This window comes from Eumetopias jubatus, unplaced genomic scaffold (assembly GCF_037043125.1).
Source record: "Eumetopias jubatus isolate StellerSeaLion01/CBP00866 unplaced genomic scaffold, mEumJub1_p1.0 scaffold_1, whole genome shotgun sequence".
NCBI classification, from domain to species: domain Eukaryota; kingdom Metazoa; phylum Chordata; class Mammalia; order Carnivora; family Otariidae; genus Eumetopias; species Eumetopias jubatus.
Window position 1 is genome coordinate 110961042 of NW_028274807.1, and position 64402 is coordinate 111025443.

Genomic DNA, 64402 nt, shown 5'->3' on the forward strand with positions numbered 1-64402 from the left:
GAGCAGTTGATCTAGTCTAAACTGCAATCATCTCCTCAATAATATAATGGTGAAGGATTCCAGAACTTCACAACTGAAAATGTAGGGCTCAATTATATTATTATTGGTATACGAACCCGTCTTTGTTAATTCCTACAAAACCAATCCAAGCATGTTGGCGCAGAGTGCTCTCAATGTTTGATCCCCAGACCAGTAATATCAGCATCATCCAGCAAATTGTTAGGAACAAAAAATTCCCAGAACCACCTCTGACCCACAGAATCAAAACCCCAGGGAGTGATGCCCACCAACCTATATTTTGACAAGCCTTCTAGGTAATTCTGACGCATACTCAAGTTTGACTCGAACTCATCTTCCCCTAGCACACAGAAACACCAGGTGCCCCTCCTTTTGTGTGCAGTCATACTGGTGTCTCTCCTCCGTGTCCCATTAGCCCACCTGGGTATGAGACTTCATTCTCTACCTCTCTTAACCAGGGCCATGATAGAGACTGCTATCCTCAGGACCCATTCATTCCTTATCCGTCTTACAATTACAATCATCACCTACCCCATTCCACAACTTTTAACAGGTCACCGGGCTTTCCAGCAAGAAATTACATATCCAATCCTCTCTTACCTCTAGAGATGACTATGCAAATAATTAGTCTGGATCAAGAACACATGAATGGAAGTGATGCATTCAACTTCCAGATTATATCTTTTTAAAAATCCCAAACAACCTGGTTACCCTCCCTCCTCCCCCTCCCCTCTCCCCAACCGGAATGCTAATATGGTTATTTGGCCCTGAGGGTGAGGACCACTTTGCTCTGAGAGAGCTGCAAGATAGAGGACACCTGGGTCCTTGGATGCTCCTAGATCAGAGCTGCCCCAAGAACCTCAACTACATTCTTCTGGACTGTTAAACGAGAGAGAAATAAATACACTGTGATTTTACTGCTATCTCTCTCTCTGTTACAACCTAGCCTATTTCTTTAGTGGGCAGAGCTTCCTTCCTAGAGCTTCAATCCTATTTCCTTTCCTAAGGCTGAGATTTCATGCCTCATTCCCATAAATCCACCTTTTATATACATTCCCATCCAAGACAGTTGGCACTTTACATAAAGGACTTCCAGTCATACCTGGATTTGGTAATTTGGACCAACTTTCCCACTGAGGACCTCTACAAAAGCCAGACACATCTACTTAAAGTCATTGAAGAGGTAACAAGGCAGTTTAGATAGCTAAGCTGAGATAATGGAGAAGAGGGAAATCCAAAATGGTACATTTGGGCTTGCTTTTTACCCAGGCATTTGACAATTCTGGAAGAGGTGACTGAGAGGCTGAGCAAGATTTCTGACAGCCTTGAATGGGCTAAGGAAATTTTTAAAGAAAGAGAATCAGAGTCCACCAACTACGGGAGAGAGGTGCCGCTAACCCCCACACTTGAGACGAGGACACTGAAGGCTGCATTCCAGCATAGGATGAAGTGGAAGTAGAATAATCCTCGTAGGGATGCAATCTAGCTTTGAATCACAGTAATCACCCGAAATTGGATTAAGGTAATCCTGGATTACGAGCCTTTCTAGATTCCTTCTTAAAGCAAATGTAATTCCTCTCCAGAGAAAGCTAATATTTTATAAACCTCAAATTACTTCTACAATTTTTCCAAATAACAATGTCTGGCACAAGATTAAAAAAAAATAACCAGGTGTCACGGTGACAGATACACTTGTGGTGAACAGAGCATAACATATAGTATGTTGAATCACTATGTTGTACACCTGAAACTAGTGTAACATGTGCAAACTATATAAAAAAAAACAAAAGAAAAAAACCCATGTGTTTAGAGACAAGACTACATGAATAATAATAACAACTACAAAATGATCAGAAAAAAAAACAACAGAAACATACCTGGAGCATTCTGGATATCGGAGCTACTGGACATAGGCTTAAAAATGACTATGCTCACAAGGTTAAAAGAGACCAAAGACAAGACCGAATTTCAACAGGGGATCTGAAAATATTAAAAAGGACAGAACAGAGTCTTTTTTTCTAGAATTTCTAGAATTCTAGAATTTCCAAATAGAATTAGGAATTTCCTAGAATTAGGAAACTGGGCTGACTCCTGTTCATGGAGAGAGATTTTGAGGTCATCCTCATCTAAATCCCATGAACTGGGTTCTCCACAAGAAAGGTGAGTAGAGAGAAGGAATGCTGGGCCACCAGGAACAATCACTACCCACCAGAGGGATTTATAATGACAGGGACAGAGAGTGGATAGCTAATAAAATTAAACAGGGAGACATGTCAACTTTCAGAAAGTTTCCAAATTAAACCCATCCTTAGTAAAGAACTTTAGGGACCTACAGTATCCTCTATGCTCAGCCAGGTTTTTTTTTCCTGCATGGCCCCTGCTTTTTGGTTTTTTTGTTTCTGGAAATCCCAGACCCCATCTGCTCTCCACTATTCTGCATTCAAAACCTAAGCTCCCACAACTTTCCCACTGAGTCATCCAGTGGAAGGAGCTTCTGAGTCAGCAAATGGGCTGATGGAACAAGCCCCTGGGCACTTCCCCCGCCCCAACCCCTCCAAAGACCTGAAGTTATTTCCTCTCCTCTGGAAATAACAGAACAGGTCTCCACTTCCTCCTCTTTCCCTTTCTCCCCCACCTTCCCTCTACTTCCCTGTACCCACCAATGGACACAAGGACTGAAAGAGGGCAGAGAGCTTCCCAGGGCTGCTGTGAGCCTCTAACATTTAGGCTTACAAAGAGGATCTCCTCCCATCTCCTGAGGGAAGGAAAACCCCACAGGGCTGTGTTGAGAGGGAAGGGGACTGGGTCCCCCAGGCCACAAGTTGGGGACATAACGGAAGCTCCTCAGCATGATGTCGATATTTATTTAACCAGTGATTACGTATAATCCACCAAGTGTAATCAGTCATGGTGAATCTGCACACAGTTTAAATGTATTCAAATATTTTGTATTCTGGAACGCCTGGGAAGCTCAGTCAGTTAAGCATCTGACTCTTGATTTCACCTCAGGTCATGATCCTGAGGTCCTGAGATCAAGCCCCTCGTCAGGCTCCATGCTGGGCGTGAAGGCTGCTTAAGATTCTCTCTCTCCTCCCTCTGCCCCTACCCTCTCCCCGCCTTCAGAAAAAAAAAAAAAAATGACTCAGGTGGTATTGTGACTATATATTTACTGCAAAAACATCTATATAGAGGTGTATACAGAGCTAAAATTAAAGGGCTTCTTCACTCCCCCCACCCCTAACTCATTCCTATTCCCCAGGGGTATTTGTTACTAACATTAAAAAAAAAAAAGCCCTCTCCTCTACGTATGTGTATACACGTGTATGTATCTCCATCCGTACCTAGGGGTATCAAATGTGCGTTTATTCATTTTAGAGAAGTTCCAGCTACTGCACTATCTAGGCTACAACAGAAAAATCACTTTTAACTCTGTCATCTAGTGCCATACAACAAACCACCGCAAAACTTAGGGACTCCAAAAACAAACCAAAAAACTCACCATTTTATTTCGTTCACGATTCTGTAGTTCAGCTGTGCAGGTCTTCCGATCTGGGCCAGCTGGTTCAACCCTGTGGCCAGTTGGTGGGTGAGCTGGAGCTCTCCTTCACGTTGGGCTGGTTGGCAGCTGGTAGGTGTAAGGCCCCTCAGCCGTCCCAGCTTGCCCCGGCTCCACGTGGTCTCACACCCTGCAGCAGGCTAGCGCAGCCTCATCACACTGCGATCTCAGGGATCCCAGCAGCAAAAGCTGCCAAGTTTCCCAGCCCGTGCTCTGGGCTTCCGCCCACGTCACGTTTGCTAATGCCCCATTGGCCAACGCAAATCACGTGACCAAACCCAGCTTCTGGAGCGGAGAGGTGGGCTCGCTTCTTGATTGCAGGAGGGAAACTACATTGCAAAGGAGTGTACGGACGGGGGTGGGAATTTGCAGCCTATTTAAGCCACCAGACTCCTTGAGGGCATGGGGAGGGCACCTGGGAATTCCTAGGGACGTCTCTCCTAGAAGCCGTATCATTTGGTCAGAAGCACAAGTAGCTCCGTTGTCTTCTCAGACCTTTTGGGCTCTGGATATTTAAGGGAAAGGTCTTCCCTCAGGTGCACGACCTCAGGAGAGAAGGCTGACGGGACTTCTGGGTATGAGAGGTGGTGGATCCTGGGACCTGGACTGGGGCAGCTATGATGGGAACAGAGGGGGGCTAAGAGCTATATCTTTATGATCCTAAGAGAGGGGCACTTAACGAGAATGGATGATCCTCTCTGGAAAGCCCAACACAGCTGCCTCAGCAGGTGAGTTACTTTAGGGGCTTCAGTGATTAACTGGGAAAAGAAAATGTGACTATTTCCCACCAAGTTTATGGAGTTTATACTAATTATACATATTTTAGCTAATTGCGAATCATTAAAGCTTGTCCTAATGTGTTTACTTTGAGAAATTTGCCAAGCTGTACACTTATAATTTGTACACTTTTCTGTGTGTCTATTTTAATTAAAAGTTTGTATTTTTAAAAAATTGGCCCAGGTTGATCATAACAGCTAGAAGGACACGTGGACCTTTTGTGGTGTTGGGCAGACAACATTTCCTGGGAGCCAGATGACTTGAGTTGTCATCCTCACTACTGGCCTGAGATAAATCACTGAGCTTCTCTGAGCCCAAGTAGTTCACCTGTGAAGTGAGGGATTCTAACTTATACCTAAAACCCATTTAATTTTCTGTGATTCAGCTCCTTTTATTAAGTACCTACTAGGCCTTCTGGACACACTGGAGGACAACATAGAGGCATTTCCTGCCCTGGTGGGGCTTACAACCTGGTAAGTACAGACAGACAAATAGACAAGCAGAACCTGTCTGTGATCTGTGCCATCCCCTGAGGAGTCACAGAGGGGCAGTCGGGCTGCTGGGGGAGCCTTGTGGAAATCACGAAAGATGTGCGTTAGCCAGGTGAGGCACAGGGGAAGGGTACATGGGAAGCAGGAACAGCATGCCTCAGGTCCTGAGGGAAGGATGGCAGGTGCATTTAAGGAGCGCAAAGACCTCGGGTAGACCCTGAACACAGGAGTGGGTAAAGGTCTCACGTGACATAGCGGAGACGTAGGGGCCCACAGCTTATTAAATCCGCCTGCACCTGAACCCTGGCTGAGCCGTTCACCAACAGAAGTCCCTGACAGGGCAGAGTGAACACGTAGACAGTTTAAAATCAACCTGCCACTTCCTTCTCGGGCCATAAATCTATTGAGATAATAGATTTATTATCTATTCCTGACCTTTAGTGCGGGGCTAAAGTCTGCATGTTGTCAGGGCTGGTCCCTTCTAAAGACTCTAGGGGAGAATTTGAAAAAAATAAAAGAGGATGATGTGTTGGAGGCCTGGGGGTGGTTCCCTGTGAGGAAGTGCCACTTGAGGTAAATAATAGATTTATTATCTATTCCTGACCTCACTTATTTTTCAGATCACTGACACGCTTTCAAAGAGGCATCTACATGGCTGCCCCCATCCACAAACTGTTACTGCATTCTGGCTAATTGCAAGACAGTGGACAATCACAAATGTAAATGGATAATGTGATATTTACACTGTGCCAGGAGCTGTTCTAAGGTATTACATATATTAACTCATTGAACCCTTATGACTGGTCTATAAAATCGGTACGAAGAATATTAGTGCCCACCTCATGGGTTTGTCAGGAGGATTAAATATTACTCCTGTTTTATAGATGTGGAGACTGAGGCATGGAGAAGTTAGTGTCTCAGGTCATGCTGAGGGTCAGTTTCAAGGCCAGGATTTAAACCCAAGTAGCTTGCTCCTTGAATCCATGCCCTTAAGTGTGGTTTTTAGCCTCTTCAGGCTCCTTCTCCCCTTTTCTTCTCAGACTTCTCCCCGCCTTGGCGTGTAACTCTTGGAGGCTCCAAACTAACACAAAGCTCTTGAAGGATGAGCACACTTCTGCCCGGTCCCTGACAAATATCAGTCACCAGGATCCAGAAGTCTTTGCTCAGGCCTCAGTCATCACCTCTGGCACAATGGCTCGCCTGAAACCTTGGCTCCTTTGTTTCCTTCAAGGTAGATCTTGTGGACTGAATGTTTGTGCCTTCCCCAAATTCCTTATATCGAAGCCCTAATTCTGAGGTGGTTATATTTGGAGATGAGGCCTCTAAGAAAGCAATCACAGTTAAATGAGGTAAGAGGGTGGGGCCTTGGTCCAATGGGATTAGTGTCCTTATAAGCAGAGATGCCAGAGAGCCCACCCCGACTCCACTGGACTCATGCAGCAAGGAAGAAATGGCCAAGCAGCCATCTGCAAGCCAGGAAGAGGGCTTCCACCAGAAACCATATTTGCTGGCTCCTTGGTCATGACTTCCAACCTCTATAGCTACAAGAAAATTAACTTCTGTTGCCTCGGCCGGCCAGCCTGTGATATTGCCCTATGGAAGCCCTCGCCAACTGATAGAGTGGGAAAACCTAGCCCTCCACCTGCCCTCCACTGCTTTGTCAGTTTTCCTTTCTCCTGTGGTCAGAAGTCTGCAATGAGTGCGGGGCTAAAGTCTGCATATTGTCAGGGCTGGTTCCTTCTAAAGGCTCTAGGGGAGAATTTGAAAAAAATAAAAGAGGATGATGTGTTGGAGGCCCGGGGGTGGTTCCCTGTGAGGAAGTGCCACTTGAGGTAAGAGCCGCCTGAGGAGGAAGCAGGCACGTAGAGAGCTAAGGGGAGAGGGAGAGCGAGAGCAAGAGCCTGGAGGTGGAAATAGCTTCGTGTATTAGTTTCCTGTTGCCACTATAATAAGTTACCACAAATTTGGTGACTTAAAACAGCACAAATTTACTATCTTACAGATAGAACTGCTTATTTATTTGTTTCCTTCTTTGATGTCTTTGTGTAACTTCCTTCCAAAATATAAACTTCATGAAGCCAAGGGCCTTGTAGGTCTCACTCCCAGCCATATCCTCCGAGACTAAAGCACTGAGGTCAAATATTTGTTGGATAATTCTCTAACCGAATGCAAAAATTATGGAATAAACTGCTTGATGTGGCAGAAAAATTAAATGATTAGAATATTTATGATGTCATGTTCAAATGAAGAAAAGCATGGTACAAAATTATATATACTCACAAGATGTAAAACAAATAAATATTCAGAGAAAGATGACTCAGAAAATACCTCAAAATGTTAATAGTGTTTGTTTCAGGATGCTAGAAATATGGGTAGGCTTTTTTTTCCCCCTTTTGCCTTTATTTCTGCATTTCCAGATTTTCTGTAGTGAGTGTGTATTACTTTTTAAATGTCTGGAGCTCTGGGTTAGAAATAATCTACCAGGTCATACCAGGTAATGGCTGCCTCCTTCCTGAGTGTCTCCTGATTCCCCTCCCCTTGGTCCCTACCCAGGAGCAATCTCATCAAGCTCCAAGACATCCTCTGTGCCTGTCTGGCAGCCGGCCACACGTTTCATCTTCTGTTACAGTTATCAAAGAACTTGTCACATCTCCCCTCCCTCTCGGCTTCCTATTCATCTCTATATTCCCAACAGTATTTCTTTGGCCCTTGGGCTGCACTTCAAACATACTGCCCATTACCATAACCTTTTATCTCTATCCTCTCTGATCCTGCTCTCCCAAAGTCTAGTGAGTCTAGCAGAGTCTAAATGTAACCACACCTTGCCCAAAGCCTCCAATGGCTCCCCATCTTCCCCAGAGGAAAAGCCAATATCCCTCTACAATTGATCACTTGCTTCCTCCACTCCAGCTACACTGCCCCCCCACCCCCGCACTCCCTCCCTGTGCCTAGAATACTGGTCCCCAAGATCCCCCGGACCAGCTCCCTCACTTACCTCAGGCCTCTGCCCAAATATTACCCTACTAGAGAGGTCTTCCCTGCCCCCCCCATCAAAAAGCAAGTATTCCTGCCCACAACTCTGCACCCCTCCTACACACATTCACTTTATGTTTCTCCATAGCACTTAGGACCTTCAGACACACTACTTATGGTGTGGTCTTCCTCCAATCTAAGCACCATGAGTGAGAGCAGAAACTGTGTATGCCACTGCTTTCCCAGAGCCTGGAACGGTGCCTGCTATATAACAGGCGCTCGATAAGTATTTTTTGAATGAACAAATTACTGAGTGTACTAGATGGATGGATGGACGGACGGATGGATGGATGGAAGGAAGGGAAGTCATGTAGGAGGCAGGAAGGGGAGGGATAGCCCTCAGTAGTTAGCTTCAGCAGGGATAAAGAGCATCTACTTCTCTGTAACTGTAGGGACAGTCCAGAGACAAGAAACAATAAATAGAGTTAGGCTTACAGATTGAAAGGGGTGGAAGCAAAAGGGCTATAACGCCAGGCCTGACCTCAAAAGAACTAGTGAGAAGATATGAAACCAGGGCGGAGAGAGAAGGAGGATTTAGGGACTTCGGGTAGAGACAAGTGTTTACTACAACACCTTTCCAAGGCAGTCTCTGCTTCACACATAGCAATCAGGGGGAGATAGCGTTTGATATAAAATATTAAAGGGAAAGGGAAAGTGTATGTCACTGCTAATTAAGAGGCATTAAACATGCTTTCAGAAATCATCTTGTGAAACGAGCTTGTGGGAAGGGGGGGTCTGACATTTAAAGATGCCTCTCATAGCTAATTGTTATGGTCTGAATCCTTGTGTGCTCCCAAAAGTCTCATGTTGAAATATTAAATAAAGCCCAACATGATGGTATTAGGAGGTCGGGCCTTTGGGAGGTGCTTGGGCTCTCCTAGAGCCCTTGGGAATGGGATTCCTGTTCTTATAAAAGACCCCACAGAGCCCCCTCCCCTGCCATTACCTGAGGACAGAGTGGAAAAAACAGAGGTCTATGAACCTGGAAGCAAGCTCTCACCAGACACCCAATCTGCCACCACCACATCTCCAGAACTGTGAGAAATAAAGGCCTATTGTTTATAAATAAGCCACCCAGTCTGTGGTATTTTGTCATAGCAGCCCAAATGGACTAAGACACGAACACAGCCAGGCTCATTCTTCATCAGCCCTCATCAGGGCTGTGGTTCTTGCTATTGTTCCTCCACTATGAATAAGAGCAATGCTTAGCCACAGCATTCTGAAGGGACCCTGTGCTTTCCTTCTGAACTGAGAGCTAGCTACCAAAATATTCTGCATGCAAATAGTGTTTGCACTGGGCAAAAATTCTCTCTCTCGCCTTTCTCAAAGTGGATGTATTCATGTCAGTCTTCTGAGAGACTGGTAAATAGAAAGAGAAACAATATACCAAATGATGACAACAGAGAACAATTATATAGGACTATATACTTTTGATAGGAAAAAAAATTTTAAATCGACTTAGCATTGGAAGCACCTAAAACATTTACAGATTATAAAAGTAACATTTTCTAAACAAAACTGTGTGGTTCGAAAAGTAAAACACAAGGGGCACCTAGGTGGCTTGGTCGTTTAAGTGACCGACTCTTGATTTTGGCTCAGGTCATGATCTCAGGGTCCTGGGATTGAGCTCCACATCCAGCCTCCGTGCTCAGGGGGGAATCTGCTTCTTTCCTCCCCCTCCCCCATCTGGTGCACACTCTCTCTGATAAATAAATCTTTTAAAAAATAAAAAATTAGTTCTCAGTAAGAAAATGTTTTAATAACATGTATAATAAAAATAATAAATTGTGTCTCGAGGTGTTCCCGTGAATTAGATCAGAAATCTCAGATCCAGGGACTGAGGCTGAACAAGCTCAGAGTCAGTTAGTGAGGGGTGGTGCCTGGTTCTCCAATCCCAGGCCCCCAATTTCAGAGAGTACCTGGACCAGGGGAGAGGAACAATAATGGCCCAGTGCCATCTTGTCTCTGGCCAAAACAGAGAATGAGGTTCCATTAGGGGAAATAAATTTCTTTGTAAATTGATCCAAGGGAAGGGATTCCTAAGACTTTCAAAAAGGCCTTAACAAAGGTCCTAAATAAGGCTTACTTAAAAATGAATTCACTACACAATTGAAAAAATGCTGTAACCGTCACTGAACCGAGGTAGGGGCGGGCAACTCAGAATAAGCACAAGGACTTTCACCCTTGCTCTCTCCTTCCCGCCCCCCCACATCCTCATTTCCATTCTGCTCTCTGAGGACCTTGGGAACAAACAAGCTTGCCTCCCCTGGAACAAGTCACTTCCCCACGTACAAGCAGCTGGTGAATTGCATGACCTCCAAGGGCCCTTCCAGCATCAAAATGCTTTTATTGCCCAAAAAAGGGTTGGGCTGGTTTTTTTCAAATACCACTTAACATATTTGTACCTCGACCTCTCTACAGCACTTCCCTGGGCCAGCCCCTTTTCCTGCCCTAAGCCTGTTGGCATTTTTGACTGCTTTTCACCTCCTCTCCCAACACCCACATTTTACCCTGCCTTCCAGAGCAGCTCATCTTCTCTCATCTGTACCGACTGTTTTGCTAGCCTACGAGAACTCTCCTTCTTCCAACAATATTCCGAGTATCCTTCTCTCTGATTTTCCGGAGTGCCTGGGCGGTTTTGTGCCTTCACCTGCCCTGTCCTGCCCCAGTGCCCCATAACTTGCCAGACCGCTGCCAAGGCGCAGGCGCTGTCAGTGCGTGGTGAGGGCAGGGACAATGCCTCTCCTCTTCACCGCCGTGGCCCAGCACCCGGCAGAGGGCTAGCTCCTAGTGCTCATTAAATATTTGACAGTCATATTGCTTGTGATTCCAGATACCTAACTTCTCACTTCCTGCTCCCTTGAGAGCCCTGTTAGTACAAGTCTTCGGGGCTGGAAAGCTCATAAATGGGAGTCCCTGATGCCAGGAACTAACCAAATATTCACAGCTAGCTCTCATGATTATTACAAGCTGGTCTGACACAGCCAGGCCACTTTGTTTTCCTGTTGGACAGAAAGATTCTGGAAGAATAATAACCTCAGACAAGATGCTATAGACTAAATGTGTACTCTTAAAATTCTTATGCTGAAACCTGATTTCCATGGTGATGGTATTTGGGGTGGGGCCTTTGGGAGGTGATTAGGTCTCAAGGGGAGAGTTCTCATGAATGGGATTAGTGCTCCTCATAAAAGAGGCCCCAAGGAGTTCCCTTGTTTTCTGCCACATGAGGACAGAGCCAAAAGACAGAGGTGTATGAACCCGGAAGCGGATTCTCACTAGACATCAAGTCCACCTGACCTTGTTCTTCCCAGCCTCTAGAACCATAAGAATAAATTTCTGCTCTTTATAAACCACCCTGTTTATGGTGTTTTGGTATAGCAGCCCACACTAAGTAAAACACAAGGTGACTCTGACACCATGATAAAATGAAATAAAACAAAGCCATCTCATAATTTTGTCTAATCATAAAAATAAGGTCACTGAGCCACCACAAAATACTCCATCATAGAATAGCCCCCACTTTCTGACAGCGTCCAATTCAGAGCAAGAGCCTGCTTGCTTAGACCCTCTCCCAAATCATATAACTGAAGGCTACACCCTACCATGCTCTAAGACACCTTGCTGTCATTGGTGATAAGGTATTTAACTACATGTGTGTTCCTAGGGTGGTCTTTGGCTGAAATGCACGGACAGTTATAGGCTGTCATTTCACAGATATCCACAAACATCTTAGGGGTAAAGTATTATTATTCCCAATTTACCCCCAGGGAAACTGAAGCTGAATGAGGTCAAGCGATTGAACAGATATCATACAAGGAGACTGCTAGACCTAACCCTGTTCACTTAATATCAGGATCAGTCCAGGCCCTTTTTACAACACCCAGATGTCCTCAGCCACAGAGAATCTCAATTTGCTTCCTTTACCTTAGAGGTGAAGTCAAACAGCAAAAACACAACTCCTCCCACCAGGAGCATTTTTCAGACTTAAGAGGCCTTTAAAAGGAAGCTGAACTCTACAGTGAAGATGAATACTCCAGTCTGAGTGGTAAGTAAACGGATGTCCCTTACCTATGTTGTCTACCTCCTTGTGTGTATACATATATTTTACAAAAAAAAAAAAAAAAAAATACAATGAACTGAAAACAAAGCCCCCCCGGAAAGACACAGGTGGTACTTAGCGTAGCAAAACTGCGACCCAAAGGCCGGCGCCTGTTTTTGTAATAAAGTTTTATCGTAAGTTCCAACAAGCATATGTCTACTCAAAAACCAAAGTCCAGCATCAACAATACCAAGTGGCCTCGCAGTGTCACTAGTAGTGGCTCTCCCTACCCCACTCAAACAAACAAACACTCTTCAAAGGAGCTGAGAGGAAAGGGAGGTCAGTTCGCCACAGGCTGCTAGGGGAAAGCAGGTGAGAAGGCTCCTGAGCAGCTCTCTGCCCCGCCGCTCCTCGCTCCTCTCCCCGCACCGCGGGTCCTGCCGCTTTAAATCACAGCGGCTTGAAGGCGCGCGGCGGGCCGTTGTCCAGGGAGACAGACGCACAATAGCGCGCACGCTCCCCGGCCCGGACCCGCGGCCGCGCTGGCCACTGCGCTAGCGGCCTCTTCCTCCGCTCCCCGCCAGCCGTGGCCAACTTGTACTCGCGTCGCAGCTTCAGAAAGCCCGAGGTGGAGGAGGACAGGCAGGAGGAAGAGGAAGAGGAGGTGTTGGTAGAGATGGAGGAGGAGGAGGAGGTGAAGGAGGAAGAGGTGATGGAGGAGGAGAAAGAGGAGGAGGCGGCCGGCGACGCGGAGAAGACGTTGGAGGTCCATGGGACGTCCAGCGATGAGTACTTCTGGAAGGTTGTGGACGTCGGTGATAGCAATGGCGAAAATTCAGAGCCCTTCCTTCCCCGCTTAGCCAGCATCGTCAGCCCCAGCCTGAGCCCGACCCCGCCGCTCAGCCAGACGTCGAGCCCGTCGTGGAGCGAGACCCCGAGCTGGAGCTCACAGTGGAGCACGTCCTCCCAGAAAAGTACAGCCCCTGCTCGCCCCTTCCTCTAAGGCTTCCCGGGCCCTAGGGGCCGCCGGTCCCGCGACTCCAGAGCCTTGGTCTCCTCGCGCGTCTGGTTTCTAAATACATGCCCCACTCCACACACAACCCAGTCTACCTCCGGCCCTTCCGTCAAAGGCGCTGAAATCGGCTGAGCCTTTGTGATGGCTCACAATTTCGGACATCGTTGAAACGCTTGGTGAAACTGGAAGCTTGGGTAGTGCCATACGGAGCGCATTTGTAGTACTCCTTTGTGCATTCACGCCGTGATTGTGTTCTCTCCCCACCCCCATTCTCCTCTCTCTCTTACACACACACGCGCGCACACACACACACACACACACTCCTGGAAGACTAGTGCCTTCAGTGTTGTGCTACTAAGACAATCCTGCGAAAAACTCATTTTTGTGTTTAAGTTCCTGTGCTAAAACCACTTTAGTCACTTCCTTTAAAAAGAGACGCAGAACAGTTATTTAGAGTAGGAATCTCAACCTCCCAGTATTGACATTTCTGTCAGGATCCTTCTTTGTGGGGCAGAGGGTGGGAGGGGGCTGTCCTCTGCATTATAGATGTTTAGTCGCATCCCTAGCCTCTAGCGGGGACTATGCCATTAGCCCCCACTCTTAATGATAATCAAAAATGTCTTTAGACGTTGCCAAAGGTCTCGTGGGGCGGGGGGGGGGGGGGCATAAATTGTTCTTTTGAGAACCACTGATATAGAAGGAGTGGCTAAATTTTTTAATGTTTCATTCAACAGGTTTTCCTAAAATATTTCAGACATTTAGGAAAGACTTGTCTGGAATGAATTTAGATAGGTAAGAAAGGTTTTCATATTATTTTTGGAAGCTTATGATGTTTACCTCTTGGATAAACATGTCTGGAAATAGAGTAAAATAATCCAGAGCACTTACAACTAATTTATTCAAAAAGGTTTTTTTAAAAAATCATACTGTTAGACACTTTGGAGATAGAGAGCAGGTCCCTGTTCATCTACCTGCAGAGATGGCATGTCCTCTTAATATAACATGAAATAATAACATCCTGCCAGGTGGGCAATAGCAAGGGCTCTGAACGTTTAGGACACAGGTCTCTATTGGCTAAATGAGAGACCGTGATTATAGACACCTTCTGTGAAGGAGACTGGAAATTATGGTCTTTTTTTTCTCTCTCTTATTGTTGTTATTGCTATTAGTCTTCAAGCACAGGAAGACACCAGAGAAATACCTTTTGGAACATCTTTATAAATCTTCCCTGAACTCTCACACCAAACCTGAGTCCACAGTCTTGAATTACTGTTCACCAAAGCTTTGCTTTTACAAGCAACTTTTAAATTCCTAAGCATCGGGAGTATTGTTCTGTCCCATTTTTACATTTTTATTTATCCTTTTAATTCAACTTTTTAAGGAAAAAATAATGTGTACATGGCTAAAATATTAAAGTATACAAAGGTATAAAATAAAAAATCTCCATGCCCTTCTTCATCCCCACACTCCTACTCATCAGTTAACATATTGTTAATGATTTGTTTCTAATATAATTTTATTTTTATTTTTTTAAAGATTTGATTTTTAAGTAATCTCTTCACCCAATGTGGGGCTTGAACTCACAACCTCGAGATCAAGAGTTACATGCTCTACTGACTTTGGCCAACCAGGTGCCCCTTCAATATAATTTTAAATAGCATATTTTCATTCCCTGATTTATCCATTTTTGACATTATTATGGGCTTCCCACCCATGAAGGATGAGGAATATAACTCATACTATTTCCCTCCTCTTCATTTTTGGTAATTATGTTATTTTTAGTTTTTCTAGCCTTTAGGACTTTAAAGGTATTCAAGTCTCTACTATCAAATTTATCAACTTTAGTGACTATCTGTTAACTCTTATTATGAGAAGTTAACACACTAATGCACTTGTACTTTCTTCTATCCTCTCACCCCTTCCTCCTCCAATTAACAACAAATTATATACATTTTATAACTATATTAATGTGTAATATATATTCATATAAAGTCATTTTACTTTGCTAAGGTTTGTTAAGTTCATATTATGTTTTATAATCATAATTAACTCAGTACGGGTTAATTCTAAAAATTGAAAACCAATCAACAATATAATTTCATGCTAAGAACCCAATAATGTGATTGGATTCGTGCACCAAAAAAAAAAAAAAAAAAAAAAATCCTTTGTCAGTAAAACTTGGCTCCTAAAAGGAGAACTTTTCAACTCTCAGTTGTTTTTAATTGTCTTCAGTTTTCCTGAGTTGGGTGCAGTGGCCACACTTTCTTGATTCCCATATTGCTTGCTTCTGTTCCTTTTCCCTTGCCTGGAGAAACTCCTCAGGTAATTCTCTCATGCAGATCTCATGAGTAGTCAGACTTCTGAGTTCTTGCCTGTCTGAAGATTTCTTCATTTTACCCTCATACTTAATTAATAATATAACCTGGCATAGAAGAATACATTTAAAACCCTTTTCCTCAGAGCTCTGAAGACATTGCTTCTTTGCCTTCTAGTACCCAGTATTGCTGATCATTCTGATTCTCAGACAGTAGTGATGATACGTGAGTACTTCCTTCATTTGTCTCTGTCCTTTCCTTTAGGACTCCTACTAGATAGCTGTTGGGCCTCTTGGATATCTTCAAGATTTGGGGTGTTGATATGATAATATGCAGCCCTTGAGCAAAAATTTTTATTTTGGTATTCATTTTTGTCATTTCGAGGAGCCAGATCTTGTTCTCTTTTGCTGTTCAAATAGTGGTTGCTTTTAACTCTCTTTTGAGAGTACTCTTTACCAAAGTTCTTTTTTTTCAGGGTTAGTTCTGTTTATCTTGGTGCTTCTCTTCCGTACTATTGATTGCCCTTAGGTTACTGATAATCCTTGGTTATCGATTTGTATTTATAAATGAATGGCCAGTAGGTAGCCAAAATGGCATCGTTCTGCAGCTGAGTAGTTCCTCACAGGGCTTGCCTGGAAGGTTAGCTGGGAGTCCTATGTGGGTGGATGGGGGGATATCAGAGCCAGCCTCTTGTGGAGTGTCTGCAGGAAGCAGGCAAGCTGGATGCTCCACTATTACTAGATAAGGACATGTCACTCTGTGGTTGGAGTTCTTCATGCATTTCATTTCTGGATGGAATGTCCCTTCCTCCTCTCTCATCCAGGTCTATTGGGCAGGTCCTCTGGAACCTCATACTGTGCTCTGCTTCTCTTTCAGACCTAAAGCCTCCCCAGAGAGGCTGCCCACTCTTTGTAGGAAGCAGTTCTTTGGGCTTCTTCTGGAAATAAAAACAACTGCCCTGTGTCAGGGGAGAAGAAGGGGACCTGCCTGCCTGCCCAGTTGCTTTGAGTTGACTTCTTTAACTCCTCCAATGGCAGTCCCCAGCTCCCTCCTCGCTCACTTGGTTGAGTCTGAGCTAGGAACTTCCCAGAAAAATTTGACTTACCTCTTTTGTCTGGAGCTGTGGTGTTCTCCACTGTGGTTTTCCATCAAATGAAAGCCATTTATTTTCATTCTTTAAGGACTTCAATATTACTTGTCTACTGATGACACCTTTCTTATTTTAAAGGGCTATTTTTGTATTTGTTTGTTTGTATTTGTTATTGCAGTAAGATCTTGGAAAGGAAGGGAATTGGGTGCTCAACTGCCATCTTGACCTGAACTTCCTAATATATGGGAACATCTCTTTACTTGATCAAACTCTTAATTGCTTCTCATAAATCTTCCTAAGAAGGTGCTTCTTTTATATTTCTAAGCATTCTCTGGTGAATTTGGTTGAGACTGTGTTTTTAAGGAAATCTGTTCTTAAAAAGTCATAAAAATGCAACCAATGCTGACTCACCTTCTATTCTGAATTGCTATTCTCACATTACTATTCTGGTTGAAAACGGGGCCAGCTGTAGATGGCAGATGAATGTGGAGAAACACAGGTTTTGAAGCCAAACAGGTCCGACCCCATCTCCATCTGCCCCATGCAATGTTTCAGAAGTTCCCTAGAGCCTCAGTTTCCTTGCCTAGAGAAAGGGACTATTAATACATGCCTTGATTGGTTTTTGTTAATATGAATGAAATAACATGAGTAAGGCAAGTACTGTGAAAGTACTACTACATAGTAAGTTCTCAGTAAATGTTAATTTTGTTATCCTCAGTCACCTGCCATCTTTACACAGAATTTCAGAAAAAATCTTTGGGGTTGGTTTAAGGAAGGCAAAGAGACCTTGATGAATAATGTATTGATTTTGCTAACCATTGAATTGGGGAAAAAAAGCCAAACATGAAATGTTGTGTAGGGATTGCTCTTTAATAAACCCTCGGTCCCTATAACTTGTTTCTCTGGGAGGTGCGATAAACAGGACTCCTCCAGAGACTTGCACAGGTGGCTTTGGCAGAGTTATTCATCACTTATTACAAGACACAGTCATTTCAGAATTATAACACCCCACTGATGCAACATGCCAAGGAACCAAGCATCCAAAAAGGAAGGTAGAGACATAAGAGAACTAAGAATGGGGGGTGGGGGGAGCGACAACCTAAAATTGACTCAATTATTTAAAAAGATTTGATAATTTTAGAAGATCCAGCAAATTATTAGAAAAAACTGAAATTCAAAGAAGCAAAGGAACTTGAAGCAATAGTTATTTTCTTGTTACCGATAACGGTCATTTTCACTAATAAAAATCAATAAATTTCTGCCTTCCTATCATGTCAGTAATAACTCAAGTAACTGAACTACTTGTAGAAAGAATAAAAATTGTTTGATTATGATGCAATTAACTTCAAACCTCTTAAAAAATTTTGGATTATTTTTAAGCTATTTAATTGGGGCTCCTGGCTGGCTCAGTCGGAGGAGCACAGGACTCTTGATCTCAGAGTTGTGAGTTCGAGCCCCATGTTGGATGTAGAAATAACTTAAATAAATAAAATGAACAATATGTCTCATTTAAATTCAAGTAAATGCTTAAACACACACACCGTCACTGCTGCCCCCAGCACACACTCACAGATATAGTGGTAGTAATTTATTCCCCAGAGCAGGGGGCAATACGGTATTGGGAGCCTCTGGGACTTAGGAGCGCTTTCCCTACGATGCAAACACACTGCTTGACTTTACTGAGACATAAGAATGGAAGAAAATATTTCAAAGAAAATAGAAACCAGAATCTTCTCTGTACATGCATTATTTGACTGTTAAAATGTGCTATATTTGGAAGAACTGCTAACAAGTATTTAGGTATACTCAAAACCAACCCTTTGTCTAAACTTCAGGACTATGTATCACACTTTGTATCCAGGAATCCCAACATCAGTACAAACAGAAGAAAGCTGGCTTCAAGAATTTTCTGGCAAAAGGCAGAGGAGTGAGTAGTTTATTTCTTAGCCTTTGCTGGGCTATAGGCTTGCACACTGGAAAGAGCGTGGCCGGAGGTGGTGGGAGAGCCAGGTTTGAATCCCAGCCCAATACAAACTGACCTTTGCCCCACAGAGTCTTAGGCTCTTCATGTGCTGGTAATAAGAATAATACTTCCATCACAGAATTGTTAGGAAGATCAAAATGAGATTAAATCTTTAAACTCTTTGGCACCTAACCTGTGATAAATACCAACGTTTATGTTCACATCAAGAAATAATCTGCCTTTATGTTTTGATACATATCTTAATTTTTTTATTAAGAAGTAACATGCATGCTGTTTCTAAATGCTAACCATTAAGAAATATGTAATATAAAAGTAAAAATTTTAATTTATCTCAGTATAAGGAATTATGAATAGCTTTTCCTTTGAACTTTTCTATTTTATATTATGTCACTTATTCATCAGATGTTTATTGAGCACCTACCACGTGCCAAGCACCCATCATAGTCCAAACCCTGTTTTAGGGAAATGGCAATGGAAAAAAAAAAAAACCCGTCTCAGTGATCTGGTCTTAAAGTGTGCAAGGTGTGGGGTGTGGTAAGCAAATATGTGGTACATTAGGCTATAGACGTGCTAAGAAGAAAAAGCAGAGGAAAGGACAGGAAATGCTGGGTGGGAAGGGTGCAAGGTTACATGGGGTGCTGAGGGAAATCTTCACTGAGAAGCTAAAATACTTGAGCAAAGACCTCAAGGATGCAAGGGAGTGAGCCAGGATGATCCCTGGGGAAAGATGGTTCCAGGCACTAGGACTAGCGCCTCCTCCTAGAACAAGGGGGCAGTCGGTGTGGTTGCAGCGAAGTAAGTGGGAGGAGAATCTGAGGGGAGAGGGTCAAAGGCACAATTGAGGACCAGATCTTTTTCAGTGGGAATGAAGTGGAAAGACACTAGAGAGTTTGCATAGAAGAGTGACACAATCTAACATAAAAATGGACCAAATACTAAAAAGATGTTAATAATTCCCAAATTAATCTGCACAGTCAGTGTAACTCTGATGGGATTTTTCAATGGAATGTGAAAAGTTGATTTGTTGCCCTGGCTTAGCAGTGTTAAAAGACAAACTGAGGCATTTTCAGATTTCTGAATTTGAGCAAATATGGATTGAAATGGACCAGTGCCCAACAGGAGATAATTAGGAGCGCTCCACAGACAAGAGCGAGGGGAGAGGTTCTTACAGAGAAGACACCGGAGCAGAACAAGAAAATTTTTTGATTGGCTAGCTTACGGGCTTGAGTTATTTGGAAAGCCTAGTTGGCTGTTCCTAGTTGGCTGTTCTTAACCTTGAGGCATTTACAGGAATTGACTGGCACAGATCTTGGTTTGCTTACCCAGGCTACCAAGGAAGGCTTTAGAGCTACCTCATCTGATGGCCGCTCAGTCTGAACCAAGCAGGAACCTAGTGAGCCTACGTGTGCCTCTCCATTTCTTTCAGATCTTCCATAGTTTTATGGGGTTTTTTCCCCATAAAGGATTCATGCAGCTCTTCCTAGTTTATTCCTAGGTATTTTATAGTCTTGTACTGATGTAACAATTGGACACCTTTTTCCTGTTATATTTTCTAATTATTGTCAATGCATAGGAAAATTATTGATTTCTATATATTAATCTTGTATCTGACACCCCCCCTTGGTGAAATTCCTTATTAATTGTAATAGTTTGTACGTTGAAAGCCTATGAAACAATTAACATTTCCTGTGAGTAATGGCAACTTTATCTCTTCTTAAGCTTTTTTACTTAGCAGTGCATCATGGACATCTTTCCATGTCATGAAAGATTGATCTAATTCATTGAAACAGCATAGTGTTCCCTTTTATACCATTATTGTGGGTTATGTAATAAAGCTGATTGCTAGATATTTCAGAGTTGGGTTGGTTTGGTTTGATGTTTTGAGCTCTTCCCCTTAACAACTAAATGCCTTAATAAAAATCTTTGTGCATTCGTTTTTTTTTTTTTTTATACCTGTGCTGGTATTTCTGTTGGACAAAATGCCTAAAACGTACTTAAAATTTTCTTCAGATACTTCATATAGGAAGTGCATCATTTTCTGAAGCCCACTTCTTTCTCCAACAGCAGTCCTTGCTGGCCCTGGCTCTGTGAGCAACTGGGCCGGCTCCCTCCCCTTACCTCTGTCCCATTGTAGGTTGGTCTGGTTGGTTTTCATCATTCCAATTCTATCCGTTTAAATCTTCTAGACATTTATTCGAAGTTGCTGATGGTCACCTTCCCCATTTCCAGTACTGCCGTGGAATCTGGGAAGGGAATAATCCTCATGGTTGAGTTCAGTGTCTTAAAGGAGGACCCCCAGCACCCTTTGACCTGAAAAGTCTTTTACAGAATACCAGGCATAAGATAGACAAAGTAGTACTTTCAAAAAAGCAGAAAACAAAAGAGTCTGCAAACCATGTTTATAATCAAGTACAGTGTGCATCTCCATAGTAGTCTAGGACCAGAAAGGAACAGGGAAACATTTTTAAATGTGATCCATCAGTGGTGGCTTTCCTCTGTTCCCCACTGTTGATAAAAAGTTATTTGGAAAAGGCAAAAAAAGTAAAAAGTAAAACAAACACAAATAAGCGTATTTGTTTTTCCAAAGGGCATATTTTCTTTTACATTAAACTTCCTTCCTACTTTGTCAGTATTGATGACAAATGTACATTCATTTTACAGGGAAGAAAGCATCCTCTGTAATTAAAGAAACTGAACATGAAAATCTGGCTTCTAAGTTAAGAGGTAAATGGATGTTTGGAGACCTTCCCTTTGCCCACGAAGGCAAACTGCCACTGGGGAACAAGCTTTGACTGGGACAGTGCCCACCCCCTCTCGGAAAGCCCTCCCCTAAGAATCTATATGAGGAGGTGGTGAAAAGGCTTCAGGGCACTGTAACTGTGTGTGTGTGTGTGTGTGTGTGTGTGTGTGTGTGTGTGTGTGTTTGAGATGGGTAGTAGGTGCCGAGAAAGTATAAGACCCTGTTATGAAGGTTTTAAACTTTATTGATGCTTTTCTCTTCAGAAAAATGGGTAATTAATCCAAAAGAGCGAAGACTGAGCATTTTATGTGAGCTGGAGGTAAGAAATGTTTATCAGTCCAATAGTACACAGTGTTCATGGTAAATATCATTTATTCAAACTTCTCTCTCTTTCTAAAAATGTAGTTTAAAGAAGACTTCATAACCCTGTTTGAGCCTTCTCTGAGAACATTGCCTAGCATCGGGCCGCCGTCCATTCTGACGTTCAAACAAGAGAGTTCCAATTTAGGCATTAACTTCAAGGTGATTTTAATTCATATTATTTTAAAATTTTGAAATTTTGTTTATTAATGAATGATGTAATAAGCCACACGACGATTTGCACAGAAGATGTGAACATACTTTAAAAAAAACAAAAATAGGTGAAGAACTCTTCCCTGGAACAGCACTTAGGGTGGCTGTGTCCCTCTGCTGGGGCTGCTAGAACAAAGTACTGCCAACGGGCGGCCTAAAACCACAGCAACTTGTTGTCTCATGGTTCTGAAGGCTGGAAGTTCAAAGTCAATGTGTCAGCCAGTCCAACCTCTAGGGGAGCATCTTTCCTTGCCTCTTCCTAGCTTCCGGCGGGGCCATCGAACCCTGGCCTTCCTTGGCTTGTGCCTGTTCCACTCCTTTGTCCGCCTCAGCTGTCCCGGCATTCTCTGTGGGTCTGTGTCCCAGTGTCCCTCTTCTCCAAGGACACCAGTCATGCTGGATTGTGATCTGATCACCTCATCCTCATTTGATGACATCTGCAAAGACCCCATTTCTACATAAGGCCCCATTCCCAGGTACCAGCAGTTGGGACTTCAAAATATCTTTTCAGGGGACACGATTCATCCCATGACAGTGGCCACAGGGCCTGGAAACAAAGGTGAATGTTTGCCATACTTGAGCATCTTAAGTGACCGATTAATGCCTCTGCCTGATGGGCAAGGGAAGGGCCGCCCTCCTAATTCCAACAGTACCACACACTGTCCTGCGGCACCAGAGCTGTGAGGGACTGATTGGTGGTAGGATTATTTCCAAACTCAGATGGCCTGGCCATGTGGAGAAAGCTGCACGCTCCCCAGATCAGAGCCCCCTTCATTATTTCCTTCGGGGTAGGCTAAAGGTGCAGGCTTACTCCCTGGAAATAAGAGCCAGCAACCGTGGGAGGCGGCCTGCAGCAGGTGTGTGTGCGGCGTTGCTGGGAATGCTGGGTGGGCGCACTCTGTGCTGCTCATGGCCGCCTTGGGCAGTGCATTAAACTATACAAGTCTAAATATGCCACATAATGTAACATCAGTCAGTATTTGCTGCTTGTATTTGTCCTGGTTTTTCTAAACTTTAGGGTCACCCTTTAGACTCTTCAGGCTGAAATTCTTTATTCAAACATAGCTCCTTCCTCTTTCTGAACCACAAAGGCTTGTACCCAAGGAAGTGTCTATAGAGTTTTCTTCTGCTGACACCCAGAGATGGTCCTGAACATAAGGAAAGCCTGGTGGCCTTTCTTCCAGGGGAGTTGTCCCTGTGCTGGCCCCCAGATCTTGGGCAGATCTTTCAGGCCCGCTTACACGGGGCTTTGACAGGGACAGCGGTAGCTGGCCTGCCTGCTCTCCTCTCCAGCTGCACCCTCTTTGGGTGCAGATTCTGCCCTGCTCATGGTCTTTGGAAGCATCCCCGCCTTGCTTCCCCTGCAGGTGAAGGGGTGAAGGGACTGTGGGCTGAGGAGCTAATTACCAAGACCCTGGTAGGGAAGTGGCCTGGCCTCACCACACTTTTTGTGCTGTCACCTGAGAGACAAACTAGATGTTTCACCACCATCTCTCCAGGGCAGGTCTTTACCCTCCCCCTCACACCCCATGGTTCCACTTTCAGCCATGTGCAGTACTGATTATCGGGTAGTTTCTTTCTTTCTTTTTTTTTAAGATTTTATTTGACAGAGAGAGACACAGCGAGAGAGGGAACACAAGCAGGGGGAGTAGGAGAGGGAGAAGCGGCCTTCCTGCTGAGCAGGGAGCCCGATGTGGGGCTCGATCCGAGGACCCTGGGATCATGACCCGAGCTGAAGGCAGACGCCCAATGACTGAGCCACCCAGGTGCCCCTATCAGGTAGTTTCAATAGCCTCAAGATAGTGGCCATCACTCCAGAGTGGTGAAGGCCTGGCTGCACTGGCCACTTCAGCCACCCTTTGGCCCCACAGTGGCCATTGTGCCAGTCCCAGAGAATGGCAGATACAGCTGGCCTGGTAGTGTTCATGACCTGCGAGTCACACATGAGTCACACACGAGGTGGGTTTCTCCTGGAGGCCTATGCTGAGACTTGGCTGCTTGCCTGCCCAGGAGCCCCTGCAGTCACAGTGGTGACCTCAGGCCACTCACATGACCATAGCGCCTCAATCCTTGAGCCCCTGACTCCAAGTCTCCTGTTGCTTCCCTTGGCCTCCCACACCCCTTCTGAATTACCCTCACCGCACAGACAGGAGAATTCAGAGCCCCAACCTGTGGCTCATGTGTGTTATCCTTTGTCTCCTGCATCTAGTCACATACTGTAACCCCCCTCCCCCACAAGGGACTCTGATGTCAACAGTAAAGTCAATTGTGCAACTTTCTTTCTTCACTGAGGAGGCATCCTAAGGACCCACGAGCTCCTGATGGGCTCAGCTGCGCTCTGGTGAACCAGACAGAGGCCCTCAAAACACCACCCCTGCCTCTTCAGGCCTCCCCAGCCCCTGAATAGAAATAATGTCTCCTTACTGGAATATACAGATCTTGCTGGCTTGGTGCCTTCTGGTATAGGATCTCAGCCCCCTGCAAGTTCCCCACCAACTATTTCAGCCCCCAGGGATTCTGACAGGTTGGCACAGCCCCACCACCGCTTGCTCCCCTACTGGACGTTTGCTGGCCCTGCCCAGAGCCCTGGATCCTACTGCTCCCAGAGGCTGTGGGCCTCCTTGTGGGCACCGATTCATTTCTGTTTTCCTTTCTCTGAAGGAAGAAGAGGAGGAAATATCACCCCAGTGTGAATTTTGTGGGTGCGATCTAAGAACATTTCTTTCCAATATGGATATTTTCTCTGATGATGATAACTCGGAATCAATAGAAGAAGTAAGTTCTAAAGCGGGTTTATGGAGGAAATTGTATTATTTTTCAATGTATGAAGTATGTTTGCATCTTCCCCTGCACTTCAATGCTTAAAAGAGTTACATGTTAGCTGGTGGGGAAATATAAATCATAGTCACAATGGGATACCGTTTCATACCCACTCCAATAGCTATAATCAAAAGGATGGATAATACTAACAAATGTTGGCAAGGATGTAGAGAAGCTGGAAGATAATATGGTGTAGCCACTTCGAGAAACAGTCTGGCAATTCCTTGAAGAGTTAAATACATGGTTACCTATAGCCCAGCAATTACACTTCTAGGTTTATGCCCAAGAGAATTGACAACCTCTATCGACACAAAAACTTGTACACAAATGTTCATAATAACATGATTCATAACAGTTGAAAAATGAAAACAACCCAAAATACCCATCAGCTGATAAACAGGTAAATAAATGTGGTGTATCCATACAATGGAATTTTATTCAACCATAAAAAGAACTGAAGTACTGATACATGCACAACATAGATGGACCTAGAAAACGTTATGCTAAGCAAAAGCCAATCACAAAGTACCACAAGTGTATGATTCCACTTATATGAACTGTACAGAACAGCAAATCTGTGCAGACAGAACACGGGTCGGTTGCTTCCAGGGGCTGAGAGGAGAAGAAGGTGGGGGGTGGGGGGAAGGGTTAAGGGATAAGGGTCACGTTCTAAAAAGTGGCTGAGGTGATGGTTTTGCACAACTCTGTGAGTTCACTAAAAACCATTGACTTGTACACTTGAAATGGATGCGAATTACGGAATGTGAATTCTATCTCAAGAAAGCTGTTACCAAAAAAATTTACCATAGATCATTATCCAAAGTTCATTAGCCATTTTGGGTTTTTCCCCCCCTAAGTATCTTCTTCGAGGACTGGTGAGATGAAAAATGACCTCTTTGTTTTTCAGGCCTCCTGTTGTAGGTATTTTCAAAATCTGATTGACTACATCTATGAGGAAAAAAAAAAAAACCAGGGCCCGAAAGAGGAATTAATCTGTATTAACCCTCACGCAGCTCACGGCAGTGAAGTTGATAGACTCAAAGCAAAGGAAAAAGCCCTGCAGAGGTAACACTGAGCCTTTGATATTGAAACTCAGGCCCACTGAAGTAGAGAGCTTTTGGTCGATGAACCTTGTTTTTTTCAAAACTTATAATTTTGAAGAGGCATTCCCAGGAAAGAAATAAAAATTGGGAGCCCCTGGGTGGCTCGGTCGGTTAAGCGTCTGCCTTCGGCTCAAGTCATGACCCCGGCATCCTGGGATCGAGTCCCACGGCGGGCTCCCTGCTCAGCAGGGGGTCTGCTTCTCCCTCTGCCCTTCACCCCACTTGTGTGCCCTCTCTCTCCCTATCTCAAATAAATAAATAAAATCTTTAAAAATAAATAAATAAAAGATTGGCCAAAGCAAACCCATTAAAATTCCTGGTAGATGTTTTTGAGATTCAGAAGCTCCCAGAAACTCTGTGAATTTTTTAACGATTTAAGGTAGAAATCTACCAACTGCAAATTCTCAGCTCAATTTAGAATTCCCATGTTGGAGAAATTTGTCGACTAAAGAGAGTAGAGACCCATATGTACTGATTAAATGCCTGGATTCCCAAGTAATGATAGGTAAAAATAATAAGGGACAGCATTTGAACAGTTAAAATTTGCACTAAAATTCTGTTTTAAGCTTCAAAACACATTTCAGACTTTTGCATCATATTTTTCAATTTTGTAGAAAACAGGAGCGACAAATGGCCAGACAATTTACAATAATGACAAATGGACAGCCCAATTTTTCTGAAGAAGGTGAGTTCCTCAACACTGATGCTATCGATCAGTTCTACATCAGAAAGCTCAGATGTTTGACCAAGAGCTGAAATTGGTATATTTAAAATGTTCATTCCAAGGGTTCCTGGGTGGCTCAGTCATTAAGGGTCTGCCTTTGGCTCAGGTCATGATTTGGGAGTTCTGGGATTGAGCCCCCTCATCAGGCTCCCTGCTCTTCGGGGTGTCTGCTTCTCCCTCTCTGCCCCTCCCTGCCCCTCCTCCTGCTTCTTCTCTCTCTCTCTCTCTCTCTCTCTCTCTCTCTCTCGTGTGTGCGTGTGTGCGCACGCACGCTCTTGCTCTCTCTCAAGTAAATAAATAAAATCTAAAAAAATTGTAATAATTAAAAATAAATAAAATGTTCATTCCAGTCAATGCATCAGTTAAGATGGTTCAGAAAATCTGGTATTTCACTTAAGTGGCTTCCGCTTACTGTTGTTATCGATCGAAATAAATTAGCAACATCCATAGAGCACTCTACAGGTAGCTGCAAAGAGCTTATGAGTTGCTATAGTATGGATAAAATTGAAGGAGCACTGATTTTTAGAATCAGAAGTTCTTGATTTATCTCCTTGCTTTTCTCCCTATAGGCTGGCTGATTTGGGGTAATTACTTAATCTTTCTGAGCATCAGGCAGCAACTCTACCACTCAGGATCTATTGAAAAGATACTTAGAAAAGATAAATGTTTGCTGTGGTTTAAACTAAATCCCTAGTATAAAGTTCCTTGATATTCAACTATTTCCTACTAAACATAAGGCCAGAAAATTCATCTTTCTTCTTTTAACAAAGGAATGTTTTCCTTTTTTAACAAAAGAAGGCACTCACTTTAATTTCATGAAGGACCTCATTTTTCTTCCATTAAAAAAAAAGTCTGATGAATCAATGAATTTGTAATAGGGTTTGAAATTTCATTTTAGGGAGAGGTTTTGGAACATTTTAAACAAATATCTACTTTCATGTGGTTTCTTTTTCCTTAGATTCAAAGCACTTAAAAACAATTTCTTATCAACTTTCCATGGATATTCCAGAAAAAGAGCTAATTGCTGACAGACTACTTGATTTCCAACTAGAAAATAGAAACATTTCCATCGTTTGCTGTGATGCTAGAATAGCATGTGGAAAGGTGATTCTCTTGTAATGCTTTTACTCGTGACTCTTTAAAATCAGTTTTTCCTAAAATCGTAAAAGCTGTCATAATGAATATAACAGGTTGGCTACATAACACATTTAACTCTTTGTCAAGAAGAAATGGTACACACTTGGCTCTTTAACTTCTACTAGACTTTATGTTTTTTTAGTCTCCATTGGATAAATTCTAGTTCACCACTCTCTAAACCGCGTCTGTGAGAATTAAAAAGTCATTTTTGAGGGTCATAACCAGTAGAAATCAGGCCAGGACTGCGTACTGCTCTTATTTTGGATGTCGGGGCCCTTGGGATGTAGCTGAAGACTGTGTCATCTTCCTTGGAGGCCTCCTGCACTGCTGAGTTGTTGACATGAGCCCGCAGACCATTTTGGACTCTCTGACCCTTTCAGCGGTTAGCCCCGTCACCACCACTCATCATGCTTACATTGTTGTTGTTCTTAATAAAGCTTGTCAAAACTTTTTTAAAAAGTGCTTTTACATACATTTTATGGCAAGCTATTTTGGTTAAAGCCTTTTTACTTTAAAATGTGATCATTGGAACATTTGGAACCCTTAAAAAACTAGAAAAAAGGGGAAGAAAATCACCAAAAGCCTTAAGCACTTCCCCAAAATCATTGCTAATATTTCAATATTTTCTAGATCCACACTGCCCAATAGGGTAGCAACAACTACATATGGCTATCTAAATTTAAAATAACTAAAATTAAATAAAATTTAAAATGGAATTCTTCAGTCACACTAGTCTCATTTCTAGTGCTGAACAGCTGTGTGTGACTAAGGGCTACCATATTGCAGTGCTGATACAGAACATTCTTGTGGTCACCAAAATTTCTGCTAGACAGCACTGTTCTAGACTTTCTACCCACTGGTTTTGGTTGACATTCTTGTAATTATATTACACATATAATTTTTATCTTTTTAAAATTTATTATAAAAAATATTTCCATGCTATTATATAGCTTACATTAACAGCATTTTGATACCTATGTGCTTCTTTATGTGGTTTATCTCACCGTTCCCCTATTATTGGGCAATACAGGTTAACAGTTTTTTTGCTATACTAAATAACATTGCTTTGAATATCTTTGTGTATAAATGTATGTTTATATAAGTATATTTTTTTCAGAATAGATTTCTAGAAATTAAATTATGGAGACCAGATTTCTTTCTCTTGGGTGATATAGAATTTAAGGTGTGGCAGTGAACTGAGGTAACTGACAGAATCAAATCCACATCCTGTCTGGGGGAAAGTCACCTGCCCGGCCCTCAGATTTCTCCTGCAAATTATACTTCAGGTTCAGTTACTAGCACATAGTGAAAAAGAATCAAGAATGCAAGGAAACTCAACACCACAATTAAAAACCCAGAGGAATAATATCTAATTAAAAAAAGACCTGCAAAGACTTTGGAAATTAAACTATGCTTGTAGAAATAAAATATCAGGGTGCCTGGGTGGCTCAGTTGGTTAAGTGACTGCCTTCGGCTCAGGTCATGATCCTGGAGTCCCTGGATCGAGTCCTGCATCGGGCTCCCTGCTCGGCGGGGAGTTTGCTTCTCCCTCTGACCCTCCCCTGCCATGTGCTTTCTCTCTCTCTCATTCTCTCTCTCTCATAAAAATAAATAAAATCTTTAAAAAAAAGAAATAAAATATCAACTTGAAGGTATATGGAGGGAACAGAAATCTATTGTGACATAATCAGTTTGTAAAGAAAAAATGGAACTTATAGAAACGAAAAATATAACAACTGAAGTTAAAAACTTAAAAGATGACAGTAACACAGGTTAGACCCAACTAGAGAGAGAACCAGTGACCTGGAAAAAAGGGGAAAAAATTTATAAAATTCTGGAAAAAAGGTAAAAAAATTATAAAATTCTCCACGGGAACGAAAATAAGAATACAGAATATAAAGTGTATGATATGATATGAAAATGAGGTGTCTAAAACACATTTGTTCAAAATCCCAAAAGGAGAAGAAAAAGATAATCAGAAAGAGGCAGTATCTGAATTTCCTAAAACTGATAAATGGGAAGACCCTGCAGATTTTGCCCAGTGAATCCCAATCAAGATGAAATAAAGAAAAAAAAAATCCTAGACATGTCAGAGCAAAACCAAGGAACACAGAGGAAAAAAAAAAATCTTAAAAGCAGCAGAGAACAAAAAGTTCTGTTTATATTTAAAGAGAATTATACCATCGGATAACCCCCCAACAGCAACAATGGAAGCCAGAAGGCAATGGGAATATATTTAGGGTGCTTCAAGAAAATAGTGGTCAATCTAGAAGTCTATAACCAGTTAAAATATTTTTTAAGAAAATGTGTCCAAAAAGACATTGTCTAGTAAAGTCAAAGATAATTTGTCACTAGTAGCCCCTCATTGAAGGAAATTCTAAAGAATGTGCTTTGTGTAATTGGATGATCTGAGATTCAAGAAGGATGAAGAGAAAAAGTGGTACGTTAGACCTTTTTTCATGTGGATTTATAAAAATTCTTTATACATTTAGGATACGAGCCCTTTGTATGTCATATTGCTGCAACCACTTTCCACTTCTTGGATTGTCCTTCACCATTTTAACTGTAATTTATCAAATCCTTCATGGATATTGCTTTTTTTATTGGTTGGTAAATCTTTCCCAGACCTGAGATAATACAGCTATTCTCCTATGTTAAAGAAATCTCTGTAGTTCTGCATTTCACATTTAGGTCTTTAATCCACTTGGAATTGATTTTTGCATATAATGTGCGGTAGTGGTCCTAATTTCATTTAAAAAATATGAAGGGACACCTGGGTAGCTCAGTTGGTTAAGCGTCTGCCTTTGGCTCAGGTCATGATCCCAGGGTCCTGAGATCGAGCCCCGCATCGGGCTCCCTGCTCAGCAGGAAGCCTGCTTCTCCCTCTCCCACTCCCCCTGCTTGTGTTCCCTCTCTCGCTGTGTCTCTCTCTGTCAAATAAATAAATTAAATAAATAAATAAATAAATAAATAAATAAATAAATAAATAAATAAAAGAATGTCTTGGCTCTTCTAAGTTCTTGATATTTCCTGTAAATTTTAGAATTGACTTGTGAAGACCTCCCTTACCCCAACACACACAAATAATACAATCTTGTTAAAATGTGAATTGCAGTTGCATTGGATCTAAAATCAATTTGGGAAGAATGTCATCTTTAAAAAACTTAATCTTCCAATCCATGAACATTGGGTCAAATTTATTAGAGGGATTGTTCAAATATTCTATTGTTTTATTACTTTTTTGGTCTAACAATCCTTGCAATTTTTGAGAGCGGTAGGCTAAAATATCCCATTATGATAATGGAATTTTTAATTTTCCCTTTTCCTTTTGTGAAATTTTGCTTTGTATATATTGAAACTATCTTAATATGGCAAAAATATTTTGTAAGGTTATATCCTCCTAGTGGATTTAAACTTTTATCATTATGAAGTAATCTTCTTTATCTCTGGTAATATTCCTTAGTATTTTCATGTATCATTTTTATTTATAATCTTTTTGTATCCTTATATTTTAGATTTGTCTCTTGTAAACAATATATGGTTGGGATTTTTCCTTAAAAATAGAACTAATCTGACATTCTTTGCCTATTAACTGGAGTATTTAGTCTATTTACATATAATTACTGACATTCCTTGATATTTTCTATTTGTTCCCTGTTATGTGTTTTTCTTTTCCTTTATCCTTTCTTGTCTTTTGGGGGAGTATTTAAAATATGTCATGCTATTTTTTCTTCTACCTCTAAAAGCTTGGAAGTTATATTCTCTGCTTCTATCATTTTTCTGGCTATCCTAGAAATTTCAGCAAGTAAACTTAATTAATCCAAGTCTGAAGTTAAGCTATATTATTTGCCCTTCTCTCACATATTATACCCAGAGATAGAATGGCTGAGTCCCAAGATATACCTGTCTTCACTTTACTAGATGAAGCCAAAATGATTTCCAAGTTTTTGGACCAAATTACATTGATCCACTAGAGGCAGACAATGGTGACTGTTGTTCTGCATCCTTTCCAATAGTTAGTACTATCAGACGTCACATTTTCTTTGCCAGTATGATAGGTATGTACTGATCTCTAATTGCGGTTTTAATTTTCCTTTCCCAGGTTACTAATGATGTTGAGCACCTTTTCATTTATTGACTGAGATTTCTCCTTTGAGAAGTGCTCAAGGGTGTTTTTAGCCCATTTTTTTCAAATGGTCATAATATCCAGGAGGAACTGGGTACCAGCATACTTGCATAAGAATGTTTGTGGTATCATTGTTTACAATAGTCAAAAACTGGGAATGACCCAAATATCTATTAAATAAATAGTGATAAATTCATACCATGAAATACTATACACAAATGAAAGTTAGTGGACCACAGCTACAAACTGGAACATGCATGAAACTCACATACATAATATTGACAGAAAGAAACAAAATATTAAAGATATTTTCTTTATGTTTCTACTTAGGTAAAATTCAAAATAAGAAAAAATTAAAGCTATATTGTTTAGAAATTGTAAAAGTGCAAAGCAATGACTATGAAATCAGAATAGAGGTTATGTCTAGGAAAGAAAGGTATCGACTTTGAGATAGACACACAGAGGGGCTCCTCGAGTATTGGCATTGTTCTATTTCTTGACCCGGATGGCGATAACAATGGGTGTTCACTTTATAATTACTCATTAACAAAACAGCATGTTTTAGCACTTTTCTGAATGTATTTCATATTTCATAATTTTTAAAATGAAAAAAATGTGTTATCTTCCAAAATAAATGGCAACATTTACATGAATATTTCAGTGGTTTCATTGTTTAGCCCTAGAAATTCTTGAATCTATTTTACTACAATACAGGATTAGGAATAAAAAGAATCTTTAACTAGAAATGTTACTGGGGATGCCTGGGTGGCTCAGTTAGTTAAGCGGTTGCCTCCAGCTCAGGTCATGATCCCAGAGTCCTGGGATCGAGCCCCGCGTCGGGCTCCCTGCTCGGCGGGAAGCCTGCTTCTCCCTCTCCCACTCCCCCTGCTGTGTTCCCTCTCTCGCTGTGTCTCTCTCTGTCAAATAAATAAATAAAATATTTAAAAAAAAATAAATGGCTTTTATCACTGTCTAGCAAGCAAGGAATGCCTATTATTATCATAATTAATGCGTTGTATCTGGAACAATTAACAGTTAAGGGTCCTTTCATTTTCTGTGCTATATACATAGATCATGAGGAACGAGCTCTTAGAGAAGCACTACAAACATGGAAGCAAGTTTCTGACTTCATTTCCAGATGGAACAACACAAATATTGTATCCTTTCAACAAGCTGTTTTTATTAGCTTTATTTCTTCACAGAAAAAGAGAAAAAATATATAGAAAACTATAGAGAAAAAACAGATATTGCCCCAAATCCTACCACCCAGAGAAAAGCTATTAACATCTTTTTAATATATCTTTCCTTTTTTCTATGAGCATACATATATAATTCTTTAAAAATTAATTTAACTCATTATTCATATCTTTCAACTTGCCCTCTTTGTATAATAATATTAAATAGTAATGTTATGAGTATATCATACACAATAAAGATAGAAATACACCACCATTTTTATAACCACAAGGTATTTCATTATAGGGATGTACTATAATTCATTTAGCCTAACCACAAAGGCGGTTTCACAATTTTTTGCCATATATACAACAGCTAAATGAACAGGTTTGTGCAGACTTTGTTGCATACTTATCACTTACTTCCTTGAATTGAATGTCTAGGGGTAGAAACTCTGGCTAAGAAATTACAGACATTTTAAAGCTTTGATAGATTTTGTCCCCCAGAAAATGTGTACCAATTTACACATCCATGAGCAGCACATTATTTTTTAATACAAAAATTCGATATCCATTTTATGGAACACTAAGTTATTCATCACTTGAACTTCTGCCTGGTGGCCAAGCCATTTGCTATTTGGACATAAAGGCCATTTAATACATCAAGGAAAGTAAAAAAAACAAAAAAACTATGAAATAAGGAGAGCTTTTTGGTGAATGAAGGTCCCACTTTTATAGGAGAAAATCATGTTTACTTATAGTTTCCTAAAAGTTTAGTCAAACCCCAATAATCAACTAGAAAAATGACTTTCATGGCATAGGAAGTATATGAAGTTTTTGTTCAGGCCCCATGAGAAAAAGTGTAGGTTTTGTCTTATTTACATCAATAAATTTTCCATAACGCCCCCCAAATTTTATTATTAGTTATCATTTCATGCCCTGGCTTTAATTCTTAATTCTCCTGAAAGCTTTGGCTGCTTTTCAAAATGACTCAATCTTGTGTTTACTTTTCCTCTGGGCTTCGCTGATCAGCTTGGATGGGACTGAGTATTAACAGTAAATTATCCTCAGTAGACTTTACTCATTTTGATGCTATTGTAAATGGAATTATCTTCTTAATTACATTTTCAGAATGTTCACTGCTAGTATACAAAAGTACAATTTAATTTTTGTACATTAGTCTTGTAGCCTACAATCCTGCGGAACTCATTTGTTAGTTCTAATATATTGTTTTGTGGATTCCTTAGGATTTTCTATATACAAGAGTAGGATAGTTTCACATCATTCATTTCCAATCTGGATGGCTTTCGTTTCTTCTTCTTTCATAAAATTTCCCTAGTTAGACCCTTCAGTGCAATGTTGAATAGAAGTGGGGATAGTAGACATTTTCATTTTGTTCCTAATCTTAGGGGGAAATCACTCAGTCTTTCACCATTAAGTATGATGTCAGCTGTGGGTTTTTGTTAAACACTATCAGGTTGAGGAGTTTCCCTTTTATTCCTAGTTCATTGAGTTGTTTATCATGAAAAGGTATTGGATTTTGTCAAATGCTTTTTCTGTATATATTGAGATTATAATTTTTTTGCGCTTTATTCTATCAATATATTTCATTGATTGATTTTTAGATGTCAAGCCAACCTTGCATTCTTGGGATAACTCCACGTTGTCATTGTATATATGTTTTTTTATATGTTGCTAGTATTTTGTTGAGACTTTTTGCATCTTGTAAAACTATTTTGATCCCATAAAAAGCATAAAATTCTTTTTGTAATAACAGTAGCTCTCATTCCAGAATGGTTTCAAAGTCTCTCTCATAAATTGAATTTATTCCCAGAAGGACATTAGAACAACTCAAATGACCTTATCTGATCTCAGCTACCCATCTGGAAATCTAGCCATCATCCGAGTGCCCAACAAAGTAAGTGGTTTCACTTGTATAGTCCAAGAAGACATGCCAACTGACCCTGCGATCCTGGCATTGCTAGATTCTTCTGGCAGAAGTTCATGCTATCATCCCAATGGAAATGTCTGGTAGGCTTCTAGGTTTCTCCTGCTGCCATTTTGGGGGGAGGTGGTTGTGAAATTTTACTTTTTCTTTTATTTTTCCCAACTTTATAATTGACATATAACATTGTGTAAGTTAAAGGCATAAAATGTGTTGATTTGATACACTTACATATTGCAAAATGATTATCACATTGCATTAGCTAACACCATTATGTCACATAATTATCACTTCTTTTCTGTGTTGAGAACATTTAAGATATACCCTCTTAGCAACTTTCAAATACACACACACACACACACACACACACACACACACACAGTATTATTAACTATAATCTCTATGCAGTACATAAATCCCTAGAATTTATTCATCTTATAGCTGGAAGTTTTCTTTTCCTTTCAAACGATAAAAATAAAAATAATTTAAGAATTATTTAAGTTAGTGATCTTTAGATAGTAATGTTCAACTCAGAGAAAATTTTTATTTATGTCATCCCATTTCTTCTCAGTGGAAGAATCCCAGGCAACTATGTAAAACAAAGCTCATCATATTCTTTCTATAAAATGTAAGAAAATATGAACTTTGTGATTTCAATATTAGAAAAAAGTCTCTAAACAAATTATATGGTCACCCAAGGGATTTGTGATATGAATCCAGGTGGTCTCTCTAGAGCCTATGCCTGTTAATGTTATACTACCTCATCTATGGAAATAATTTACAATGGATAGCTGCCACACTGTGTTGTTATAGTTTGTGTGTGTGTGTGTGTTATGTTTTGAGATATATCTATAACTATTCCAAGATTCCTATAGCCACAACCAACAATAATATACAAACAAAATCTCAGCAGATCCTGATCTTATTTTGATCTACGAACTTATCTACTCTGTGACTTTGCATTATTTCATTTAGCCTGAGAAAGTGAAATTTGTGTTCTAACTTCAAAGGCACTTCCAACTTCCTGAGCTTTTCAGAAAGAGATACTATTCCCCTTTAAATTATTTACAGGAATAACAATCTCATCTTGAGAAATTCCGTTCATAATTGACAAAGTCTGGACATTCTGCCAGTACTTGAGAAAATTAAGACATTTGTGTTTTTCAGGTCTAATGCAGTAGTCAGTCCATTAACCCTATGTGTAGTGGAGAATTTCTATTTATCCTTCAGGGTTCAATAACAATTCTGTATTACATCTGGTCTGGTACTGTATTAACTGTCACCAGATATCCATTGGTTTCTAGGACATTTGCCCTGTCTGTGAAGTCCCCTGACCCACTAGCTGGATCCCTGGTCCTCTGATGCAACTTCTGCATACTCTCAGTGCCCCTTCTAGCTGCCTCTGCCTTTCGTGTAGCAAGCTCATCTCCCCTGCTGGCCCCATGTTCTTTGAAGGCATACTCTGAATCTTTGCCACTACAAGCATGTATCTGTACATGATATAGACTCAAATAATGTTTATTAAATGAACAATTTATCTACATAATTTTAGCCAAGTATTATTTTCATCCATATTTCAAGACAAAAGGAAACTTCCTCCTCCCACATACAGTAAGATCATCACCGCAATTTCTCATTTGCACTTTTGGTATTAGATTACTGCCATTAATCAACAGTGGGGAAATAAAATGTGATCTTACTCTAGGGCCCCTCATGGACAATTCATCTAGTTTTAAAAATATAGTTTATTATCAAATTCAGCCAACTTTCTAAATACCCAGAACTGTACCTCTTCCCTCTCCTCAAGAAAGCGATGGCGATCCAAGTTGGAAGAAGGTGAGAGAAGAGGAGATAACTAAGTAGAATGGCAGTCCTTAGTGCCACTGGAGCTCAGACTGTGCTGGGCCTAATATGCATGTAATGTAGTAAAATGTGGCATCAGCTACACCAAGAGACTGGGGAGACCCCGTTAGTTTAAGCTCCACCTTGTGCTCCATCACAAGGCTCTTCACTGGCACTCTGAGCCATCTGAGAGATGTTCCCTGAGCCTCTCCTGCCCACACCTGGCCCTGATGAGAGCCCTCCTAGAAGGATTCCTGGCTCCCAATTGCTGGGTACTGTTAGAACACAGCTGTCCTGTACTGAGGCCAATGGGACCTCCCCCAAGACTTAGAGCCACTGGTCTTCATTTTGTCCTGGGGAAAATCTAAGCACTGGTCTTCTCCCCTCTTCGGGTACAGCCTGCTCGCCTCTCCTGCATGTCTTCTTGTCTAGACTAAACCTTCCCTGCTCCCCCTTCATTCTTCCCAGCACACAGTTTTCCAGACCCCTTTACGATCCCAGTTCTCTCTTTGGGACCCAGTTTGGTTTATCAGTAGGTCTTGGATTGGATCCACCACTTTAACTTAGTATGAAATTCAGTCACAGTATTATCATTCCCACGATTACCTGAGGTTTTGCACTATTCATATGCTGTTGGCTAGCATTAAACTGTTGCTCCCCTTGGCTAGCAAGTGACAGGGCTAAATTTAAGGTCGAAGTATAATGTTACTGTTTATAATTTTTAATTTCCTTTCTGCCCAGGGTATACATCAATATCTTGGGAGGTCAATACTCAGATCAAGCTGGCAACAGAATAAGGGCTTGGAATTGGTCCAGTTCTGTCGCTTCCTCACCCTTTGTTTCATTTAAACCTGTCTTTCTGGCTTTGAACCATTACATTGGAATTCGCATCCTAGAACAAGACAAGATTTCAATCACTTTTCTAGCAATGGGCCAACAGGCAAGAATCAGCGTTGGGACCAAAGTGAAGGTAGGTACATTTTTGAAAACAGTTCAAAGCATTTAGAATAATAAGAGTAAATGACTTTTGTTAATGTTATTACTGACAGATTATACTTGTGTGTAATCTACTGTCCACTAAGAGTTTTGGAATTCAATGAAAAAAACACATAATGAAAATTTCATATGGAATTGAGGTAAGCTTTTTGTTTGTTCTTCAGAAGTTCCTTTTAGTTCAGAGTGGATCCAACTAACATTTACTGTGTTTACTCTGTGCCCAAGTAGTGCTACTTTGGGGGTTTGGTTTTAGGATTTTGTATTGTGTATGTTTTCCTTCGTGCTATAGCAGAAAGCCCTGGGCTGAGTCAGGAGACCCGGGTTCTAACCATGTTCAAGACCAAGCATAAGTCCCATCTCCTTGGAGACACTTCCCAGACCTCCTAGCCCTTCGCCCAATCAGGGTCCATCATGGCTTTCCCTAGGGTATCCATGTACTCACCTCTGTCCCTGCGCTTGCTGGACCATGCCGCCTTACTTGCCCTTGGGCCTGCCTTTCCTACCAGATGGTGAGCTCCAGAAGGACAAAATCTCTGCCTTACTGATTCCTCTACCCCACCCAGGGCATGGCCTCGAAGACATTCTCAGTAACTGGCAGTGGTTAAGAACGTGGTCTTCAGGTTACAGGGACACAGTTTCATACCTCAACTTTGCCACTTAGCTAAGTGGGTGAACTTGAACTTCAGTTCCCTCTTCTATAAGATGAGGATAATGATTCCCACCAAATAGATAGCTGTGAAGATTCAATGCGAATGCTAATTACTTAGCATGGTGCTTGGTACCAACTAAGTACTCAGTAAACGATAGCTCCATATAGACTTTGTCAATTATATGTCATTAATGTTGAAATATATATAGATATAGAGATAGAGATAAATAAAAAAATCGAGATTCCACTTTCATCCTTTCATCTTTTCTAACCCCTTTCCCAAAAGTAATCACCACCCCGAATTTAGTATTCCTCTGTTCAGTGTATTTATAAATTATTCCTACACATCTTTTTTAAAATAAAAGTTGAATCCTATTGCTTGTATTGTTGGGGGGATTCTCTTTGCTTTCATTTTCCATTTAAGGAGTATTAGGGGTTTTTCCATGTCTACATTTCCAGGCATATTTGTCTATTTTATTTTTAATTGCTCCATAACGTTTTATATGCACTATAGTTAATTTATGCCACATAGAGCGGCCTCCCAGTGGCACCGGCCAATTATTCACTTCCTCCTCCTAGAAGCATTTCTTGCCTTGCTTCCAGGACACTCCTCTCCCTTGATTTTCCTTCCACCTCGGGGACTGTTCCTTCTCATTTTTCTTTGCTGACTCTCTTCACCTCCCCATTTTCTACATATTGAGGGGCTCCAGGCCTCTCCCTGGGGCTCTTCTTCATCTCCTTACGTGAATCACTCCCTGGGTGGTCTCATGGAGTCTCCTGTCCTTAAATACCACCTTCATCTTGATAACCCTTTCATCTTCTCTCCCATGAACTCTTAGCTTTGCACATCCCGGATTCCAACCCTGCATCTCTGTTTGCGTGTCTAAGAGGGCATTAAAAACTTAGCGAAATTACATCTTAGAGCTTGCCCCACCCTCAGTCTTCTCCACCGTGGACAATGACAACTGAGTTCCTTCGGTGCTCAGGCCACTTTGGAGCAGTACTCCCCCTCTCCATGTCACAGCCTCACATCTGTTCCCTGCAGGTCCTCTAAACCCTACCTCCCACACAGCTCCGGTCTCAAACCCTTGGTCTCAAACCTTCTCATGTCCTCTCATACCATCCTTCTTGTCTGCCTCTTGGGCTGAGTCCATCTCTTGTTTAGATCATTATAAGAGCTTCCTAATGAGTCTCCCTGCTTCTGGCCTTCCCCAGGTTGACTCTTAAGGCTCTGTCATTAGGAAATTCAAGATGTTGACTATCTTCTTGGCACCTTGTGCCTTCTGCCTTGGGCCGGCCTGATCTTCCACCTCACGCACATATTAGCTCTTCAGCTCTGCCCATTACGGGGCTCAGTGTAATCAGTGAAGTTCTTTTTTTTTTATTTTGACAAATAGATTATAATATTATCAATATGTATTATTCCCAATGTCCCTACTAGTGACCTTTGCCTCAAATGCTATTCTGTATGATGTTAAATTGCTACACCTGCTTTCTTTTTTGTTAGCATTTGCTTGGTACATTTTTTGCATCCTTTGATTTTCGATGTTTTTATACAGTTTTAAGTTAGATGTGTCTCTTGCAAACAGTATATAACTGGATTTTTTGCTTTCCCCAACCTAATAGACTTAATCTTTTAATACGTTTGATTTTAATGATCACTCTAAAATTGTTAACACCTCTTTTTTTCTATATGCCTAGAATTTCCAAGTCCTCTAGTTATTGCTTCTCTTTGACAACAATAATTTTCTCCAATCCCTCAGAAGATATTTACCATATATATCCCAGAGTCTTCCTCTGGCTACTGTCTCCCTGAGTATTGGTATCTCTGACAGGTAAATCTGGCCTCTCTCTCACGGCCTCAAATTTCCTCAGATATTTGGTGATTCCTGGTTGTGTGTTCATTTTGTATTTGAGAATCCCTGCTTTCCTGCATGTTCTGCTTACTGAAGTTTGTGTGTGGGGACTGTGGGAAAGTGGTATGCGCTGTTGAGGGGTAGAAGCCTAGCCCCAGTGCCAGACTTCCAGCTCCAGCCTGTGCAGCCTGGGGGCACCAGGGTTGAAAAACGGGAACACCCCCACCCACGTAAGGGCTGCCTCCCAACTGATCAACTGATCCTTCTAATATTTACCTCAGGGCCCCTCCTCCTTCTCACTTCCGTTAACTTTGATCTCAGGATGTGTGTGTTTGGGTTAGTGGTTTCATTTGGTCGTTTATCTCTCTATGGTCGTTTATCTCTCTATGGTCGTTTATCTCTCTATGGCTATGTCCATCTGTTTTTTGATATTCAGGAATTCCGTAAGATTATTCCTGCTGATCTAAATCTTTTCTATTTCCTAGAACCATTATTGATTTACTCTCTTAAAAAGTTTTCTGTGATTCTATGGAATTCGGGATTGAAGGGAAGTTAAAAATGCTGGTGCATTCTTTGTTACTCCTCCGTCTCACACTCCCTCCCCGGCCGGCCGTCCCTCCCCCCTTCCCTCCCTCCCTCCCTCCCTCCCTCCCTCCCTTCCGATGCCGACGCCGACGCCGACGCCGGAGGGAAGGCGGTGCGTTCCGCGTCTCTTGCAGGTGGGTGGTCACTCGGCTCGCAGCAGGTAGTGGTTCAGCTTGCATTTAGCCCACCCCACTGAGGCTAAACGCCCCTCCTCCGCTGGTCCTGAATCCACACACGGGAAACACACACACAGGTGAGACTGTCCTGACAGAGCCATTCCCCTTCCTGCCGCTGCAAGGAGGCGACATCCCCCTGCATCACCAAAGGCTGTGAGGCAGGGGAAGAGCAGAGGCCAAGGGAGGCTCAGGGAAAGGTTAATGCGGACCTGCTTCCTGGAGGTAGCGGCACAGGTTAGAAGGAACGGAGCTTCAGCCGTCCGGATCCTACTTGAAAGCTCGGCTGAGGTGCCGCCGTCTCTGAGGAAGGGTGCCCGCGCAGGGCCTTCCTAGCCTCCAGCCCAGCACTGACCACGCTCTCCCCACTGGGCATCGCCCCGCGAAGGGACCGTGCTCGCGGCATCTTGGCGCTCCCCTCAGTATACGCTGAGACATTACTTGAATAAATTGTAAGGCTTTGAAAGTGTCCAAATTCTATGTGGTCAGGCCTGCTGTGGTCTCTCAAATCTCCAGAGCATTCTAGCTCATTCTTCCTTCAGATGAGATTAACACCGCTGCCCCCCGTTTGTAGATAATGAGACTCAGGGGATCCAGCTCCAAAATTAGTGCCGCCCGCTCACGTCCTCCCGCCTCCCCGCTGCCACAGGTGGACCCTGAGCTTCCCTTCTCTTTCTTTTTGCTGAAAAGCTCCCTAACCCTGAGGAGATTCCAGTTCTCCGGTACCTGAATGGGGATGACCTGCTGCTGCTGGCCAATTTAATAAAGATTCGACGCCTGTTTCATAAACTTGAAGGATGTGCCCATTTTCCCTCCAGCCAGGTTTGGGAAAAATTAAAGCAACCTTCCTACCTTTCCTCACTTTCTGTAAAACTAATTGCCCTTTGTCACAATTCCGGTATAAAGAAAGATACAATAAAAACAATATCAGCTATAATAAATGAAAACACTTAACAAATGATGGTGCCTTCATTTTTTATTTTGGGAGGGGGCCTGAGAGATTTCAAGAAAAATGTAATGAGCAGGGAATACCAAGAAATATGCTTTATTGCACGTTTAGAACACATCCTGAGTCACCAGTAGCTTACATTCGTAGTCGGAAAACCAAACTACTCACCTTCGGGACACCGGAGAATGAGCGTGGTCATTCCTAAGTGTCCATTATCAGAGTTCTATCAGGAAAACCGAAAGCAGGGAGGATTAGATGCTTCCAAAACCATCCGAAAGGCTCCGCAAGTGAAGGTCAAGGAAATCCCCTGCTGGCTCTTGGGAAATCCGGAGGAGAAGGAATCTCAGCAGGCCGTGAAGCCAACAGCACCACAGTGAGCCGGAGCTCTTCGGATGAGCCGCAGCCGCACAGAGGAGCGCAGGATCACAAGAAGGGGCCATCTACCCCACGTCCACCCCTCCTGCCCACCTCGCAACCTACAGGCCTCTCCCTGGGGAATGGACAGAGGTTCCTAGACTCAGATCTTGATCAATGCTAAGTGTTCCAATTTTATTTTTGCCTTCTCCCCTCTTCCTTTTCACTGATGGATGAACTTTTAGTTTCTATCAAGTAAGACAAATATTAAACTAATTGAAGGTGTATCTGTATAGCCCTGAAAAAATAGCACATTAGTACAACACATAACAATCACAACAAAGCCTTAACTGAATCTGTTTTTTGTACATCAGTAAGAATTATTTTGGGAAGCTAAACCCAGAGTGGATACTGAATGAGGCCTTGATTAATTGGAGACTGGCAGGATAAAGAAATGACATCGTTTATCATGTGGCTTCATGTTTCGTGACAGAATGTTATTTAAAATTATCTTCACTTTTATACTCTGGTTTCTCTTCAGATCAGATAAAGCTTTCACCTTTTAAAATTATCTTAACTTTAAAAATAATTACATGTAGGGCGCCTGGGTGGCTCAGTTGGTTAAGCGACTGCCTTCGGCTCAGGTCACCATCCTGAAGTCCTGGGATCGAGTCCTGCATCGGGCTCCCCGCTCAGCAGGGAGTCTGCTTCTCCCTCTGACCCTCCCCCCTCTCGTGCTCTCTTTATCTCTCTCATTCTCTCTCTCTCAAACAAATAAAATCTTTTAAAAAATTAAAAATAAAGAAATAAAAATAATTACATGTAATAAAGAAATTGATGTTGCTTCTTTAAAAATGTATTAAAAATAAAAATGTTTCCAAGTGAAGAACATATCTATATCTATTAATCTATTAGGGTCATATCTCAAGGCAGTTTTATTTATTTAAAGGATTGGGTTGTTAAAAATAACAATAATGACATATCTTACTTTGAGTATATATACAAAAAGTAGATTGGGGTATGCCATAGATTTTATATATATCAATGTCTGCTTTTTCATATGGTTGTTTTAGGCAATCTCAGTGTTTTTTTTTTAAAGATTTTATTTATTTGAGAGAGAGAGAATGAGAGATAGAGAGCATGAGAGGAAAGAGGGTCAGAGGGAGAAGCAGACTCCCCGCTGAGCAGGGAGCCCTATGCGGGACTCGATCCCGGGACTCCAGGATCATGACCTGAGCCGAAGGCAGTCACTTAACCAACTGAGCCACCCAGGCACCCAGTTTTGAATAATCCACTCTGCTAATTCATGGGTGGTTTTTCCTTTTTTTCACAATAACAACCTCTTCAAAAAAATTAAACTCTTATGGCCATAAAGTTGTCATATACTAACACTACATAAATTGAAGGAGAAGAAAACACTTTAAATGTGTAGGTTTTCCCAGATGTAAATGTTAATTACTGATGTACTTAAAGCTTAAAGGAGTACTACAAGTCTTTGTCTCTCTTCATTTCTGATCTCAGGATTATGACTTTTATTTTTATTTTGTTTATGCATATTTTAGATTTTATGTATACATTTCTGACAGATAAAATGATCATATTTTAAGAAGACACATATATGCACTTCAATGTAACTGATAAGCAAAGAAATTACACTTTGCTCCAGGTAAAGTTGGCAGCAAAGTGTGTTCAGCAAAGCCCGGCCTGGATCAAGATGTAAAAATCATGTCCGATGTATCAGCCTACACAAACTTTTTATGATACATGAGTCAAATATTTTAAAGTACATTTCATTGGTGGCCTTTTCTGCTAACAAAAGTAATACCAACTTGTTGTAGAAAATTTGGGAGATTACAGAAAAGTATAAAGATTTTAAAAGTACTCATAATCCCACCACAGGGAGACAGTCATCTTTAATATTGTGCTGTATTTCTTTCTAGTCCCTTATCTGTATTTATGTATGGATATTTCTTCAAAGATTTTTTATTTATTTGAGAGAGAGAGAGAGCACAAGCAGAGGGAGAGGCAAAAGGAGAGGGAGAAGCAGGCTCCCCACTGAGCAGGGAGCCCGATGTGGGACTCAAACCCAGGACCCTGGGATCATGATCTGAGCCAAAGGCAGACGCTTAACCAACTGAGCCACCGGGGCACCCCTGGATATGTTTTTAAAAAAATTTTTTTTCAAGCATGGGAATCAGTCATTGCCAATAAGCATTTTGAAAGCTGGAGCAGCGACTCTGGAAAACAGTATAGAGGTTCCTCAAAACGTTGAAAATAGAGCTACTGTACAACCCAGCAATTGCACTACTGGGTATTTACCCCAAAGATACAAATGTAGTGATCCGAAGGGGTACATGCACCCCAATGCTTATAGCAGCAATGTCCACAATAGCCAAACTGTGGAAAGAGCCAAAATGTCCATCAAGAGACAAATGGATAAAGAAGATGTGGTATATACATACAATGGAATATTATGCAGCCATCAAAAAAACCGAAATCTTGCCATTTGCAATGACGTGGATGGAACTAGAGGGTATTATGCTAAGCAAAATAAGTCAATCAGAGAAAGACAAGTATCAAATGATCTCACTGATATGAGGAATTCTTAATCTCAGGAAACAAACAGTGTTGCTGGAGTGCTGGGGGGGGTGGGAGGGATGGGGTGGCTGGGTGATAGACACCAGGAGGGTATGTGCTATGGTGAGTGCTGTGAATTGTGTAAGACTGTTGAATCACAGACCTGTACCTCTGAAACAAATAATAACATTATATGTTAAAAAAAAAAAAAAAAGGATAGTAGGAAGGGAAAAATGAAGGGGAAATCAGAGGGGGAGACAAACCATGAGAGACTATGGACTCTGAGAAACAAACTGAGGGTTCTAGAGGGGAGGGGGGTGGGGGGATGGGTTAGCCTGGTGATGGGTATTAAAGAGGGCACGTACTGCATGGAGCACTGGGTGTTATACAATGAATCATGGAACACTACATCAAAAACTAATGATGTAATGTATGGTGATTAACATAACATAATAAAATTAAATTTAAAAAAATAGGAAGAAAATTACATTTCTGGGCACCTGGGTGGCTCAGTCGTTAAGCGTCTGCCTTCGGCTCAAGTCATGATCCCAGGGTCCTGGGATCGAGTCCCGCATCGGGCTCCCTGCTCCGCGGGGAGCCTGCTTCTCCCTCTCCCACTCCCCCTGCTTGTGTTCTTGCTCTTGCTGTCTCTCTCTCTCTGTCAAATAAATAAATAAAATCTTTAAAAAAAAATTACATTTCTACTCCCCAAAGAAAGTTGTAGAAATTAATCTCTACTAAATGGAGAGCTACTAAATAAGCCAATAAATTAAATGCACACTATTTTTTAGTAAAGAAACAAATACCTTCTGGAACTGTTAATATTTCCATTTTCACAGGTAAATTCACTACCAGTTTATAAAAAAATAAATGAATGAATAAAGCAAAATCTTTTCAAGTTTAAATTTTAATGAAGGTACTAAATAAAATTGGTAACGGGTAGGATGCCAATCACATATTCAGAAGCAAATGTTATACTTTAATAATAATTTTTTAAAACACAGAAATGAACTGTGCTTTTCTCCAACTGTGTTAGATAACACACAAAGGGTGATTTAAAAATATATTTTACTTCAAACTAAGAAATTTATTATGATCATTCTACTGTTTCATTTTCCTACAACAAATATTACGTATGTATATTTTGTGCTCTACCTTATTCCAGAAACAATGTAAGGAATCTTTTAGGAATATATTCAATTTAGAAAAAGAAAATAACTTTAGAGCATGTAAATATAGCTGAGGCACTATGAAATGGGTTAAATTGTTTCAAAAACACATCGCCTAGTCGTCTTGCTGAAGCCGGCACAAGACAACCTAGAGTGAAAAGATAACTCTCCTCAAATTACACGCTTCTTTGGAGGGAGTGTCTTAGCAGACACTACACTTGATCTTAGCTAAAAGGCTGAAAAGCTATGGGGAGCGATGGGGCGTGTCTTGTCATTTTTTCCCCTGTGACACAGAGTGAAATGCAGGAACTAGGAATACCCTGGTTGGAGCCAAACTGGCAAATCAAAAGCAGGTGATAAAGAGACTGTATGTGTGTCCACAGCCAGAAAGAGAACCGCTGAACTCTCTCTGTCACACCTCATGGTGGCCCAGCAGTAGAAGCTGCACAGAAAAGTCTAGGTGCAAACCAACACTGCTCTCCTCACCCACTTTTTACACACTGCTCTACAGGACTGGCACTGAGAAACGAAAACAACGGTGGAACGTCCATCCAGATTCTTCAGAGATGATGCTCAATTGAATCATTTTCCAAATACCGCGGGCACTTCCTCTGTGTGAAACCATCAAGCAAAGTGACAACACAGTGGGAAAACAATCCGCCTCTTGCTTGCCTGTTCCTGGGAAAACCTACAAGCACCTGACAAATGCTGAATGAATCAACAAAGGGAAATCTCTACTGGGGACATACACGGCATGGAGCAGAATTCTGGGTGTCGCGTCGCTGCCCCAGCCTAAGGACAGACTAACAGTGCCCCCAGTTCAAAGGCTAGTTCTTACCTCAACAGTGTGTGGAGAACCTGGTTTTCTCTGGAGCTGTGCTGTGCCTGCTTACAAATTTCTGTCACACACACAGCTGGTACTCTCTCTGTATGAATCAAATGTATTCATAAACCAGGTTTTCATTCCAGGTCTAGAATTCACCCCATTTATTTGTTCATCTGCTTAATAAACATTTATTAAATGACTCCTTTGTGCCAAGCACTGGTGATACAAAGTTTAAACTCATAGTTTCCTCTCCTCAGGGAAAAAGAGAGCATGACACAACAATGAGGTAAGTGCAGTGATTGGAAGTAGTACAGGGAGCACCCAAAAGAGACCACCTGTCCCAGCCCAGGATCTAGGTGTCATGAGGGTGGAGGGCACAAAGGTGAGCGAATCAACTGATCGATCTCAGAATAATCACAGTATTTTCTCCCAGAAGCAACAAGTAATCCTTTAGTAGGTCAACTGGATGCAGGAATCACCGGTGATTCAAATGATGCCCACAAAGTCACCACTGCCCAGACGATGAGTAAATGAATTATTCTCAGAGCCTTGAGGAGTCTTCCTCACCATCAGTTAGCAAGAAAGGGCCAGAGGTGAGTCAGGCAAACCTCATTCTTTACTAAGCACTTTACGGAAGCAACAACGACCTCCAGAAAGATGGTGGGAGTCATTGGTTCTGGGCATTGCAGGTGGGGGGGGGGTGGCCTGACTTTAGTCCAAAGAGGAAGGTTCAACTATGGATAGAGTCAATGCCTGAGATCTTGGGACATCTCAGAAGGAAACAGATAGCACTAGACAGTGTGTCTGTATAGGATACCATCAGGGTCCTCTACATTCACCCTAATCTATACATGCACCAGTGACCAGAAAAATGCTGGGACAGTGAATGTGGGAAAAGTGATAGGAAGGGGTAACAAGTCACCAAGTGGAGAAGGCATCAATGTGTACATTCATTCACTCAATAAAAATTTGGCACATGTCAGGCATCGTATGTGGCCCTCATAGAGTTTATATTCCAGTGAGAGAAACAAAGTAAATAATTTCAAATTCTGATAAATACAGTGAAAAAAAAAAAAACCAGTAATGTGAATGAGAGCTATGGGTTAGGTAGGAAGATAAATAGGAGGACTACTTTATATTGTGTTCAGAGAAGGCCTCTCCGAGGGGCTGATATACAAAGGTTGAGAAGAAACCAGTCATGCTGGGCACCTGGACAATTCAGTTGGTTGAGCATCTGCCTTTGGCTCAGGTCATGATCCTGGAGTCCCAGGCTCGAGTCCCACATCAGGCTCCCTGCTCAGCAGGGGGTCTGCTTCTCCTCTGACCCTCCCCCCCGTCTCATGCTCTCTCTCTCTCGTTCTCCCTCTCTCTCACATAAATAAATAAAATCTTAAAAAAAAAAAAACGGTCATGCAATGAGCTGGGAGGAGAGTGCTAGGCAGAGAGAGCATCCAACTCTGAGGTGGGAATGAGTTTGCCAGTATGTTTCTGTCACAGAAAGAAGGCCACCCAGAATGAAGTGAGGCTGGAGAGGTTGGTCAGGCAAGGCAGGGCCGTGTGTGCCATGGTAAGGAGTTTGGATTTTATTCCACAGACACTTGTCCTTTTCTTTAAAAGGGGCTCCAATTTCCAGTCTGCGGAGTTGACCCTACACTTTTTCTCTGTCCTACCCAGTAATGACAGCTGGGAGCAAGGATGAAAAGCCATGGGGACACCCAAGTACCTTTGGAGAAAATATAAACTGGCAGCATCACTTTGGCCAGCAATCTACACTAATAAAGCTGAGGGTGTGTATACCCAACACAAGGAGACAAAAACAAGCTTGTGCACTACAGCAGTTTATAATAGCAAAACAAATTGTCCATCGACAGAAGAACAGGTAAATTGTGGTGTGTTATGGACTGAATGTTTGTGTTCCTCCAAAACTCATATGTTGAAATCTAATCCCCAATGTGGTGGTCTTTGGAAGTGGGGGCCTTTGGGAGATTATTAGGTCATAAAGACCGGGCTCTTTAGAATGAGGATAGTGCCATTATAAGAAGAACCCAGAGAGTTAGCTCATGCTCTTTCCTCCACGTTAAGAATAAAATGAAAAATCAGTCTGCAACCCAGAGGAGGGCTTTCACCAGAACCCACCCATACTGACACCCTGATCTCAGACTTCTGGCTTCCAGAACTGTAAAAAATGAATTCGTGTTGTTTATAAGCTATCAAGTCTGTGGTACTTTGTTATAGCAGCCCAAACTAAGACATGGTGTCTTCATACAGTGGAATTCCATACAACAGTGAAAATGAATAAACTAGAACTATCTGAGTCAAAATAACCCTCAAAAACATTTCCATTTTGAAGGGAAAAATCAAAAGGGAAGAGGAATACCTTCAGTATTATTCTATTTATATAAAGTCTTAAAACATGCAAAGCAATCCCACATACCATTTAGGTAGACACACCCATGTAGGAAAATTATGAAGAAAGGCATGGGAGTGATAGATGTCAGGTTTCAGGCTAGTGCTTCCCACTGGAGGCTTACATGATGGGGAGAGGGATGCAGGGGCTTTGACTATCTCTCAAACAAGATGGTAAGTTCTTGGGCCTTCATTAATTATTCTTTATATGTATTTTTAATATCCAAAATTGGTCTTTTGTTCTCTTTTAAAAGGCTAGCCAGAAGCAAGCAAGCAAACATAGAAGGCACTTGAAGAATTTTTTAGGAGAAGCAACAATCTTTGAGTCAGCAGAAGCTTTAACTGGATTCTTGAAATTAGAGGAGGGAATCAGACCAGGTAACCAGAACTTAGAAATTTCTTCTTTCCTCAGCCAAAGAATGAGTGATGTTCCTTTAATACATGACATTCTTGTTTTTTAACTCTACCCTTACATAATTCACCAGAGACAGAGACCAGATTCAGAGCTTAACATGAACCATTTAGACATTCTTTACTCAGGTTCATTCCATTCACGGATTATCTGGAATGCTCACAGGTGATATTTTTCTATCTAAAAAGATGTGCTACATTTTCCTGTGTCCACACTGCCTGACCCCTTTCCCCAGTGCCAGAATTATGCAGGGATACTACACACTTCCATACACTTCCAAGCACTTGACAATCCATTCACTGCAGCATTCAAGAGAGATGGGGAAAAAATCTCATTCCTAATTCCATAAAATCAAATGATGTTTTATGAACTCCTCTGTGGTCAAAAGGTAGATATGATGGTTTTTGACTAATTCTACAACAAAATAAGAGTGGGAGACAGGGTAAACTAATCCTCTGTCATACACCTCCATTGATTATAGTTTAAATCTCACATAATCCTGCAAATTTCCAACACCACCACAGACTGAAAGATGCTAAGTGACTTACTTAGGTCTCACAGCTGACCAGACAGTGGAACTAGAAAGTGAGCCCTGGTCTTCAGATCTGATCCAGTGTTCTTCCTGTTCCTCACCTGGATGCTCTTTGCCCAGAGCCAGAGCCCTGAGAGCCATGGGCTGACGTGGAAATCATCAGTTAGACCCTCCAGGGGCGAGTCCCACTTCTCCAACTAGCTTTGTGCCCTTGGGCTGGTTACTGAACCTCTGTGAGCCTCAGTTCTCTCAGCTGTAAAATGAAAAAGATAAAATCAACGTCCCATAGCTATAGTGGCCATGAGAGAGAATAGGGTGCCCAGCCAGTGGCAAGCTGTGCTCAGCCTTTGGAACCACTGTGATTGCTACGGAGACCCGGCAAAGCTCGTGCGAGGATCGCAGCAGCCCATTCACACAGTCCTTCCCAAACCAGGAAAGGACCTCACCTCTCTTCTGAGGACCAACAGAATTAGAAATCCATCACAGAATAGTTTAAAAGTACTAATAGGAATGGAAAGCTGATTTCAGAAGAGAATGATTTCATTATTACTATTAAGTTATATTAATAAGTATTAAAAATAGTGAAAGTAACTTTGTGTCATACAAGCACACTGGCTTCTCTGTTACCCACAGATTAGATAGAAAGTGCTAGATCAAACATACACACACAATTCTGTAAGGGCGTATTTAAGTTTCTGCCGCACTTATTGTTTATCAGTCCTAAAACAGATGAAATTGTAGGGTATGGATCCATTTCTGCTTCATTGAACTAAAGGTTTAAACCTTTGAACTAGACAAGGTTTAAAATAAATTATATCCTAGTGAATGGCCACAGGCCCTCCAGAAGGAAAAAAGCGATCCATCCAGACCAGTGATGTCAAACTTTTCCCTTCTCGTGCCCTTAAAAAAATGTTTTTAATGCATGTTTTCCCTTGCATATCTTTCATTTGATGTCTATAAGGAAGGATTCATAATAAGTTTAAGAGGTTGTGAGGAACGTAATTTCTAATGTACTGTGAATCTTGACATTTTGAAATAAAACATTACTTTCTAAGATGAATTCAGTGGAATCTAAATGCCACCAACCTTAATGTAATATGACACCCACCCTTATCCATTTAAACAATATACAAACTAGCTCTTCTTCAATATACCACCAGTTTGAAGATCACTATTCTTTCTACTTTGGTATATATTTTAAAAGTTCCACATAATAAGTAAATAAACGAACAAACACCACACAACATACAAATATATATACATACATTTTATATTATATATATGTATATTTTTATACTTATACACACACACATATATACACGCACAAAATCAGATGGCCTGGGTTCTAAATTTAAATTGGTCTGGTATGTAGATGGGCCTCATTATTTTTTATTAAAGCTTCCCAGCGGATTCTCCAGAGCAGCCAAGGTTGATGACGACTGGATTAGGGCTAACATCAGGGAGAAAAACCGTTTCCCTAAAAGCATCCTAATCAGCACAGACTCCTGCCGACACTGGGACCAGCACAGTAGGTAGGGGCAGCAGGGCCCTACTCCTTGAGCTCTTTCCCTTTGTGCTGGAAAGAAAAATCACCACCTCTACTCTGAAGAACTCTGGGACACAGTGGTTGTCCAGGAATTCAGGGGCAGCGAAGGGTTCTGTCTCGTAAAGCATACTGCCTCATGCAGAGATCAAGCTGAGAACCTCAGACTCAAAGGAAATGTGCTTTTTTTGTTTAATCTGCTTCTCTAAAGAATCACTGCATCCGTTTCAAGTGTAGGGCTATTCCATCATCTGCTGTATTGCAGGGCTTCATCTGCCTCTATAAGCAATGTGTCTGGGGTTCTACCGGCTGCTTTAAAGATTTTTCTCTTTATTATTGGTTTCCAGAAGGTAGAAAAGCAATAGAAAAAAAAAATCAATGACACCAAAATTTGGTTCTTTGAAAATATCAACAGAATTGACAAACCTTTAGCTAGACCAGTCAAAGGAGGAGAGAAGACTCAAATTACTTCAAACAGGAATAAAGGAGGGGACATTTACCAAACTTACAGAAATAAAAAGGATTATAAGGGAAAACTAGGAGCAGCTGTATGCTAACACATCAGATAATTTAAATGAAATGGAAAAATTGCCAGGATACACAAAATACTGAAACTGACATAAAATGAAATGGAAAATGTGACTTGGTCTATAATAATAAGTAAAGAGATTAAATTAGTAATTTTTAAATTTCCACAAAGAAAAGCTCAGGCCCAAAGAAAAGATAGTGTCATTGGTGAATTTTGCCAAATAGTCAGAGAAGAATTAAGATGAGTTCTTCACAAGTTCCAGAAAACAGAAGAGGAATAGACACTTCCTAACCCATTCATTGTATGAGGCCAGTATTACCCTGATAGCAAATCAGACAAAAATTGCCCAAGAAACTAAAGATCTACATTGCTTGTGAAAAGAGATGTAAAAATTCTCAACAAACACTAGTAAACCAAATCCAGCAACAAATGAAAAAGATTATACACTGTGACCAAGTGAAATTTATCCCAGAAATATAAGGCTGGTTTAACATCTGAAAATTAATGAATGTAACAGACAATAATACAGCGTAAAAGGGAGAAAATACGATCATTTCAATAAATGCAGAAAAAGCAGGGGACTTCCTCACCCTGACAGAGGACATCTCTGGAAACTTCACAGCTAGCATCAGGCTTAAAGGTGAAAGACTGGATGCTTTCCACCAAGATCAGAAAAGGCAAGGATGTCTGCTCTAGTTACTTCTAATTATCATTGTACTGGAGGTTCTGGTCAGGGCAAGAAAAAGAAATAAAAAGCATCCAGATCAAAAAAGAAAAAAGTAAAACTATCTCTATTTGCAGATGGAATGATCTTATATATAAAAAAGCCTAAGTAATCCACACATAAACACAAATATTAGAACAAATACACAACTTCAGCCAAGTTACAGAACACAGGATTACTATACAAAAATAAATTGTATTTCTACACACTAGCAATGAACATTCTGAAATGAAATTAAGAAAACAGTTCCATTTATGATACCATCAAAAAATAAAATACCTAGTTATAATTTTAACAAAAGAATCCAAGACTTATACACTGAAATTTACAAAATATTGTTTAAAGAAATTAAAACCTAAGTAAATGGAATAACACCCAGGTTCATGGATCAGAAGACTTAATATTGTTAGGATGGCAATACTCTCCAAACTGATCTACAGATTAACATAATTTCTACCCAAATCCTGGCTTTTGTGCAGAAATTGACAAGCTAATCCTAAAATTCATGTGGAAATGCAAGGGACCCAGAATACCCCAAACAATTTTGAAAAGGCAGAAGAAAGTTGAAGGACTCATACACCCCTAATTTAAAACTCACTACAGGGGTGCCTGGGTGGCTCAGTCGGTTAAGCATCCAACTCTTGATTTCAGCTCAGGTCATGATCTCAGTGTTGTGAGATCAAGCCCTGCATTGAGCCCTGCGTTGGACTCCACGCTCAGTGCAGAGTCTGCTAAGATTCTCTCTCTCTCTCTCTTACTCTCTCCCTCTGCCCCTCCCCTTGCTCTTTCTCTCTCAAAATAAAAAAATAAATCTTAAAAAAAAACCTACTACAAAACTACAGTGATCAAGATAGTGTCATCCTGGCATAAGGCTAGACATGCAGATCAATGGAACAGAATTGAGAATCCATATATAAACTCTTGCATTTATAATCAATTGATTTTTGACAAGGTGACAGCACAATTCAACAAGAAAACAATAGTCTTTTCAACAAATGGTCTGGGATAACTGGATATTCATATGCAAATAACAAAATTGGGCCCCCCCTTCATACAATATACAAAAATTAATGCAAAATGGATCAGAGACCTAACTTTAAGAACTAAAACTATAAAACATTAAAAGAAAACATAAGCATAAATCTCAATGACCTTGAATTAGGCAATGGTTTTCAGACATGACACCAAAAGAAAATACATCAGTTCATCAATATTAAAATTTTTTGTGCTTCAAAAGACACAATTAAGAAAGCAAAAAGACAACCTGCAGAATGGGAGAAAATATTTGTAAATCATATATCTAATAAAAATCTAGTATGCAGAAGATATAAAGAACTCTTACAACTCATAAATAAGACAAATAACCCGATTAAAAATGGGCAAAAGATCTCAATAGACATTTCTCCAAGGAAGATATACAAATGGCCAGTAACACATGAGAAGATCAACATCATCTGCTATCAAGAAAAAAATGCAAATAAAACCTCAGTGAAATACTACATCATAACCACAAGGATGGCTGTAATCAAATACTGAGATAAGATTTCAAGTGTTGGCCAAGGATGTAGAGAAATTATAATACTCATACAATACTGGTGGAAATGTAAAACAGTACAGCCACTTTGGAAAGCCATTCTGTTCATTCCTAAAAGTACTAAACATAAAGTTACCAAATGACCTGGTAACTCCACTCCTAGGTATATACCCAAGAGAACTGAAAACATATTTCCATACAAAAATTTTCACATAAATGTTTATAGCAGCATTATTCTTACCAGGCAAAAGAAACAACCCAAATGTCCATCAACTGATGCAATAGAAAGTGGTATATCCATACAAGGGAATATTATTCAGCAATAAAAAATACTGACCACATGCCACAACATGGATGAAACTTGAAAATATTATGCTAAGTGAAAGAAACTAGTCACGCAACATCACAAATTATATGATGACTTCATTCATATGAATTGTCCAGAATTAGCATTCTGTGGAGACAGAACATAGATTAGGGTTGCCTAGGGCTGGAGGGTTCCAGAACAGGGGGAGGATGCCTAACGGGCATAGGCTTTTTCTTTGAGGTGATTAAAATACTCTAAAACTGACTGTGATTGCAGGGGTTTGTTTTAGGGAGGACAAAAATGATCTAAAATTAGGTTGTAGTGATAGTTGCACAAGCCTATAAATATCCTAAACCTCAAATTGTATAGTTTAAATGAGTGAATTGTATGGCATGTGAATTATATTTCAATAAAACTTTAAAATTTTTTGGAACATTTTTCACCATTATTTTTCAAATATTTTCTTCTCCCTGCCCCTTTGAGATTCTAATTACTCAAAAACTGTATCTCATCATATTGTCCCACAGGTCACTGATGCTCTGTTAATTTTTTCAGTCTTTGGTCTCTTCCTTTAGTTTAGTTTCTTTTGCCATGTCTTCGAGTTCACCAATCTTTTCATCAGGGTTTAATCTTCTTTTAAGCTCCTCCAGTGAATTACTCATACAAGATATTGCATTGTTTCACTGCTAGAAATTCCATTTGGTTTTTTTATACATCCAATTTCTCTCATCATTGTATTCATGTTTTTAAATATTTGAACATATGTAGAAAAAATTATATTAAAATCTTTGCTAATTCCATCATTTTAGTCATTTCTGGGTGGTTTCTACTTATTGGTTTTTCAACTGGCTATGATTCACATTTTCCTACTTCTTTCCATGTGCAGTAATTGCTTATTAAATCAACATTGAAAACTCTATACTGGGGAGTGTTAAATTTTGTTCTTTCTTTTATAGGGTGTAAGAATGTCGTGTGAGGCCGTTAGTTTAATTTTGAATCATGCTGAGCCTTTCAAGGCTTGTTATTAAGCTCAAGGCTTGTTATTAAGCTCAGAGGTGTGAGTTGAGGGCAGTCTTTACTCTGGACTAGTTTAGCCCTATTGCCAAGGTGTGACCCTTCCAGAATCTCATTTGAATGCCCTATATGTATAACTCCATCCTGGCAGCTCAGAACATGAATGTTTCCCAGTCCTTTTGAGCTCTGGGAATTGTTTGGCCTACAACTCCCTGTTCTTTTTGCAGCCTCCCGGAGTTTCAGCAATACTAAGGAAACTCCTACAAAGTCTTCTGGGGGTCTTTCTTCACATAGCTTCCACCTCTTTCTGCCCTAAAATTCTAGCCACCACCTTGAACTCCAATCTGCATCCTCAGCTTGGTAAAATTACTGTGTTCTGCTTGGGATCTCTGCACCTTGGACTGAAAAGTGCCCCTGTTATGGACTGAATTGTGTTCCCTTCAATATGTTGGAGCCCTAACCCTCAATGTGACTGTATTCAGAGATAGGGCCTTTAGTAAGGTAATTAAAGTAAATAAGCTCATAAGAATGGGGCCCTAATCCTATAGGACTGGTGTCCTTCTAAGAAGAGACACCAGGGTTCTCTTTCTCGCTCTCCATGTAGGCACAGAAGAATAGCGAGGACACAGTGAGAAGACAGTCATCCATAAGCTAGAAGGGAGGCCTTACCAGGAACCAACCCTGATCTCACCTTGACTTTGGCCTTCTAGTTTTCAGAACTGTGAGAACATAAATTTCTGTTGTTTAAGCCACCCACTCTATGGTATTTTGTTACAGCACTCTGAGCCAATACAGCCTCCAAGAGAAAGCCTGGACTATATGTGTTTCCTTGCTATTTTCCTCTTAGGGATCAAGGTTCTGCACTGCCTGCTGTCCAATTTCTGAAAATAGTCATTTTACATATTTCATCTACTTGAAGGCTAGTTCAGTCCCAGTTAATCCATCATGGCTAGAAGTATGAGTCTCTTTGTAACATGTTTTGTATCTTTTAACTAAATGATTTTCAGAAATTACTGAGAAGAGGAAAAGATGGAGAGTCACAACCCCACATTGAGGGACACTTGAGAAATCTTCAGTCACCACCCACTATTCTCCAGGAAAAAAACAAGTACGTTATGCCATCTTGACTGGGGTGGGAGTGAGGATCATATATATATATATATATATAGGCAGCCCAGCATAGTCCTAGCAAGATTTCAGATTTCAGCACGGTAACCCTTCCAGTCCTATTCATACTTGTACTGACATGGAGTTCTCATTCAGTCCAAGAGGGTAATCAATTTACTTTCCATCATACAATTTTCCTTCGAATGAATAAGAAAAATTAATCCCACAAGTGAATGTCTAGGCTCAGTGTCCTTCCTGAAATCAGTACTCACAGGACATGTATTTGTCCCTGGAGATTAAAGCCAGGATTATATCCTGTGCTGGGCCACAAAGGGCAAGGATGACTTCTCAGAAAAACAAGAAAGAACAATCACCCTAAACCACAGGCACTTTAATTACAGTGAATTTCATGCTCTCAGGGCAAGAAGGGAAGCTCCTTAGCCATGGAGCAGAAAATAGATACCAAGAGGAATGTAAATGATACCCAAGGGTTAAAAACTAGACTGTAAACACGAAACTTTAGATTTAAGGAGGAGAATTCTGAGGGAGTCTAGTTTCAGCATGACACTGAACCCTAAAGTAAAAGAAAACTCTGGAATACAAAGGGACTATGACCACAAAAGTTGACAGTGATTTTTTTAATTGAATAAATTATTGTATATATTTCCAAGGTCAAAGATGTCTAAAGGGATACTAAGAGAATGCCAGAATAATGTTTTTGTTAGAGCCTCTGGTTATTTCTTTTCCCTCTGCTGCCTCCCCTTTATTCCCACCCCCATATAGGCAGAATCACTTAAAACCCAGATATAATCGTAATGCTAATCTGCACAAAAACCTTCTGTGGCTATCATCCATAGAATGCAGCCCAGTTCCTCAGCTCTTAATGCCCTCAATCATCTTTCCTCAACCTCCCTCTCCAGTGTATTTCCCACCGTATCACCCATCCCTCCTCCCTTGCCCCTCCCCCATATGCTATGCCCCAGCCACATTCCCCTACAGGAATTAACCACAAAGATCCTGTGCCTCTGTGCTTTCTTATCTCTAAAATGCTGTTCCTTCTGTGCCTTCCCCCCTCACACCCATTTATTGAAAATTCTATCTTCAAGGTTTAAATCCACTGCCGCATCCCTCTCTGTTCTCGTAGCCCTCTTGTGAGGATTTAACATGTTTTGCTGTGTTTGGTATTTTTGTGTGGTTGGCTCTTCTGCTATAAGCTCCTCGCATGCAGAAATTGTGTTACACATTTTCACAACTTTTATCTTCCACGTTACCAAACACATAGGAACCCCTCCAAAAAAAAGCTTTTAAGGAACCAAATGGAAATGTTATTCTGAAGGTGGAAAATTCCAAAAATAGGGTTGACTTACAAGTGTGGATTTGCTTGGCTCTCAGTGCAGATTCCAAAGCTAGTTTTCCCCCCTCAGTCAGCCTAAGGAAAGGTAGAAGCCCAGAGGATTAAAATACAGGTTATTTTATTTGTTGGAAAACATTTCTGCACTCCAGTGGTCCAGAATGTTATCACTTCTTATCATCCAACTCATTAATACAAAAGCTGGGGGGGTGGGGCGTGGAGAGGGGCTCTACACCAAAGTCAGTCTTTTCTTCCCCCTTAAGTTATATATTTCAAAGCTGCTGCTGATCACAGGTTCACTTTCCCACACGTTCCAAGGAAAGAGAACTTCCTTAGAAAGCACTGTGAACCCTCTTCTTTCTGTTCTGTCCTCTAGGTGGCCCACTACCAACTTTAAGCCCTCAAAGTTCTCTGGCATCTTCCCCTATTCAAAAACAAAAAGGATTTAATCAGAGCCATTTCTCTTTGTTGGCTTGTTACATTTGACAGTCTTCCCCACGAAAATGTTTGTCCCCTTCAATTTAGCCTTTATTTCATTATTGGAATGAAAGACGTCCTCTGTTAAGGTAATTTTAAACATAAACACAGAAAAACTTCTCAAAGAGGCGAAGGAGAAGCTTTGAAAGCACACTAGGACTCTCTGATGGCAAATCCCTTTCAGGCTTGGCCAAAAGAGAAGGGCTGCCCTCTCCCACCCCAAGGGGCAGATCCGGCTAAGGCATCTCCCCACCTAGGTTCCAACTAGAGGCTGTGGCTGTGAGGCTCCATTCCAGGACCCCAAGAGGCCACTCTGCACAAGCACGTCTCTGAGCACGTGTCCCCTGACTGGTCTCTCTTCTTCTTCTCCTTTCCCAGCCCCTGCCAACTCTCCTAACCTTAACCCAGAGTTCTCAACACCAGCCCTATTGACATTTTAGACCAGATTATTCATTGTGGTGAGTTGTCTCGGACATTGTAGTTATTTTGCAGCATCTCTGGCTCTACTCACAGCTGCCAGGAACAGCGCACCCCTGCCTCCCAGTCATGACAATCAGAAGTATCCCATCACCAGTGTCTCCTAGAGAGTAAAACTCCCACTTGAGAACCAATGCCTTAACAAAACCCATTCCTTCATCTACCCTTTCACTCACAGGTGGCATTTATTGGACTACCATTTCTGCCCTCAAGACTTTCAGAGGCTTATGTTCTCAGCATGTTTGTCACTACTTTACTCTTTTAGCTTTTCGGTATTTTAACTCTCTTTATGTAACATTTTATAACTCATAGTTGTGCTTCTCATATGATCTTTCCACATGCATCTTCTGGAAACAAATTGCCTGGAACATTTCCTTCAGCTACTATAGTAATTCTTAAGCATAGTCCTTCACTGCAGATTATACAGAAAGTTCATGTAAGTTTAAAGAAAGTGAGTCTATAATGTAGATCACTTGGTTTCCTAGGATGATGTGTACACACAAGCACACTCCCCCAATACCCCAAGAGAAATAAGATGCAATGGAACAGAAGTTACACACAGCCTCAGGAGAAACACAATTTTTTAAGAGTATGAATTTTGCTTGAAGCTTTAGAAAGTTATTAAGAATAAAACAAAATTTTTATGTTAAAACCAGTATAAACAATTTGGAGTGAAATGAATTTTTTTTTTGCATGAATTTTAAACTAAAGGAGGTCAACGAAGTTTTTTTGCAATGGGTCACATCGAGCCACGGTTTTAGGCAGACCTGTGCTTCAGGAGGAACACTGAGAAACCCTAGTTTGGTGGCATGAAGAATCTTCATTGCATTAAAAATCCAAGAACCTAAAGAGAACATATGATCCAAACTCCAGCTCAGAGGCAGTGGTGAGCATAGCACCGCTGTGGTGTTCACCTGAAACTCATGGACACTGTGTGTCAACCACACTCACATCACTTCTTCATCTGCCTCTTCCCAGTGCAGTGACACAGTCTGGTAGAAATCAGATGTGCATTAACCTGTCGACTCTGCCAATGTCTGCATGGCTAACTAGCAAAATAAAGGAACATACTACATGGTAATCTGTATTATCATTAAAGTCTTTTTTTTCTTAGCAGGATATACATTACTTAGAAATTAAAAACTATAATGCTATTCTTTCCATAACTAAAAAAAAAAAAACATTTTCTAGAGATGGAATCTAGAGATGAGACACTTTTTTTTAAAGCATTAAAATATATGTTTAAACAATTTTAAACTCATCTTACGGATGTTTTTAAACTCATCTTATGGATGAAGTAACTTCCCTGCCTAGGACAAGAAAATGGAAATCTCTCCATAGGCTTTGCAATTGTCACACAAGCAGTGAAGAGGATAAGTGGTCAGGAAAACCGCAATTCGTAAATCCGATTTTAGGGCTTTCTGGGGGGGGAAACAGGCTGAGTCCATCTGTAGCTTGCATTTGCTTGTGTTGGGTAAGAATCTGTCCTGTCAACTTGCCTTCTCTCCGGGTGTCTCCTGCACTCCCTTGCTTTTTTAGTTTGGTTGATTTGGAAAATTCCAGTCCACCTTAGCTAAAGTAAAAGTAAAATAAACAGTTGTAAAGTGAAGCTGAGATTAAAATTTTAAGTCTGCTTTGTTACTGTCTCTTCTCTTCCTACCCGAGTAATTTCTAACAAAGCCCTCTTTACTGTTACTCCTTCTTCCCCAAGCCGCACCAAGGATAGAGTTGTTTTTTTGTTGTAGCACTGCACAGACTATAGAAACATGGCAAGATACTTAACCTCTCCCGCCCTTTCCTTCAAGTATTGAAGTAGATCTCAAAATCTTTTACAACACCAAATTTCTATATATTATAGAATTTTACTGGGAGAATCACATTTATAGGTAACCTATCGTTTAAACATATATTTTAATGCTTAAAAAAAAGTGTCTCATCTCTAGATTCCATCTCTAGAAAATGTCATCAGCACACTTACCTGCAAGCATATGTGCTCCTAGCAACTCAAAAGTAACAATAAACAAAGGAGCAGTAATTGTTTTTTTCTTTAGTAAGAGTTGCTAGTACACAAAGTAAAGGAGCATAGCCAGTGGCCCGAGGGAATCTGGGAACCCGCTGCCCAGATTCTAATGCCTGTGTTAACCAGGCCAAGCGACCCAATGCTGGTTCTATCCATTCCAGATTAATTCTCCAATAGCTAAGTATTTAATCTGAGCAGCTTATAACCACAAAGCCATAAACTTGTCTTAAAGAATTATAATCCTCAATAGGAAGGAGGTTGGGTGAGGGAGTAAAGTCACTAATTAGAGGAAAGGAAGGGTTAACAGAGCACAGTATTTGCAGAGTGGCTATCAAATGAGAAATAGGATTCAAAGATAGGAACGTGACCCAAGTTGCACCAGAACAGTTTTCTGAGATTTTATCCATGCTCATTCCTCCCCCATCCTCCCCAGCCCCATGCAGTCTTCTCCCACTTTGGTGAAGGCGCATGGAGAAGTGAGACCAACTTAGATGGAGAGTTCGGACAATCACATTTGAATCCCTGAGGACAACTCTACAATTTTTCAGTTACATGAACTAATAAGTCCTTTGCTTTGCTTTGGTGGGGGGACTGAATTAAGTTCAGACTGGGTTTCCCTACTGATTTTATGGGTTCGATTATGGTTACTACAATGAAACTAAAAGTATGCATTTTCCCGACTCAGAATTATAAGCATTTAAAAAGATTTGTTTTGGGGTGCCTGCGTAGCTCACTCAGTTAAGCGTCTGCCTTTGGCTCAGGTCATGATCCCAGGACCCAGGGATGGAGTCCTACAACGAGCCCCACAACAGGCTCTCTGCTCAGCAGACAGCCTACTTCTCCCTTTCCCTCTGCCTGTCGCTACCCCCTGCTTGTGCTCTGTCAAATAAATAAAAAATCTTAAAAAAAAAAAATAGATTTGTTTTACATAAAAATCAAGATTGGTTGTGACTATTAAATATAAGCATAATGTAGCCTCTGGAAAAATCTACAATTAAAATCAATTTGATATCCAAAGATTTAACATTTCCTTTTAAAACATCCATCTAAAAAGTTTCAAAATATAAACTCAACAAAGTTTAATAGGCCGCACTGATAAAACAGATTACTTGGGACAAATCCTCAATGTTTTCTAGAAACACAATCTCCCTCTCACTGTTTCTCTCCTCTTTGAGTTCCCACCTTACTGAATTCTTACTAAGTCATTCTTCTTTTTGAAGATTTTATTTATTTGAGAGAGAGAGCAAATGCAGAAGCAGGGGCAGAGGCAGAGGGAGAGGGAGAAGCAGGCTCCCCGCTGAGCAGGGAGCCCAATGCGAGGCTCGATCCCAGGACCCTGGGATCATGACCTGAGCCGGAGGCAGACGCTTAACGACTGAGCCACCCAGGCGCCCCTCTTACTAAGCCATTCTATAAATGTGAAGCAAATAGACAAAATTTTCTTCTGTTCCATGAATTACATTTTCTTCCAGGATGAGTCATTAAGTCTTTTGCATTGTGCTGTAGGTATAGCGCTCCTCAGAACCACAGACTGACATGACAGCGTCAGCGTTACCTGGAAGCTTGTTTGAAATGCAAATTATTTGGTCCCATCTCAGACCAACTGAATCAGAATCTCTATGGATGGAATCCCGGATTTTGTCCCAGTGATTCTTAGGCACACGGAAGTTTTAAAACTAATGCTGCTGTATGTTTACATAGTTATGTTTCTTTTTATTTTGCTCAAGCTTAACATAGGCAGCAGAAGACATTCCATAAGCTCTGATAGCGTAGGTGACTTAACAGTTCCCACTCTGAGACCAGTTTATTTTCTTCTTCAAGATACAGTTCGGAGCTGAGTCTATATCTATTCGCTTTTCTGAAGCCTAGTGAAAAAGAGCCAAGGACTGTGAAGGGAAAGGCTCACCTGGATTATCAAAAAATATTTGAACTTTGTTTTCTCTTCTGAGATTAAGCTGTCTCTATTAGTCAAGAGGGAAGTTCCTCATACTATTTGGGAATGTATTACTTCCTTAGGAATTCTGGAGGTTGGGAGTAATGATGGACAATGACGTAAACTGCTGCTTTCTGCTCCAAGCCAGCACAGAATTACACCACAGGGTTGTTGTTAGTTCGGCAACACCGCAACACAAGTGGACCATAAGGCTTGAGAAGTAGTTTAAGGTCCAAGAGCTGTAAGACTTCAGTGCCAGACTGAGAGGGAGGGGTGAAGTGTTAGCACTGATTGGGTTAAGAAGTCATTAGAAAGTGAACATACTATTTGATACCAACAGTTTTTAAAAAACAAAATTTCCTAAATACAGTTATCATGTGAAATGTTCTAGCACAGATTTAATTCCACAAAAGAGGGGTTCCTTTTACATCAGCTTAATAGAAGTTTATTTTCACGATGCTACGGTAGTAAGCCCCTGAACTTTACAATCCCTCATGTTTCTCTCAAGAGATATTTTTAAAGCCTTAGTGTTGAATATCATCAAATCATGCTTAAAAATCCTGCAGGCTGGTTTTAAAATCTGAGTTAACTAAAATTATGACAATGATAAAATGCCAACCAATCAAGGTCCCAAACTAACAACATTCAAAATAAGAAAGAATTATTATTGGAATCCTGCTGTATTTTGACAATGGTAAAGGCTGACCAACTGTTGTCATTAATGTTAATGCCATAAAAAAAATGTATTTATATTCTGAAAGCGTATTTGTCTTGCACATCTTGACACTGAGGTATAAAGCCATGTTTTGTCAACATTTTTTTATTAATCTAACAAGTAATTTCTTCCATAACAGCAACTGTGGTAAAAAACCCCAATAACATTAGCCAATCTGCTATAATGTTCTATAGTCTTCTACTTAATATAGTACATAAACATTTATAAACTACACAGCCACACCAATTTGTAAGCAACTAATAAATTCTGAAATGTCAGAAATATAATAAAACTAATTCTAAATAGTTTCTAACTTTCCCCTTTTCCTTGTTTATATTCATGCTTCCTACTAATTTTTCACTAGACTCTATTAAATCCTAGATTTAAATAGGGTCAAAGGTAAAACAGTATTGAGATGCATGTCAAAAGAACACACTGAGTTTTATCAGTGTCTAAGCCACTTTAAAGTTATTCTCCAAAAGACAAGTTATTCACCCAAGACAAACATGAAAAAAGTTAGAATTTAATCTTAAGTTTTTCAGGGTTGACCTGTCACATACATGGGAACATCCAAAGGCTCGAGTTTGGAAGGTCTAAATGCCAAAACGTTAATTTGTCACTAGTGGAATGGCCATCCGCTAAAGAAGGGCCCTACACACACTCAGCACTGTGTTCAACGTACAG

At 41.0% G+C, this 64402-nt stretch overlaps 1 protein-coding gene across 1 annotated transcript; it reads left to right on the forward strand.

The window, feature by feature from the left end:
- The first annotated feature begins 4258 nt into the window (after window positions 1–4258).
- Window positions 4259–41716, forward strand: ERICH6 (glutamate rich 6). Its single transcript, XM_088023093.1, has 16 exons — window positions 4259–4302; window positions 5883–6073; window positions 12499–12888; window positions 13664–13721; window positions 18170–18261; window positions 20980–21042; window positions 21322–21377; window positions 21464–21580; window positions 24293–24406; window positions 25359–25516; window positions 26169–26239; window positions 27237–27382; window positions 32613–32698; window positions 34592–34747; window positions 37245–37473; window positions 41453–41716. Exons 1-16 carry the CDS (start codon window positions 4259–4261, stop codon window positions 41714–41716), a joined length of 2235 nt encoding a protein of 744 aa, XP_087879219.1.
- The last annotated feature ends 22686 nt before the right edge of the window (window positions 41717–64402 follow it).

Excerpts from the sequence above, each read along its gene's own strand:
- ERICH6 (XM_088023093.1), top strand. The coding sequence starts at position 4,259 with ATGGATGATCCTCTCTGGAAAGCCCAACACAGCTGCCTCAGCAG. Across the intron at positions 4,303-5,882 it reads CAACACAGCTGCCTCAGCAG|ACTTCTCCCCGCCTTGGCGT; the intron begins GTGAGTTACTTT and ends TTTTCTTCTCAG. Across the intron at positions 21,581-24,292 it reads ATTTAGGCATTAACTTCAAG|GAAGAAGAGGAGGAAATATC; the intron begins GTGATTTTAATT and ends CTTTCTCTGAAG.